Here is a 72,089-nt window from a genome sequence, read left to right on the forward strand (position 1 = left end):
TCGAAATACTAGCGATTCATGAAGCAAGTCGCGAGTGTTTTTGGCTCAGGAGTTTGATCCAATATATTCTGTCATCATGTGGACTGATTGATCATATGATAGCTCCAACCGTCCTGTTTGAAGATAATACAGCATGCATTGCTCAACTTAAAGGTGGATACATCAAAGGTGATAGAACAATGCATATTTCTCCCAAATTCTTCGTCATTCATGATCTTCAAAATCAAGGGACAATTGATGTCCAACAAATCCGCTCAAGTGACAATCTGGCAGATTTATTTACAAAGTCACTCCCAAAATCCTCTTTTGAAAGATTGGTACATGAGATTGGGATGCGCCGATTTCGAGATATTAAATGATGTCGACAAAAGGGGGAGACTGTACTCTTTTTTCCTTGGTCAGGTTTTTTCCCATTGGATTTTTCTTGACAAGGTTTTTAATGAGGCAGTCTCCATCTCAATAGATTTTGTACTCTTTTTCCTTCACTAAGGTTTTTTCCCACTGGATTTTTCTTTAGTAAGGTTTTAACGAGACATAATCCTAAATTGACATCCAAGGGGGAGTGTTGTGACGAGGATGCTATGGATAAGAATGGATGTCCATTAATGAGCAATTCAATTTTCCTATGTTGAGAGGAACAAGTCTTTATGTTGAAGGAAATTAATGAGATTTGAGAAAGCAAATTTTATTTGCCTATAAAAATATGTACTGGGCAAATACAATATACACAAGCAAGCAATAAGAAATTAATTCTCTTTTTTTACGTTACAATCAAATACTTCTCTCTCTTTTATATATATATATATACTACAGCAACAATAAACATTCTCTTCTTTCTTTCTATATTATTAATATCTCTCTTTATATTTCTTTATTTTATATTTGTTACATCTTTCTTATTTATTTATTTAGTTATTTTATAACACGTTATCACAAAAAAAAAGAAATAATTTAGTAATTTCATAAAAATTAAATAATTGACTAAATAAATTAACTATTGACTTAATATTTGAATTGTTTTATCACACTGATCATATGTTTCAAGATTCATTTTATCAAAAAAAATATATTAAGATCTATTTTGTTAATATCAAAATTTGTTGAATGTAAAAAATGTCTATTTACTCTTTTTGAATTTATGGATATGTGTAACGCGTGCAGTGTCTCCCCCTACCTGGTATACATCTCTCTTCCTCTCATCACTCACTCTAACACTCAACACTCAGTTTTAGTTCAGGTGAGAAAAAAAAATATTGGCATTGAGATGGGAGAGATCAGCAACCAAGAAGAGAAATGCCACCCAAGCCACCGAGAGAAAGGACAGGGATCGTCTTCAAGATTGCATTATTAATTATCTCATTCATTCTAATTATATAATATTTTTAATTTTTTAATTTAATTTTTAATGATAATATTATAAATTAATGATATTTAATTAGTTTGTTTGTTATTAGAGAAATTAGATGTAATTTTTTAGGTAATTTTATAATAATAATAATAATAATAATAATAATAATAATAATAATAATAATAATAGTAATAATAGTAATATTATTATAATAATGAAAATTAGAAATATATTACCCGGTTTCACTTTTCATGATACATTGGTTAAATTAAAAAAAAAAAAACAAAAAAGAGATAGAATTAAATTTTTTTTATTGACCAATTAGAATAATTGTCTCAAAAGGTCCAATATACATACATTATTAAACCTTTCTAATACCATTCACGAAAACCTTATGAAAATAGAAGATTTTTGGATAGAAGATGTAAAACATATCATTTTAGAAATTCGAAATTGAAAGAAAAGCATTTTGCATAAATTGAAAATTCATTAGGTTTTTTTTTATTTTTTTTTCTTTTTTATAAAAAAGAAAGAAAAAAAAGATGAAAATATGGAGTTTGAATCTTTATCTTTAGAAAAATTTAGAAAAAATCTACATACTGAGAATAGGTTTAAAGATGTATCTTTAGAAAAATTTAGAAGAATTGACAACTAATGTACAAATAAAGATTAAATGTGCCCATTTATCATTCTATACAAATAGAATAAACCATTTGTACAGAATGATGAAGAGGCCCTCTTATGATCGTTGATCATAAAAATGAATAAAACATTGAAGAGAATTTTTCAACCTACCCTTACCAACTTGATCTTGTTGCACCAGGCAACAAAAATGCATTAACCATTTCACGAAGCATGTGTTCAGATAATCCAACATCTTGATAATTTGCTCTTGGTCTTCCGGTCAAAAAACAATGGGTATTTTTTGAAAATTATTAGTTAATCTTAGAAATTGGAATAATTTTTAGGAAAATATTAATAATTATATTAGAGAGTGAATGCTATTGTTAGTGGAAACTAGAGTTAATTGGTTTGGGAAATTATGAAGTGTGTGTTAGTTTTATAGGAAAATAAATTTGATTTTTTTGTGTTCTAGTAATTAATTTAATAAGATTAGTGATATTTTAATGGAATTAAAATTGTGTTTTGAGATATTTTTAGAGATTTATTAGTTATTGTTAGAAAGTAGAAATGTTTGGATGATTTTTAATAATATTAGTGAGTATTTTAATGTAAATGAAAAATATTAATTTTAATATTATTTACTAATAATAATAATATTATTATTATTCAAGTTAATAATAAGGGCGAATATGTAGCAATTTTCTTTTGAGATCTTGCTGATGCCAAAATGAAAATAATGAATTAATCTTATTTATGTGGGGTGATTAATTTATAAAAATTGGATTAGACCGATTGATTCAATCGAAAAATTAGCGGATCAGACATTGAATCGATTCGATTTAGTTCTTATTGTCATGTCTTTTATTGTTACTCGTTATATTTAATGTTCATAATTATTTTAATTTGTTATTATTATAATTTATACAAAAGCAAATCAATAAAATTTATATATAATTTAATTAAATTTAAATTATGTGAAATAATATTTTATTATTTAATAATGTATTTCTTGTTTTTATTATATTTCATGCGTTTATTTTATTATTACCAGTTTAAACTTTTAAACAATTTGACCAATAATTTAATTATCAGTTTGATTTTAATAACTATATTTATTAGATGATCTTTTTGTCTTTGAACTTGGTGGCAATGTTATTGAAATTTGTTCAACCTCTTGGTGTATACCTCAAATGTAGATTCTGATGGGCGTATTGATTGGCTGAATAATTGGGTGTGATGTAAAATTGCAAATGTGAAGAGCTAGTGTAAGTTTTTTTATTTATTTCTAGTTTTTATTTTACTTTTTATGATATTCCTAATCTAGCATGTTAGGTAGTAATTCATCACGAATCAAAAATTTATTTAAGAGTCTGTCATTAACTAATGAATTATTATATACAAGACAGAATTTAAACTCATTTAAGTGAATTAATAAACTGACTACTAAACCAATTTAAATTGATCTATTTTTAGTTTTGTTGTGAATATTAAAATACTGAACAGGAAAATAACAAAAATACCAAATGTCCAAGTTTTTTGAATAATCAAGTTGTTAAAATTTAAAAACCACTCGCGCCACTCTCTCCTCCTCCTCTTCTTCTTGATATGATGTTATTATTGATATTGTTATTTAATTTCTTCTCTATTTTTTTCTCTTTATCCTCTTTTATTATCATTATTATCGTACTCATCGTCTTCATCATATTCTTCTCTTATAAATATTCAGAAGACTATATTTGTGTGCTGCAAAAAGTGCGAAAAATGCAATACACACTTTAATTGTGCGCTAGTGAAGTGCATGTGCATACATATTTTTTTGAGAGTATCTTTTATTGGTAATAGAACAATTTGATTATATTTAATTACCAAAAAGACTTCTACATATAACATTACTCCGAACATAATGCCACAGCCCACAAGCAACATGGTTCTCTATTCATTCATCCAAAGGCTACAAGTGCGCAATGCTACATAAGCATTCTAAAATTGTGGCTGAGGCTCGTCCTAATGGCAATCACATTTACCTCCTAAAATTGCCACATGAGTTCGAATCTCTCTTGGTGAAAAAGAGACTATAAGATGTGTGTGTGAGTAGGGTGTGTGTTGTATTGACCAAAAAAAGAAAAACAAGGCATTATAAAATTAAGAGATTTAGACCCTCTATAAAGTCAAAATGGTAGCAGTACAAACTAAATTATGCATACAACAATGTCACAGTTTATATTCTACATAAGAAAAGCATGCCAAGTCTAATTGTACTAAACAAGAAAATATGTCTTATTACAAAAGATTATCTCTAAAGAAGCGCCAAAAATTACTCGGATTAGATCCAAGAATGCATGTTTATAGGTTATCCTCTCTATTCATAGCACCGATCCATCATTTGTGTTTGCTAAGGCTGAAAATTTTCCACATAGGCTAATAAGTAAGCTTACTCTTTTTTTTTAACTTTAGTTCTCTTTCGATAATTATCTCAAAATAAAAACAAAAGGATGTTAAAATTTAAAAGACAAAAACATATTTGAAAAAAGAACTTAGAGAAAAACAAGATAAATTTCTCTGACCTGAAACAAATTTTGTCCAATGTTGTCTACCTAAAATCGGAGGAAATGGAGACAAATTCATCTACAAAAATTTTCTATATATTGTTTTTGTCTCCTGACTTTGTATCCCTGTCCTAAGACAGTTATCAAAACATCCTTAGATAAGCAACGATGACAATCTTCCATTGAGTAATGTAATATATCCGGTTAACAAAATTCTCAATTTACATACATCCAAAGCAAATCAGCTACATTTCAGGGCAAGATACCCAGAAATTGTGCTCTTACTTTTTGAGTTGAAGGCAAAAAACCTCAAGGAAACAGATCCTGGATATCCACGATATCGGCAAGAACACCGGCAGCAGTAGTGTCATTACCAGCTCCAGCACCCTGAATGACCAACGGTTGGCTGGTGTAACATCGAGTGTATATTTCCAACTGTCATTTTCAACAACATACATAAATGTCACATTTTTGAAGTAATTAATTGATCATAGTGGAAAACTTTTAAATATAAGGATTTTTTTAAGGCCGATTTAAACGGACATCTGGGGAAGGATGGGAACGGATAGGAAGGATCCATGGGAGTCATGGTTTTGGAGTAGTGAACACATAAGGTAAAACCATCTTGGACTTCTCTTAAACGTTCGACTTTCTTATAGCAAACACTTGCTTTAAGAAACGAGACAAACATCTTAAATTTATAAGAGTGGGACAAGCTCTCAAATTGATTTCTTTAGCTAAGAAAATCTGATAAAAAATTTTGCACTAACTGCAAACTATCCCAGGAGAATGTTTGATTATCCAACATAAAGTGCTCTTTATGGATTTTTGTCTATAGTGAAAGGTGAGGAAAAGTTGTCAAGAAAGGAATCCAAGAACTAAGGCAAAGTATATGGAATGAAATTTTAACAGCATAAGGGGAAACACTAACAAAGAAGCTTGATTGTATTATTAAGTACAATGGAGAAATAGAAGATGATATAAACTATATAATCCAAGCAAGTTGATTAAAATAGTGCTTTAAGTTTTATATACAACAAAAAAGTACCTTTAAAACTAAAGGATAAATTTTATAGCACTGCCATTAGACCAACTATATTGGATGGAACAAAATGTTGGGTGACTAATGCTGAACATGAACATAAATTTAGCATAGTCAAAACATGGATGCTTCAATTTGATGGATGAGCAATCATACGTGTATGAACAAAAAAGAATAAGGATATGAGAGAAAAAGTTGTAGTAACCATTGTTGATTAGATGGTAGAATCTCGTTTGAGGAGGTTTAGACATGTAGGAAGAAGATTTATAGAGCATCAAATGAGAAGGATAGATCAAATGGAAGATAGACCAGTAGTTAGAGATAGGAGGAAGATCTAAAAAGACTTTGCATGGAGTAGTCAAACAAGATCTCTATGTGAACAATGTCACTGCAAATATGATACATGATATGACGCAATGACATCGTTTAATTCATATAGCTGACTCTTACATAGTGGAATAAGGTTTTGCTGTTATTGTTGTATAGTAATTAAAAAAGAAATGCAGGCTCAAAGTATACAACTAAGAATTATGGAGAACAAGGTCAGGAAATAAATAAAGCTTACCACATTATCACTTCCTCGAAGCCTTCCTAAGGGAGAATTCTTTGGAAGCTCTTGAATTCCAACTTCACAACTGCAAATAGACAAGATACACACGTACATATATATATAAACCAGTTAAGAAAAATTTAGTTTCTAATCAAATTTTGCACACCATAAACCAGATATGAGATATCAGCATGCAAACAACTAGTGATTCGTGTTATGTGGTTAGTTGCTATGTGATTTCTGTTACGTAGTTCATTGGTATGGTAATCGGTTAAACAAAAAGATACTCTCACAACAAACTTTGTACATTACAGTTACATCAATGGTGTGTAAATAACCAGTAATTGACTAATTGTGTGTTATATGATATGCTGATGATTAGGGAGTAATGATGGGAGTATTAAACCATGTGGTATACTTTTTAAAAATGGTGGCAATAACTGGTAGTGAAGGAACATATATTGAATATTTTTAATTTCAAAATATTACTAACTTAATATAAAAGGATTGAATCTAAAATGAAAAAGGAGAAAAATATGTGAAAAGGGCCTAAAAACAATGCACGATTGAACAAAAATATGAAGGACAGAGAAGATTGCCTTGAGCCCTCTATTACACAAACATAGCGAAGCACATTTCCATTTGAGGCTGCCTTCTCTACTCTCTCTTGAATGTCTTTATCTAACAATGGAAGTCCAGAGTTCATGAAATCTTCCACACTCATCACATCAGGCCCCATTTCTTTTGGATACAAACTCTCAATCTGTAAAAATCCATATGAACATACAACAGAAAGAACATAGAAGCATTACATAGGGAGGGACAATTCACCATAGAACAGAAAGGGAAAGCGGCATGGCAGTACAATATGACAAAGTTCATACAAACCTGAATAGTATCCATATTAATTCGTTGACCAAGTATTCGAGCAAGGATCAAAGCCTGTTTCAATATTGGCCAAAAACTAAAGGAAGTTAATATAGTAGTTTGAGTTATTATTCATACTAGTACACAAGCAACCAAATATTCCGGTATAATACTGCATGTCATATGATAAGAAATGATCATTTAAATATTAGACGAAGATTGCAGATTCTTTAATGGAAAATTGACTTCCACTAGCCAATTAAGGTGAATATAGCACAAACTTCTTCCAATAGCAAATCTTGTTCTGGAATTTTCTTTGATAAATCATATTAAGATTCTTTGGAAAGGGGCATTTTATTATATGCTTACAATAAAAAATGGGTATCATACTCTCGCATGTACAACATTGTACACTTGTTCAAAGTCCTATCAGAATTAGAAAAACATTTTCTATTTGTGACATTGTGACTTAACAGCTGCAAATCAAATAAGATATGCAAATATAAAATAAACATGATGAACCTTTCTAGCAACATCCATCCCACCGAGGTCTTCACGCGGATCTGCAACATTATGCATAAATTACACTGATGCTTAACAAGTTATCAAACAGATAAAAACCAACTATATATCAAATGAAGCCCCAGAAAACGAGCCCAAATAAGGATAACCATGCTAATAAAATCTCTAATAAATGAAATGCCGGAATTATTAAATATAACCAGCTAGAACCTAGAAACATTTATAAGATGTTTCATCACTGAGTATATGTCATGCTGTGGAGCAATAGCTGTAACATAAAGTGGTAATGGTCCTTAAAGGTGACAAAATTTATTCCCTTCTGAAATTCAGTACACCATTAGTAAACAAGCCAATTTTATTTAATTTTCATGCTCCATATTCATTTACTTTAACATTCAAAGCACATTGTAAAATATAAAAAAGAGTAAAAATGGTCGTGCTTGCCGTGTAATCAAGCTGGAAACAGAAATTCAATATCACTAATTTTTTGGGAAAAAAGAAACCCAAATAGCCGCCAACATTATCAGAGGATTTATGCACATCAAGAGGGAGTTTGCTGTGAGTAGCCAACAACTGATAGAGAGATGCTGTTGGCTGGTGGTAGATAGATGATTAATATGAATGAGGTAATAATAGATCAACTAACTATGCTTCAATTATCATTTTCAACCAAGTAAATGATGCAATTATGTATACAATAGCTCCTAAAAATAAAGTGTGTCAAGGACTAAGGCTTAGTTTGGTAAAACTTTTCGGAAAGTGCTTGTCACAAGTACTTTGTTTTGTGTTTGGTTAATAAAAAAGATAATATGTTGCTTGCAGCTTTTAAAAGTTAAGGAGTGCACCTAAAGGAGGTGCTTTTCAAGGATAACTTGTGTTTATCAAAATTAAAAATTCTAATATCACCTATTCACCTCGTATGTTCAGAAATATCCAAATTTATTATTATATTTATGTCTATTAAAGTCTTTTTATAATTTAAAAGTTGTTTTACCAAACACAATTGTTGTTGCTTGTGCTTATTATTAAAAGCCTTTTTTAGGTGTTACAACTTTTAGAAAGCTATCTTTCAAAAGCCAACTTTGATAAGCTACTTTCGAAAAGTACAAGCTTTACCAAACCAACCCTTAAGTCTCTTAAACTTTAAGTGCTTAGGTGAAAACTTAATAGTGAATTTGTATCTCTTCTAGGCGAACTACCAAGTGCCAACACCTCTTTGTCCTTGAGATACGAATGATGTGCAAATTCACCCTGTGGCTTGTGCTGTATTCAATTTAATCATAAAGAATGGAGGGGCAAAGATCGAACTCTCAACCAATTGTTATAAAGGTTCAAATTTCATATTAAAAACCAACACTCCTAAATGCTTAAGCTGTCGGGTAAATGTTTTGTTGGAAGAACTGAAGGTCACATCTTATAGTAGTCAGTGGATTGGCAAATCAATTTTAACTAAAGAAATTAAACATGCATAATAAGCTTCAAAATCACTATTGGAGTATAACCTCAAATATAGCACAATCACTAACCCGGTTCAGTGTAACCAAGACTTTTAGCAGCTCTCACAACTTGGCTCAATGGCTTTCCATCCTCAACCTCGCTCATTACATACCCCAATGTCCCTGGTAAGAACATCAGAAATGAATACAACAGAAAAAGCGATACCTTATTTATATGCTAAAGATATATCTGTGAACAATGTCATACCACTCAGACTCCCAATAATGCGATGAACAGGATCCCCTGAAGAGATTATGCGATTTAGGGATGCTATCACAGGAAGACCAGCACCTACCTAAAATAAAACGACTGAGTACTTTGATCCATGCTATATACATCACAATTTTATATATCCACATGACTCATTCAAAATACTTCTCATTATTAAGGTTCAAGATGACCTCATGAAATGCATTCATTAAAAAGAAGGCACATAACTGAATGATTCTGACAACATAGTTACCTTACATATACATAGTTCTTGAACAATAACAAAATAGTTTTTGTTAGAAAGTTACGGAAGAAAATAAGAAAGTGATCATATAATGAAGTAAAATGAAGAATAATAATAAACATTATGAACGATAATGAGTAAACAACTATATATGATCAATGCATAGTGAAAATACGAAATATTGACCTTTTGAAAGTAAAAATGAAAAAAAGAACAATCAAATTATTTCTAATAATCTGCATTCTAAGACATTAGATCAAAACTGATACTTCTCCATCAAAAATAATAATTCATAGATAACCATTCTTTTGGTTGGTTTTGGTTTTTATGGAGGATTTCTTATCCTTCATCTCCTGGAATTGTTCTTTTCTTCATATTAATGATATTCTTTTTGTCAAATGGTCTGTGTCTATGTCATTGTCCTAGAATCTAAGTTCCTTCTTGTAGCTGGAAAAACCATTGTTATTTTTTTAATCACATCAGTCTTCCAAGTTACTACCAATATCACCTCCAAAGTTGAATAACTTGGGCAATTTCAGATTTTTTTTTTTTTATTTTAAAGACAGGGATTCTCATTTAATCTTACAAAATCCATCACTAATATTCCCCAAGAAAAGTAAAAGTAAATGGGAAAATTTTGATCAAGTTTATATTCCATTTTGTTTAAATGCTATTTTGCAATTATCCATAATAATATAACAGTTGAGGCAAGAAAAAATATCACTTACAGTTGATTCATGCCGGATGCGTCGCGGATATGCGTAAAGTTTTTCAAAATCTTCCTGTTCCATAAATAGTATTTGTTATTAGATGAACAAAGAAATAAAGAAAAGAAACTAGAAGTGTAATTTTCAGCTTACAAAATAATTGCAATTAAACCTTATTTTGTTAATGGTGAATAAAAACCACAAGTCAAAAAGAGAATATAAACAGATTTCTTGACAAAACTTACTAATAGCGTATCTCCTAGTTTCCGATTTCAAAAATTGCTAGGGACTTTAAAGATGATCTTACCATTGTAGATGTAAGAGGCTTCTTATTTGCCATAACAATACAACAACCCATATCAACAACTTGTTTTAGCACCGCAACTGTGTTTGAGCTTGCAGAACAATCTACAAAGACCAAACCTATTTCCAAAAAATGCAGGAAACGTGTTCTTAATTATTGAAAGCATGTAATTTACTTTACAATCAATCAAAGTAATTTGGTAAGGCATGACATGTTAGAAATTAAACAAACCTGTTTTGCCACCAAGTTGAGAGGCAAGCTCTAGAATCCTTTCTTGCAATTCAGGATGAGAAAATAGCCGGCAGTCTCCTTCAAATCAAAACTTAGTAAGCATTAAAAAGCATGAAAATAACCGTTCATATCAGCAGCAACTACAAGACAATATAAACATAGATATCTACCAAGATCACCAAGTTTCGATAGAGAGCCGCCATCACGCTTGACACGGCAAAGTTCCATCAAGAATTTATCATCCAATCCTTTATTCGACGAATCCTCCGTAACCACCAAAGATTTACTATCACTTACTCCCAGAACATTCAAGCACAGTCCCTGTCACCAAAATCGTAATCATAACAGTTAACATTCAAAATTTAATGAACACGTTTTCTATCAGTTTAAGAACAGGATCGTAATACGCAGAGGTCAACAGCAAGATACATTTTTGGGAAGCAAGGAAACCAAATCCAAAGAATAATGCATAACATAAACAACAGGAATAATAATAATAATAATAATAATAATAATAATAATAATAATAATAATAATAATAATATCGGTAAAGCTAAAATGGTAGGGTACCTGTGAGGAGTGAAGAGAGCGGCAGGAAACAATGTGTTGGAGAAGGTGACAACCAACTCCTCCGCAGCCCATTAGAATCAGAGGGATAGTCTTCATTTTCTGAGCAATTTTACGTTTTTTTTTTTTGGTAAAAGATGAAAAGGTTAGCTATCGATGTTGTGGGAATCAGTGTAATGTAAATGGAAGAAGTTGGAAGTTAAAAAGTGGCAGCAGTGATGAGCAGTGTTTAGATATTAGGCTTGTTTTGGTTGAGGAATTGAGTATTTGTGTTGCTGGACCAGCCAATGAGGAAGCTGAAGTAGCACAACTTCGCAACTATGGGATCAACCAAAATAAGTCCCTCGACCAACTTAGCTCATTCTTAATATTTTTAATTTTAAATATATTAATTTTTTACTATTGTTCACGTATTGTTTAAATATAAAATTTTTATAAATATTTTTACTTTCAAAAATTTAATCATACAATTTTTTATAATAATTTCATATTAATAAATTTGACAATATACAAAATATATTATTTCAATAAAAAATTATATAATTCACTAAAATACAAATGTATGATGCACTTTATGGATTTTTTTAAAATAAATAATTTAAATATTTTATTTACGAATATATATTATTTGTAACATATTTATTAATTTCGAGTAAATGTCTAAAATGGTCCCTAAATTTCAAATCGCTATTCAATGTAGTCCTCGACTTTTTAAAATGACCAATTAAATCCCTGAAATTCGAAAAAGTGCATCTCCGTTAGTCCCTTGCAGAAGTGTCATCTAAACGTTAATGATGTGGCATTCCAGCTGTATGCTAATGTGTACCAAACTTGAATTTGATTCAAATTGATATCTGAAATTGCTTAATAATATTCAAATTAATCCATTTTCAATTATAAAACCCTAATCCCCAAATTATTGTCTTCTCTTCTTCGATTTTTCTGCTGTCTTCTCTTCTTCGTCATCTCCGCTATCTTCCAATTCATATTCATCCTAAACTACAACATCAGTACGCTTGCCTAAAACTATTTTAATTACAAGTTAATGTGGTTGGATTAATTTTAAGTTCAATATAGATTTAAATTTTATGTATCCTTGCAGGTTCGTCCATTAAGCTAAAATATATTTTTCACTTTTAAGAAGGTAACCATTGTCATCATCTTCAAGGTCTTAACATCACTTTCTAAGATTGTCATTTTTCAATTGAACTCATGCAAAATTTTTTGTAAAATGGGTGTTGCATAAATTGGTTCTTCACCTCCATCAACCCAACAGAAACAATTACAATAGATTTCATACTGCAAAGTAAAAAACGCAGGTAAATCCAAACTCAAAGTGAAATCTTAACATTTTCTTTATAGTCATAACCTTACTTCATAGTTTGGACAACCATAAAATAGTATATCAGGATTCTCTGTCGTTGTTGAGTACTTCATCACCATCCGAAGTCTGCAATTACAGAAAATGACGTTCTTACCTCTCCTATTGCATATTCTTTTGCTGCCATAAGGTCTCCTTACAGAGTTAGTTGTTCCTACTTGAGCTACTTTGACTTGTCTCCCCACCACACATCATCACTCATGCAGACGAAAAAATAAGATGAACTGAAAGATAGTGGAGAAGTCGAAGAAGAGAAGAAGATAGCAGATAGGTCGAAGAAGAGAAGAAGATAGCAGATAGGTCGAAGAAGAGAAGAAGACAGTAGAGAGATTGAAGAAGAGAAGACAATAATTTGGGATTAGGGTTTTATAATTGAAAATAGACTAATTTGGATATTATTAAACAATTTCAGGTACCAATTTGAATCAATTTCAAGTTTGGTACACATCAGCATAAAACTGGAATGCCACATTATCAACGTTTAGACGGCACTTCTGCAAGGGACTAACGAAGATGCACTTTTTCGAATTTCAGGGATTTAATTGGTCATTTTAAAAAGTCGAGGATTAAATTGAACAGCGCTTTGAAATTCAGGGACCATTTTGGGCATTTACTCTATTAATTTCTATCTTTTTACCTATGCTGTCTAAACGAATTAAGATTAATTATATTTCGTTTAAATCGTAAACGAGATAAGACATGATTTTAATTAGTTTTAGCTCGTTTGCAAACGAGATATATGGAATTTAAAGAATAAGTATAAACGAGACATGTATATTTATAAATATAAAAATATAATTTTAAAAAATAATAAAAAAATTTAATAATTTAACTCGGACCAATTTAAAAAATAAAAATTAATATACTTTGTTACTATTCAGATTGACTTTAATTAATTTATATCTCATCTATATTTTAAATTTTAAATTAATAACTTTATGTTGTTTGTACTCTATGCTGAACTCTTACAAATAGAACATCTTAAATAATATAAAAGATAAGCGGTTTCAAAATAATAAGAGAGATGAGTAGTTTTAACTCGGCGACGCGATGGGACGTATTAAGTAATTTAAAATTGTCCATTTAAAATTAACACATTATTTTCTTTAAAATCAACACATTTAAATTAGTACTAAAAAAATATAAAAACTTTAAAAATTTTGTTATATTAAAAATTTTATTTAGTACCAATGTGCATACGGATTAAAAATTAAATTGTTGGAAAAATTAACACATTTGAATTAGTCCTCAAAAAAATTTATACTAAAGAAGAGTGTCAACAACACTTTTTTGTGTGTTCTTTTTTTTTGAAAATGGAACCTACAATGTAATATTTCTTTGCAATGAATGGTAATTGATTTACACACCATAAAGACAGAGAGAAAGAAAAATAGATGTCTAATAGAATTCAATAAAAGAATATATACATAAATTTTAGTATAATAAAAATTTGTGTGTTGTACTTTAAAAATTTGTGTTGTGTTATGTATACATTTTTGTGTGCTATACTTTAAAATTTTGGTAGAAACTTAAATGCAGGTAACTTCATGTAAAGTTGATAACTGAAAGCCGTTAGATAAAAATTTAGTCAAATAAGTCAAAAAATTTAACAGTTTTCAACTATCAATTTTACATACAGATATTTTTACCTAAAATTTTGTATACTATGCTTTGAAATTTGTATGCTCTCCAACAAAAATTTATGTTTTACAGAAAATATAGAAAAACTTGTACATATTTCGTGTCTCATTTTCAGAATGATTTTTATTATAGTTGGGCCAATTTAATTGAGTTTGATTGTCAAAAAGAATTATACATGTAGTATTAAATAAAGACAAATAAAATTGTGTCTTATTTTGTTTATAATATAAATAAAATATAAACAATCTTAATTCATTTACAAAACAAAATATATAAAAGAAATAAAATTTGATAAATAAGCTATAAATTATCTATATCTATAAATAAAATATTTAAATTATTTATTTAAAAAAATCCTACTTTTTATATGATGCATACTATGTTAAACTAAAAAATGTAGAAAAAAAATAATAAAATAACCCTAATTTCTGTCAGAACCTCTGAGCTCTCTCACTCGCTCCTCAGTCGTCTCCAACCTCCGTCTCCAGCCACTAGCCGGCACACTCGCAAACTCACCCTCGTCTTTGATTTTACTACTCCCATTCGCTCCTCAGTAATCTCCCTCTCTCTCTGTGTGTGGCCTGCCTGAGTGCCTGCCTCCGCCTTGCTCTTCCGCCGTGCCACTGACCCGCTGCCTGCCAGTACAGGCCTCTGCGTCGCTCTTCTGCGGCGCCACTGCCTCTGCTTCCCTGCGAGCGAGTCTGCGACCACTGCCTCTGCGTTGCTCCCTCGCTGCTCTGCCTCGTTGCTCCACTGCAATCTGCGACGCTGCTTCTGCCTGAAGCCAGATTTCTCAGACTTTAAGGTTTGCAATTTGTTGCAGATGTTTTTATACCATTCTTTTTAATTTTGTGCTTGCTCCTGCAATATGTTCAGCTTGTTGAATGTCGTGTAGCATAGACGAGGATGAGTCATGATAGCCAAAATGAAATTGGGCAGAGAACAAAGTATATAATTTGATCATTGAAACTTAGAGTTTGGAAATTAGATGAATTGTAGGTTCAAGGGTTCGAGTGATTTTCTGGGAATGAGATGATGATTAAAATTGTTTTGGTAATTGTTTTAGAAATGGAGGCTTGAAGGGATTAATCGCAGACTCAGGAAAGAGAAGTATAGGTATTAAAGAAAACTATATGAGCGATGTATAGGCAAGTAAGCAATTATTCGTGATAAATTTTAAAATAAACGGATTGAAAAAGATGACAGGTTACCTTGTTCTACACCTTAGAAATTGCATGCTATGGTGCATGTAAGATGACATTTAGAAGATTCTCCATTATTCAGTTCAATTCATTTAAAGAGGGTATTAAGATTTACTGATTTTTAATTGTTAAAAGGAAAATATAAGGCTGAATGTTTGATTGTTTATGTGATTCATTTGCAATTACAATAAACTCAAATTTCACATAATCACATCAACAATCAACTTGTTTTTCATTTCCGATGAAATTTTTGTTTATCCTAATCTCTTCTGGTGAGGATCAATTGCGCCCCTCCCCCATACCTTTAAGTAAAAGTAAACATGTTTATAGAAATATGGTCAACAGATTTATTGCAATGGCAAGAAAAATTACTAACAAGTGTACGACCGGCAAACGGTAGACAGTAAACAGGGGACAACGAGAGACAACCACTACAGCAAGTCTGTAGACAGCCATGAGCTCTGAAACATCAGAGAGCATTTGAGAAAGAAAAGAAGGTTTCTTTAGTTTCAGATTACTAATAAGATCACACTACAGTACCCAAGCTAGTAGAATCCAATACAATTTAACAATCACAATATGGCATGCTTTTTCTTATCTACATTGCTTGCAACCATTAGTTTCCAATGCAGTTATCAAATGAGTATCTTTGCTAGTAAGTTCAGAATAAATGCAGTTCTAGTTCACAAACATTCAAATTGTTTATAAGAGGGATTATATAACATTTCATAGATAAACTAAAATTTGAAAATGAATGCCATTAAGAAACACAAAAAAACGCGTGCACACAACAATGTCAGTAACAACAGCAATTATAAATCAAGCAGAAGGCAGAACCAGAAGGCACAAGGGAGAACGTGGGGTGTGGAAATTTATTGCACTGCCGCCTCCCATCAAATGAGAGGACTCCGGCGATGAGCTGTTTCTGGCTACAGACTGGCAGTAATGTTCGTCTCTTATGGGGAGGGGGACAATTGATCCTCAATAGTCAATACAAAAGATTATGGAAAACAAGTAGATTGTTGATGAGATTGTGTGAATTTCGAATTTATTGTATTTGCTATACTTGTAGCTCAAGTTCCATGCAAATGACCATTTTAGAATTTACCTTTTCATTTATTTACTCATATAAACTTATTAATGATTTTGGTGATTACTATAGGTAAATTGAGAACTTCAGAACACCTGGACGGGACTATAGGTAAATTAATGATGTATTCTTTCTTCAGAACTATAGATGTTCTTTTGTACATTTATGTTAATGGAACCATAATTGGGCACTGGCACTTTTTGCTTCATGTATGCTTAATGGAACCATAATTGGGCTGTTGTATATGGTCTTCCATACATTTTAGTTTTTTAAAATGGTTGTTGAATTTCATTATCATTTATGTTACATTTTGTTATCTGCGGTCAATCTCAGTATATTACTAAATTCCTAATCTTGTTTTGATGATCTTAATGGTTATAATTATGCTAATTATTGTTACATAAACAGCAATGGTTGAAGCATACACCTCCAGGAACATGAGGACATTGTATTAGGTAGGCAGGAAAAACTATAGGAATGCTGTCATCTACTGCTTCTGCTCAGCTTCCAAGTTGCTGGTACCTCTTTCCCAGTCATCTTAATGCCCATCATCATGCCCAGCAAAAGAGAAAACTCACCAGTCTAACACTTGCAAATGCAGATAGACAAGTCTACAATTTGTGTCTTTCTCAGGCCCAGAAAAACAATAAAGGGCTAGAAAGCAATTACAGGACTAGATACAATTTCAACTTAATTCAGAATCACAAATACCCATTCTTTCAGCAGCTCTTTCCCTTTGATGACACAAAAGACACCAATAATCAAAATTCACAAACCCGAAAGGAGAGTCAATTTGAAGTAGACAAACATAAAGGATTCAAGGAAAACAACATAGCCAGGTCACTTTTCACAGAAATGTGGTGGGTAGATATAAAAGCAGCAATTGGCCAAAGAATCAACTTGGAGGGCATTTTATGCTCAGCAATGGTGATCGTAAAAAGCCCGAAATTGGCACTGCCTCATATTGCTGTTCCAGATATAAGGTACATTGATTGGGCTGAGCTTCGTAGAAAGGGATTTAAGGGTGTTGTCTTTGACAAAGATAATACTATTACAGCGCCGTACTCTTTGATGCCTTGGCCTCCTCTTGAGTCTTCATTGGAGCGTTGTAAACTGGAGTTTGGTCCTGATATTGCTGTATTTAGTAACTCTGCTGGTAATTGTAATAGGATGCACTTTGAAATTCATGAATCTAATGTTGTACTTGCAGTCACAGCATGCTTTTTATGGTATTTTCTTGTTGTGAATCAGGACTTCATGAGTATGACCCTGATGGTTCTAAAGCTAGAATGCTTGAGGCTGCAGTTGGAATTAAAGTCATTAGACATAGTGAGTACTACTTTTTCTGTTATAGATTTAAGCTTTTGTTGCTTCTATTATCTTGAAAACAAGTTAATTTTTGCCCAGTGGCAAATGCTTGGACTAACATATTCTGTAGGGAGAAATGGAAATGAAAATGATATTGACATTGATACATTATTTATGTTGCAGAAGTAAAGAAGCCATCCGGTACAGCCGAAGAAGTTGAAAAGCATTTTGGTTGTGAATCTTCAAAGCTAATCATGGTTGATGAGAAATTTATTGTGTTTGTTTTCTGGTAGGTAATACTTTTACAGTTTAATTTGATATTAAGTTATCCTATTTTGTGACAGGTGGGTGATCGGCCTTTCACTGACATTGTTTATGGCAATCGTAATGGGTTCCTAACGATTCTCACAGAGCCTTTGAGTCTTGTTGATGAGCCATTTATTGTTAAGCAGGTTTAATTTTTTTTTTTTTGTTTTATTTTTTCCTTTGGTTTCTAGAAATGTTTGGTGTGATTTTTTTTTCCTTTCAAATAATAATAGATTGCATATCTAGTCGAAGTAAATGATTATTTTATTCTATCTTTCTTTTTGGTACATTTACGAAAGTGTTCAGTGTTAGACTCTTTTCCAGCACCTCTTTTCCTAGCAAAGAATTGGTTAAACTCTCTATGTTTAGTCTGTAGTACTTGAGAGAATGTTTGTGCACTTGCGTGTGTGCGTGACAGAGAGAAAGAGAATGGCAATATAATATGAATAAGAACAAAACTACAACAATAATGCATATCTCTACCCTATATTATACTCTCATAATAGAGAGGCAGTGACTCTCAATCTAACTCCATATTAATTGATGAACTTCAATTATATGATACCATTACATATGATGCCTATTTATAGACTTGAACTTGCTAATTTCCTTAATCACCAAGTATGAAGTTAGGTGGTGGCAGTGGCTTTGGTAGACTATAGTTTCTTCAAGAGCTTCCAGTTCAATGTCATCAACTTGACAACTTTGACAAGTTGATTTAATTACCAACATTGCCTCCCCTAAATTGTGCTTGGAAAAATTGACCTTCAAAGTGACAATACTTATGAACTCTTTTTTTGTGGTGTTGATTTGCAAACTTACATAAAGACAAAATCTTTTGACTATTGGGACCAACGTTCTCTAGTTCTTCTCTGAAAATATTCTTGTAATCTCTTTATCTTAAATCTTTTCTGCATCTGGTTCAATAATTGGAACCTTGATCTATTCCTACTCGTTCATAGGATAATAACCCTATATTGCATTCAACTCTTGAAGATATTAATCGTACTGTCTGCATACCACAAGTTTTACTTCTGCTATAATTGTTGTAGCCAACATCTTCCTTCAAATTCTTTTTTTGGTTCTCCTCTCAACCACCACCACTGCCACAAACACACAAATATTATGATACTACAGTGTAAGAGATCCGTATGGCTCTATTGGTATTCTTATGTATCTAGGGAGGTTTATTATTATGGTAATCATTGGTCTCATGTATCTAGGGAGGTTTAGTATATTTTTAATCATTGATGAGTATGTAAATTTTTTATATATTTTTATTCAAGTGTGCCTTGTCATTCGCTTCATTTCTGATGTTTGAGAAAAGTTTAGTTGTATAAGATACCTTCTCTTTGTTAAATTTCGAACTTCCATGTAACGAAAAACATAAAATAGCTTCATGTACTAAGGTCTGGTGCTGTTTAAGTTCCTTGATTGTATTCCAGGTTAACTAATTTCTTGTTTCAAATACTGTTGTGGGCTGATTTTAACTTCCAATTCAATAAAGATATCACATCCATACTTAATCGCTAACTCCTAGAATATTACACTATATTGAATTATTGATTATGGTTAGTACAGTGGTAGGGAAAAAATGTTGTAGTAGTGGTGTTTGTGGTGCTGGTTTGGTTTTGATGGTGGTGGTGATGATGGTGGAGGAATTGGAGTAGAGAGAAAGAAAGGGAAGATGATGAGGGTAAAATTAGAATATAAAATTGGACTTGGACAATAGGGATAAAATAGAAACTTGTTTCAATTAAGACTGAATTTGAATCAAATTAAATATTACGAATATTTTTGAAACTTTTCAAAAACTTTAGAGATAAAAAACATATTTTATCCATTTTTTAACAAACATGCATGAAAATTCCTGTACATACACTAGTTTAATCTTTTCACCCACTGTAAGCACTACGACTGAAGTTTAAATTTAAGCATCTTAGGATTCTGCTGTGATGGCTAATTTATCTATGATCATTGTTCAATTCTTAACAAGTTTCTTGGTTTTTTAACCTGTGCTTTTAATGATTGGTGATAGGTGAGGAAGCTGGAGACTACTTTTGTATCTTATTGGTGTAAAAGAGGGTTGGAGCCGCCTGTCCAGAAGTTATTGCCAAATCCCATGTCGTGTGTCAAAGAGCCACGCCCTTGATCGTTTCCTAGGGCATAGAACACTACCCTGTCCCTTTTGTTTTGTTCTGAAATATATACTGCCCTCCCTACCTTCCAGTAATGAGTTGTGCATAATGCATGCTCATCAATATTTTGTTTGGTTATTTAAATTTTTTATCCCACCAGACTTGATTTTGTTATTCCTTCTCGTTTGCCTTTTATTTGGTAGGTTCCTTGCGTAGTTTGGTATATATCCTCAATGGGTAGAATAATTAAAAAATGGGTTTTCAATATAATTAATATTTTATCATCATTATATTTGAAGGTCCACCGATACTTGCTTAAACAAATTAAACTAGTAAACTAATTACTAGATCAATTCAAGTTGGTTGTATTCTGATAAGGTTAGGGAGTGTATCATTGCAATTGCACCTATGCGGCTGGTTTAGAATACAAGACCGCGAGGTACTCAACCAGCTCAAGCTTCGAAGCAACCTTAACAAGGTCAACTTCTAGCTCAAGGTTTTTTTTTTTTTTTTTTTTTTTCATACAGCTAAAGGTTAAAGGCTGCATGTTTACCCAGCCACTCCAAAGGCCACAAGGTCCGCTGCCTTTCCGACAAACCCGGTTACTGCAACTTAATGTGCTTATTGCAAACAACGGAAATGCTCATAACCATCCTTCTAACACGCAATATCTTTTGAAGGTTTTGCTTGCACTTGCTGAGTTGCTGGGAGGTTTTGGAGATCTGCAGGTGAATAGATTAAGAGCTAAGACTGAAAATACGGTTATCTATTTGGGCAATTGAGTTATCACGTAGACAAGTATGGGGAATCGAATTATCAACACGTGGTGAAATATAAGTATATATTAATTGGGAGGCATTTTGATAACGAACCAACATATGTAATATGGGGCACTGAATTAACATATAGTGAAAGAAGAATTATATCGCTTGGAGAAATTTGCACTCAAATTCTTGTGTTGGCATTCATGAATAGATAGCGCTTTCAGTAATGGCAAATGCATGGTCACCACTTAATAGGAATTTATCGTAAAATGAGTAAAATGGATTATTCAAACAATTAGAAAAAAAAAAGATATCATCAACTTAATAGGTATAAATTTATTACAACCTCTTTCTTACTGAACGATAACTTTCAATGTTACAAATAATGTTACCTTAATAGGCATTCAGACTTTAGCATAACCATGATCTCTCTGTCTCTGGATGGAGTATTTTCATCTGTGATTCAAAAAAATTTTATATCTATTATATATTACTAATTTTACCATCAAAATATATTATATGTCACTTTTTTATTCTAATTGAAATCAAATTTTTTTCTCTGAAATTAAAGAGTTATTTTCTCCTTTCTTTCTCTTTATCTCTCTCATTCTTATTTTTTTTCAACTACTCTATCTCTCTTATATATTATTATCAATAACTAATTACAAATTTGATAGTCAAAATATACAACATGACATTTTTTAATTGTAATTAAAATAAAATTAAAATTAATATTGAAATATTAAAAGTAACATATTGAAATTGAAATTTAAATATAGTTATATTGTATTACTAATCTAACAACCAAAATATGTTACATAACACTTTTCATTAAAATTGAGATGAAATATTTTTCTCCAAAATTAATAAACTCCCTTCCTCCATCCTCTTATCCACCTCTCTCTATTTCTCTATTTCTTTTTATTCTTTCCACTTTATATAACTTATAATTTATATTTTATATTACTAATTTGAGAAACCAAAATATATCACGAGATATTCTTTCATCATAATTAAAATAAAATCTTTTTCTCCAGAATTAATAAACTCTCTATCTCATTTTTTTTTTATCTTTCTCTCTTTTTCCTCTCTCATTCTCTCTCTCTCTAGTTTCTACCTTTCTGTTCTACAAAAAAATTAATAAAACAATATAATTTAAATAAATTCATAAAATTATAAAAATACATTAAATGTATAATTAAATATAATTAAAAATAATCCCATTTTATTATTTACATAAAAAATATATTATTATTATATGTATATTTTTTTAATTTTTTTATTTAGTTTTAAATTTTTACTGCTTATTTTTTCAAATTATATTTTCACTTCTCTTCATTCAAATATTATTACATATAATTTTAAAAAAATACTAGTATTGTAATTAATAATTAGAATCAAGATTCAACTGTTTCAAAAAAAAATAATGTTGAGCTCATTTTATAACTATTAATATAAATTTTTTAGGGTAAAAAACTTTAATAAGCCAAGTCAAGAATCATGTAACGTAAATACGCCAAAGCGAAAATCGTTTCAGCAATAAGCCAAATCATATTTTTATATAATTCGAACCATACTGGTTCGAATTCCATTTCTACATAATTCGAACCAGCTTGGTTCGAATTACACACAAACACACGCACACACATAATTCGAACCAGCTTGGTTCGAATTACACACAGTAATTCATGGTATAATTCGAATTATGCTGTTAAAAAATTAATAATTTATTTAAAAAATTTATTAAAAAAATTAATAATTTAAAAATTAAAAAAATATATATTTTTATTTCATACGTTAAAAAAAGCTAACAAAATATTTAATTACGAGACTTCTTTAAAATATTAATGAGCTATCAATTCGAATTCCATACAATACTTTTCTGTCCATTTTTAATAGTTCATGAATATTTTTTAATAAATTTTTTTAATAAATTTTTTTAAATTATAGTACAAAAAATATTTTATCATATGCAAAACAATTTAAAAAAATGGCTTAAAAAATGCTAGGAGTACTATAAAAATTTGTAATGTTATAATAATTTAGGTAAATACATGCATGTACTCAAATTTTAAATAAAATACTCTATACAATACTCTTCTGCCCATTCTTGATAGTTCATGAATATTTTTTAAAATTTGAGTTAGAGTATTTTATTTAAAATTTGAGTACATGCATGTATTTACCTAAGTTATTATAACATTACAAATTTTTATAGTACTCCTAACATTTTTTTAAGCCATTTTTTTAAATTGTTTTGCATATGATAAAATATTTTTTGTACTATAATTTAAAAAAATTTATTAAAAAATATTCATGAACTATTAAAAATGGACAGAAAAGTATTGTATGGAATTCGAATTGATAGCTCATTAATATTTTAAAGAAGTCTCGTAATTAAATATTTTGTTAGCTTTTTTTAACGTATGAAATAAAAATATATATTTTTTTAATTTTTAAATTATTATTTTTTTAATAAATTTTTTTAAATAAATTATTAATTTTTAACAGCATAATTCGAATTATACCATGAATTACTGTGTGTAATTCGAACCAAGCTGGTTCGAATTATGTGTGTGCGTGTGTTTGTGTGTAATTCGAATCAAGCTGGTTCGAATTACGTGTATGCATGTATTTGTGTATAATTTGAACCAAGCTGGTTCAAATTATGTAGAAATGGAATTCGAACCAGCATGGTTCGAATTCTATAAAAATATGATTTGGCTTATTGCTGAAACGATTTTCGTTTTGGCGTATTTACGTTACATGATTCTTGACTTGGCTTATTAAGGTTTTTTACCCAATTTTTTATACTAATATATAATTTTTTATATATATAGAGAGAGAAGGAGAGTGAGAGAGAGATTACTTTAAATAACAAATATAAAAATTAATTATTTTTATTTATACAAAAGACTTAACACTTAATCAAATATAAAAATATACACATTAAATTTAAATTTTTAAATAATAAATGTTAAAATTAATTATTAACAAAAAATTAAACTCTTTCATATAAAATAATAACTAAAACTCTTATTATTTGATTTTTTATTTATAAAGACTCTAATTTTCTTAGTCAACGAAAACTTTTGCCATTTGATTCTATAAATCTACCGACATAATTTAAAAATATTTATATTTTCATAATGTTATTATGGGTAAAAACACTCATTTTAATACTAAATTTACTCGTCTAAATTCAGCAACAATAAAACACGGCAATTAGAAATAACTTCAGGATTACTTAACTTTTTCAACAAATACAAGTTTGGTCATTTACCAGGCAAGGTATATAAGACAGACAAACACGGTACAAAAAAAATAAATCGGGATCAAAGCGTTAATGAGTTCTGCTGGGATAACAAATTTATTGGAGCTCAAACAATACTCACCAAAGTTTAAATAATATATTATATATTAACTCAAATAATTAAAGAAAAGAAACTAATTATATATAATAATCATCCTTTTTATCTTAATTAAAATTTCTCCAGGACTTTTATGGGGGGATAAATGAGCTGGCCAAGTTTAAGAGCGACGCTGAATCATTTATACGTGCAGTGATGCCAGGATGTAGCTCTCAACAGATTAAGACTACTCCTGGTACAGTGTTCTTACTAAATCCAAAAAATAGTCCCATAATGGTGCATGAAATTAAGTTACTCATTCTAATTATCAAAAACACAATTCAAAATCTTAAGTGCATAAATAACCAAATGAATGCAAAATAACAGATCAAACATCCAATTTTTGGCCAGGGGAACTACAATCGACTCAACAGACAGCTATGTAACAGCAAAAGAGGGCAAATATTGAAGAATTTAAGGAGCGTTTGAGCTTGTTGGAGCGCTGCCTCCAAAACCACCAGCACCCCGACCAAAGCCAGGCCTTCCACCAGCACCCTGAATGATGGAAAAATCAGACAAAATTATTCAGCAAAAAGACTCAAAAATGTAAACGACAATTTCCACAAGGATGAGATCTAAGAAATACTACCACACCCAACAACCAGCATCAAACATAATTGGTGTGAATATCAAACAATAGTGCTCTAAATAAAAGTGTACTGGCATACCACGCCAACAAACAAATTACATTAGATCATACCATAAGCCAATTAAAAAGAAGGCAAAAATTGACTGCAAGAGAAAATTGTCTTGTCTCGAATTACATAGAGAAGTGGGGGGCTTTAAAATTTTCAGCAACTTCACAAGATGGACTTTAGAATATACTGGACAACATTGTTCTCTTCAAGTAAATAGCATGCAATATAAAATAGAGAACAATATACAATAATCTACCATTCAATACACCAAAAAGAATATAAACTTGGTGCACATTCGCCAGAGTTATGTCAACAAATGAATAATGGGCAACACTTGAAACTTTAAGCAAGCACGGAAGTATACAACAATTTGCTGGCACACAAAACATTAGACTAACAAGAATACAGTAACAAACAAACTAATTCAAAATAGTTTGAGCAATGGCCATTCGGCAATTAGAAACAGAGCATACATAGAAAAACCACTGTTAAAGTCAGATAGTATTACTAACTAAATAACAAAAACATTAAAAGTTGAAAAGAAACAATAGTTTGGTTCAATGTGAAATACCCCAAAAGAAGGTCTGTAGTCAGCAGGAGCACCACCCTTGTCTCCTCCAAAATCACCGCCAGGTCCTCGTGGGCCTCCGCGGTATCCATCACGGTCACCGAATCTACGCTCTCCATCAAAGCGAGGTGGACCCCTGGGGCGGTCACCCGGTGGGCCGCCAAAAGGCCTGCCAGGTGGCTTGGCTTGCTTCTTGAGAGTGGCGGGGACGATCTCAGAAGGAAGGTTGAGGTATGTCCTGAGATGCTCGATGCCATCGTTGGTGAGGAACCAGTAATAGTGCATCCAGGCAAACGTCTCCCTGACGTACTCCTTCGACTTGAAGCTCTGCATCAGCTTAATCACCTGCAGATTCGGCACATCAATCTCAGGGTGCTTCGCAAGATTGAAGTCCTTCTTCGCGTAGCATACTCCCTCTGCAAATGCATTCGTCCATTCATTCGCTCATTCATTCAGAACATAATAATCTATCAGACAAGATGAACGAACCTACCTTGGAATAGGTATTTGCAGATCTCCTTGCGGTTCTTCTCCGGAATGATCTGAAGAATTCAATAACAATAGAATAATTGAATCAGATAATTCAAAAGGAACATGGATTGGTAGACAGAGAAGAAGCAAGCTGTTGAGGTAGCTTACCATGGTTGCAGTGTAGAAGCCAAGGGGGCAGAAGCGGCAGCGAGCTCGCACTGGTAAATTATCGCTTTGCTCCTTCCCCAGTCAGTTGTCACACTAAACCCTAATGCCACTCTCTCCCATGTTTTATGATGGACCTCTCATCCAAATTCGGCTTCCTTCTTGGCCCATTTGTGCCTTCACCTCACCCGGCCCATGGTTTCGTCTTACTGTTCTCATTCTCAATTAAACCTTTGTTCCGACTTCCGAGGGTTGTTCTCCTAGTGCGTTGCGGGGTGGTTTGGGCGGGTTTCGGGGCAGGTGAGACTAGTTGGTGGGCTTCTATCCGGGTTCTGGTTTGTACGGGGCTTAGCCAAATCTTTTTTATGGGCTACCAAAAATATAACAATGGTTATTTTACATTTCTACTATAATTTTTTATTTGGTATTTGATTTATTAGTTAGAAAAAAATTTAGAATATTTTGAACCGATTATAGAATATAATAATACTATATAGCCACCAAATATTATCATTTTAAATTAGTATTTGACCAGTAATAATTTGTATTTATATATGTAACAAATTTACACACATAAAATACATAATTTATATTTATATTTATTAGAATTTATACACATAAATTAATACAATATATACTCGTATTAATGTATTTGTTAAACATAATTTGATTTTTGTCTGACCAAAATTACTAAAAATTGATGATTCTTAAAATTTTTTATATAGAAGAATTTTCGATATAGAAGAATCTCTTTGCCTGAATATAACATGAGACCATCAAATATAGTTATGTTTATTTTTAGGCAAATTTTTAGGTGTAGATAAAAAATGAATATTCTGTGAAATTTATTGAGAGAATAATTTGACAGTAATAGTGCGAAAAATAATATATTTTGGTATTAATATTATCATCGAAAAAATTCGTCAGTAACCAAATAATTTTTCAAACAGGTAATTTATTATAGAATCCGACGGTAATTACCGTCGGATGAAAAAATTCCGATGGTAAATATTTATCAGTGAAGTTTATATTGTTTATATTTTTTTCGTTTTTCCGACGGTAAATTCGACGATACTCACGTTTTTCTTGTAGTGTCGTCATGATTGAAGATGATAGCGATGATGATATAGAGAGGAGTATTCCTGTTGGGGCTGGTGGAGCATCGAACTCGGAGACTCAGCAGTACCCCTGCACTTTTCAACTTTAGACTTAAAGGCAATGAGACAGCAGCGATTTCTAGATGTAAAATCTGGATTCGGGGCCAGAGATTCACAGAACACAACAAGTCTAGCTAAGTTCAAAATTAGTAATCAATTTCAGAATAAAGAGGAAGTTGTCTTATGTGATGATTTATAGCATCCGTCCTGGAGTTGAGTACAAAATGCTAGAATCAAATCATGCCAAGTACTATGGAAAGTGTAAAGAGTTTGGAAACAGTTTCATATGGTTGATTTGGATCACTCTTTGCCAGCGGAAGAATATTTGGGAGATTAGACGGTATAATGAACCTCATACATGTCTGACCACGTCAATCTTTAGTGATCACAGGAAACTTGATTTTCATGTGATATCTGCTTTATTACTAATAATTCTAATAGCGCTTATAATCAAAATCTAAGCGACTTAATATTACTAACAATTCTAATATATCTTAAAGAAAATAAATTTCATTCTCTAACCTCTTCATTGATGTTACCAGCAATATGACTAACTTCGTCCAACTGGTAGATACGATTTGGGTCGTCTTCCATATCCTCATTTTTGAATCCTCTGGTGTTGTTGTCTAACTTTTTTCTCTTCGGTAAGGTTTGGAGGTGGAGAAATTTGTAAAATGTAATTCGAAACAACTAAATTCGAATTGTATATATATAGGGACACAGCTATTAAATCGAATCTATTACATTCAATTAATCTTGATTCTCGTTTTCTTTGAATTGAAACTATTTAATTCGATTTACCATGGGTCTTAAATCAAAGCTCATTGATTCAATTTACTATATGCTATTTCACTAAAACGTTTTTCATAATAAATCGAAACTAATGAATTTAATTTATTAATACACCTATTAATTCGAATCAATTGAATTCGATTTACATTAAAAGAGTATAAATTGAATTCGATTTATATAAATATGCAAATAAGATGTTCATCTAACCTATTTGTATTTAAGAAATTTATACAAAATTAGAACCCATTTAGTTTATTTATGTGATTTTTATCATATTTTTTCTTTATATTCTACAATCTGATCCCATTCAAATGGATATCAAATCTAAAGATAAAAAACGTTTATATCTTATTCTTCTTTTAATGCTCAAATTGAGATTTTGATTAAATTCGATCTATGATATCTCTATCGTCTATTGTATATGTTTTTGGGGTATAATATAGGATAATAATAAAAGAGTAAAGAAAGAAAGAAAGAAAAATGCAGAGCAAGTGATGCAGAGCAATGTACTGCTAATTGAAAAGAAAAATGCCTTTTAGTGAATTACTCAAAGTGAGTTTTTGATATCTTACCGTTACGTTTCACTTGAAAGACTTATATATGATAGTAAAAGTCTTTTCATAAGAACTATGTACACAATACACAACTAGTTATCAGCTTTTAACACTTTCTTGGACTTTCTTGATCAGCCCATGACCTTGGGCTTCTTTACTTGCCTCAACAGCTCCCCTCAAACTCGAGTGTGGTCTTTGAGTCACTCGAAGTTTGTCCTTCAATCTCTGAAAGGCAGTCGCCGAAAGAGGCTTGGTTAGGATATCAGCTACTTGTTCATGTCCCGGGATGTGTATTACATGTAGAGAATTTGCCTTAAGCTTTTCTCTAATAATTTGAACATCAAGTTGAAAGTGTTTAGTTCGATTGTGCTGAACAGGGTTGGCAGTAAGAAGAACTGTACTGAGATTGTCACAAAAAATTGTAGGAATTGTCTTCATGGGTATCTTCAATTCAGTCAGCAGATTTGTGAGCCACACCAACTCTCCTTCACAGGCAGCTAAACTTCGAAATTCTGCCTCAGTGGAGCTCCTACTTATGGTAGTTTGTTTCCTGCAACACCAAGTAATCAAGTTAGGTCCAAGGAATACACAATAACCAGAGATAGAACGCCTGTCCTCCAAGTTCGCTGCCCAGTCTGCATCTGCAAATCCATAAAGCCTGTAATCACTGCTGGGATGTATCAACAATCCATGCTCCTTAGTACCCTGCAGATACCTTAGGATTCTCTTTACCGCCTTCCAATGAGAAAGCAAAGGAGAATGTATAAACTGGCTCACTTTGCTCACTGCAAAGGATATATCTGGTCGGGTTATGCACAAGTATTGTAATGTACCTACCACACTACGATACAGCTTAGCATCATCAAAACATTCAGACCCACTGGACAGCAACTGTAATGATGAAATCATAGGTGTAGGCATTTTGCTTGCTTCACCCATTCCTAGTTTAGAGAGCAAGTCACTAATATATTTTGTTTGGGATAAATGAAGCTGCCCTTGATCTATCTTTTGAACTTCAATTCCCAAAAAATAACTTAGCTCACCTAAATCTTTTAAGGAAAACACTTTATCCAATTGAATAATCATGTTACTAATATCATTTGAACAATTCCCAGTGATAATGATATCATCCACATAACACAAAATATACATAACAGAATCTGACCTAAATCTAATAAACAGAGAAGAATCAGAGTTAGTGCTATAAAAGCCAAAGGAGTTTAAAGTACTACTCAATTTGTCAAACCACTCCCTTGGTGCTTGCTTTAATCCATATAGGAACTTATTTAATTTACAAACATACTGAGCAGCTTGTGTCTCAAAATCAGCTGGTTGATGCATATAAATGGTTCGATGCAAATCACCGTTTAAAAATGCATTATTAAAATCAAATTGACGAATTACCCAATTTTTGGACACTGCAATGCTCAATATAAGTCTCACAGTTGCAGGCCTCACCACAGGACTAAACACCTGGTCAAAATCAAAGCCTTCTGATTGATGAAAACCCTGGACTACCAATCTGGCTTTGTATTTTTGAACAGTCCCATCTGCATGTCTTTTAACAGCAAATACCCATTTACTCCCAATAACCTTAGCATTAGAAGGTGTTGGTACCAAGGTCCAAGTGTTATTCTTCACCAAGGCTCTAAATTCCTCATTCATAGCATGATGCCAATGAGGAATTTTTTGAGCAGCAGCAGCTGATTTTGGAGGTTGTTCAAGAAAATTGTTATTAAAAATGGTAGCTGCTAATGCTCTTGGCCTTGAGGAGTGAGTTTTGGACCTTGTCAACATTTGGTGAGTATTTGGATTGTGAGAAGAATAAATGGAAGTAGAATTTTGAGTTTGTTGAGACTCAGGTTCCACAAGCGGAAGCTGAATTTCGATACCTGTTATAGGTTGCAAGGCAGAAGATGGAATTGATGTATATGCTGGCTTTTCGGCAGTCTCTATATGTGTCGGAAGTGACTGAAAGGGAGGATCATCAACCTGAAGACAAGGGGCTGGGTTGGAAATTGGAGTACACCTGGCAGTGGAAGTAGCCTTTGGAAACAGGGTAGGGCCATCACCAGACTTTGGTGCAGGGGGTGGAGAGGAAGAGGCTGCAGGCATTGTTAGGAACAATTTTGTATATGGAAACTCAGATTCATCAAATTTCACATGTCGAGTAATATAAATCTTGCCACTTTTGGACAAACATTTATATCCTTTAGAGTTAGTAGCATAGTATTGATCTGTTTTCAAGTTTATTTTTATTGTAAGGCTGAATAAAAGGGTAGCAGCTGCTTCCAAAAATTCTAAAAAGACTATAGTCTGGTTTCTTATTAAACAATTTTTCATATGGAGATAAATTGGAAAGAACCTGAGTTGGAATACGATTGATTAAGTAAGCCGAAGTAAGAACTGCTTCATCCCAATAAAGCAATGGCATAAAGGCAGTGGAAAGCATAGCTAGACTCATCTCTATGAGATGTCGATGTTTTCGTTCTGCAGTCCCATTCTGTTCATGAACATAGGGACATGAAAAGCGATGAGTAATGCCTGCTCTTGCCAAGAATTCAGAGAAGGCATTGGAGGTATATTCGCCTTCCATTGTCTGTTTGTAGTGCTTTGATTTTGTGTCCTGTCAAATTCTCAATATACAGTTTATACTGTTGAAAAGCCAGAAAAACTTGTGATTTTGTAACTAATAAAAAGGTAAAAGTATATCTTGAGAATGCATCAATAAAGGTAACATAGTATCAAAATCCAAGATGAGAAATATGAGGAGAGGGGCCCCAGACATCAGAAAACACCAATTCAAGAGGAGTAGTATATATTGTATTAGAGTCAGAAAAAGGTAACTTGTGCATTTTTGCTTGTGCACAATTTTCACATACATGAGTATTTTCATTTACATGCTTCATCGAATGTGGAATATTACATTGAGAGAGAACTAGTTTAACAGATTTAAGAGATAAATGCCCTAAGCGTTTATGCCACAAATCTAACACTGAACAAGACACAGTAAAAGCAATAGGAAAATTGAGTGAATGAGAGAGTTGAGAGACAGCAACATTTGTAAATTGATATATGCCCCCTTTACGTATACCTTGTAAGAGCACTTTCTGTGTAAATTGGCATTTCACACGACAAAAATTAGCAAATAATTCAAAATAGACACAGTTATCATTAGCAAATTTCGAAATACTAATCAAGTTCTTGGTGATTTGTGGTGTGTGTATCAAGTGCTGGAGATTAAAATATCTTTTGGAATCTAAAGAGTATAGAAAAGAATTTCCAATATGAGAGATGGAGATACCTTCACCATTACCCACTTGAACCTGTTCTGGGCCCGTATATTCTGAACATGTCAACAAGTTTGATTGATTTGGCGTCACATGATGAGAAGCCCCAGTATCTGGGTACCAAGCAGGATCTGCAATAGTATTGGGGGCAGCAAGAAAAGCAGTGGGATGGTGAAAGGATGGTGCTGGAGGGGGAGGTGTAGTGGATGCAGTGGAAGGTCCTTGAGGAGAAGTAGAAGAGGTTGAGTAATTCTGATTATAAGCGAGGTTGCTGGATTGCTGTGCTTGATTGCGGGATGGGGGTGGAATATCTTGATTAAAGCGATTGAAGCAATGCCACGCAATGTGACCAAAACGGCCACAAACTTGGCATTGAGGTCGATTTTGCTGAGAAAATGCACGTCCTCCCCTAGGAAAACGTCCTCCTCTTCCTCGTCGGAATCCATTGCCCCGAGCAGAGTTGTGAAACACAGGAAAAGAATTTTGAGTGAGATTAGCTTGAAGAATGCCACTCCCATTTTTCTTGAATTTCTCTATCATGTCATCATGAGACATGATGAGATTTTTTACTTCCACAAGACTATAAATTTCTGGTTTGGCATTGACAATAAGAAAAGATTTTGGTACTCTTCATTAAGCCCTTCTAATAGAACTTCCACATGTTCTTCCTTAGAGAGAGGATTACCTAAAGCTGCAAGTGAATCAGTCACATTCTTGATTTTAAAAATGTAGTCACGAGCTGTCTGACCTTGTTTCTTTATCAATTTCAGTTGAGCCTTCAGTTGTTTAATCTGATATTTGGTGGATTGTGCGAAATAATCTTCAATTTTCTGCCACATTTTATAGCTGAGCGTGGAACCTACCATTTTGTTCTTGAACGCATTGTCAATTGAGGCAAGCATCCAAAAAACTAAGTGACAATCATCTTGCTTCCATTGTTTGTAGATGGAGGATTCAGTTCCTGCTTTTTGATCAGACTTAGATGAGAATTGGGGTGGGATTCGTGCTTTGATGAGATGATCTTTAAAACCCTGACCTTCAATTGCATTAAGTGCTTGTTGTTGCTAGGTCTTGAAATTTGTTTCACATAGTTTGTCTGAAATTGGATTGAACGATCGTTGCTGATAAATGATTGGAGGAACATTATTGTTGGTGGGTAAGGAGGGGTTGCTAGTAGCCATGGATCTCTTAGAACCCTAAAAGCTCCGATACCATAAAAAAGTAAAGAAAGAAAGAAAGAAAGAAAAATACAGAGCAAGTGATGCAGAGCAATGTACTACTAATTGAAAAGAAAAATGCCTTTTAGTGAATTACTCAAAGTGAGTTTTTGATATCTTACCGTTACGTTTCACTTGAAAGACTTATATATGATGGTAAAAGTCTTTTTATAAGAACTATGTACACAATACACTAGTTATCAACTTTTAACACTTTCTTGAACTTTCTTGATCAGCCCACGACTTTAGGCTTCTTTACTTGCCTCAACAAATAATATGGTGAAGATTGAAATTTTGATAGAGAGTGAAAGTTCACCCAAAAAAATTATTATTTGCAATGTACTTGTTTTTTTAATATAAATTTAATAAAAATATTCACTCTTTGTCCAATTCTATTTTTCAACAAAAAATTTCTCATAATATACCATACCCATGTTTAAAATACCGATCACAATAATTCTGTGAAGGTCCCACGATGTCGTTTTGTGCTTTTGCTAATGGATTTGAGTGATAGATTTGGTCAGATATGATTGCCTTCTCTACTTAAACAAATCAGGAAAATAAATTTTGGAGCATAAATGTATCATAATAAATTAATTAAATATTTATAATATCATCATATTTTTAATTAAATCCTAATTTAAAAAATTATAATTAAATTTATGTATTTAATAAAAATGTTACAATTACATCTTTATAATTATTTTTTGTTAAAAATATATTTTTTAAAATATTTAATTTTATGTAGGGCTGTACATGGATCGTATAATATCCACTGTTCGCAATATATTTATCTACATCTGATCTATAGTTTATAGATATTATCTGATCCGCACTTTAATAGAATCAGATAGCGGATATTATTGTCATGATATATGCGGATCCGATCCGCACTCTAATATAAATACTATAATTAATAAATAAAAAGCCTAAGTCCCTAATTTCCTAACTCAGCCACTCAGTAACGGCGGTACTTTTCCTCTCCTCTCTCACCCAGACCCAGTCGACCAGTCCCATTCACTGTCCCAGACTCGCTGTTCACCTCATTCATCACCATCGTTCACCTATGTCGCCGTCGCGTCGTTCATCGTCGCGTTTCGTCAGCTCAGACCATTGAGACCATATCTACTTTTCCGTCTCTGTCTCCATCGTCACGTCGTCGTCTCCTCCTTCGGTACGATGGTCGTCTCCTTCATTAGCGCGGTCCTCGTCTCCTCCATCAGCACGGTCGTCATCTCTGTTTGTCGTCTCTGTTAATCATCTCTGCTCGTCACTGCTCTTCATTGCTCGCCGCAGATTCTTCCTTTTGCTTGTGCTTCTCCAATGCAAATCTACTTTTGTTCAATTAGGGTTCTAAATATATTTTTTCTTATTTTGTTGATCTTTGATTTTGAAATATAAATCTGTTTTTGCTTGTTGTTTTTTTTATCAAATTTTGCTCATTTTACTTCTGATTCATTGTTTATGTTTTTACTATTAAAAATGTGTTCTTAATTTTTGAAATGTATACTTTTGTTATTGTTATGATAGCGGTAATTGATATATTTTAGTGTAAATATTGATGCTAAATTAGGGATTTAATTGATGCCAAATTAGGGATTTAGAGTTTTAATTTCTATTTTTGTTAATTTTGTTGATTCTTTTAAAATTAAAAATATTTTTATTTTTTTTATTATATTCGAAATTCGATCCGATCCACAAATGTGAGGATTAAATTGGATCAAATCTGATATTAGATTCAATCTGATGAGATTAATATGAATTGAATTGAGATTTTGGCTATATCCGATCTAATTCGATTTGTATGTAGTCCTAATTTTATGTTTTATGTATGATAAATTATGAAATATTCTAAAATTATTGTTTTTTTTAAATAAGAACTACTAAAAATTTAATTACAAATGTTAATTTTTAAATAATAGTACCTAACTGAAAATGTAGTAAAGAGAATTGCTATAGAATTATTAGAATTTATTATTTTTTGTCATTAATTAATTATCAATATTTAAAAATATGAACTAAAGTATATTATTAGATTATTAAACTAACAAAATTAAATTAATGATTAAAAGTTTTGAAATGAGGAATGCTAGGATCGGCAATTTTGATGTTTTATAATTATCAATTGGCCATCAATAGTATTTTTAATGGTGTGAGATTACATCTAATGATAGAAGATCATTCACTTTTATTTTGATGATTAAGTATTGGCCAGAAAATACAAAAGTTGCTGGCCCTAGACTTTTCCTTTTGAAAAAGAAATTATAAATTCTGATAATGTTCTAACATTTTTTTCTAAGGTTAGGAGTGAAACTCAAATCTAAGACCTCTAAATGAAATTAAAAAATGATATGATTTGAGTTATAACTTGTTATCCTAATATTTTTCTTTATTAAATTATAAGAACCGGCAAATGAAAAAAACTATACATAATTACAAATACAATACACATGTTAGTCACAAAAAAATACAATACACATGTTTAAAATATCAGGAGGTCCCACGATGTCGTTTTGCTCTTTTGCTATAATTGATTTGGTGTATGTGCAGTATGCTTGATATGCTCGCCTTCTCTACTTAAACAAATCAGGAAAATTAAAGCATTAAGCTAATTAACTCATCATTTATCCAAATCAAACTCATCTCTATCTCTTCATTTTGCAATTCCACAAACAGATTCTTGAGCAGAAAAATCAATGGATCCAATTCTAACTTATCCAAACACCACCTCAATTACTGGAATAACAATCCTTTCTCTTGTTATTACCATCTTATTCTATTTATTAATGTATCGTCCATTCAAAGCTGGCAATAAACATAGAGAACCTCCAATGGTGGCTGGTGCATGGCCTATACTGGGTCACCTTCCACTCTTCCATGGCTCACGTTCACAGCCACTCCACATTACTTTGGGCGCCATGGCTGACAAATATGGACCCCTTTTCACCGTGAAGCTTGGTTCCAAAAAGATTGTAGTACTAAGCAACTCAGCAATGGCGAAAGAATGCTTCACAAAGAATGATGCAATTGTTGCTTCTCGTCCCAATCTTGTCTCATTCGAAAACCTTGGCTACAATGGAGCCATGATTGGTTTCACGCCGTACGGTCCATATTGGCGTGAACTCCGCAAGTTTTCAAACTTAGAGCTTCTCTCGAATCGCCGCATAGAGCTGCTAAGCCATGTTCGAGTCTCGGAAGTTCGAGCTTCAACAAAAGATCTCTTAAGTCTTTGGTCCACTCAGAAGAATGAATCTGGATACGTGTTGGTGGACGTAAAGCAATGGTTTGCAGAGTTGACATTCAACATGGTTCTTAGAATGGTTGCGGGGAAGACATTCTTTGGAGCTGTAGATTCAGAGAGTGAGGATAAAGCGAGTAAGTGTTTGAAGACTATTAGGGAGATGATGCGTCTTATGGGGATGTTTACTGTGGGAGATGCTATTCCTTCATTAAGGTGGCTTGATTTGGGGGGCCATGAAAAGGCCATGAAAGAAACTGCTAAACAACTCGATGAGATTTTGAGTGGATGGTTGGATGAGCATCGCAAAAACATGGATTTCTTAGATGAAAAGGGTTCAAGTGAAGAGCCACGTGATTTCATTGATGTCATGCTTTCGGTGTTTTCTCATACTCACATTCGTGAGTTTGATGCTGACACCATATATAAAGCCACGATATTGGTATGTATCTATGTAGAATATAATTTGTTACTTGATCTTCTTCTATTCTTCTAGCCAGCACTTACTTAATAATAATTTATATTTATATTTATTAAAATTTATATACATAAATTAATATAATTTAAATTTATAAATTTTAAAATTTATATACATAAATTAATAAAATTTATTTATTAAACTATTAAAAATTATTATTGGTTGAAAAGTTTTTTTTCAATAGTTAAATCATATTTCGCACTGGGAGTAAAGAATTATACACTTAATAGTAATACTTATCTAATCTTTCCTTCTTTTTCCTTTTTTTTTTTCCTTTAATTTTCTTAATTTTTTCATTTTTATTTTTTTCCACCTATAATAAGCCAACTTGTTCCCTGTTGCTATTGTATTGTGTGCTCATTCCTTTCTTATCGTATGTTAGAATTTAAAACACAAATTAATAAAATTCTGTGGCTACCTAAATAATATAGTAGTAAGTATAATGAGTTGACCGAATACATGAAAAGTAAAGAGTAAAAAAGAGTTACATGTATATATATAAAGTGATATATAGTTATATACTATAATATTACAGTGGCTTTAGATGTTAAAATTAAAATAATATTTTTTATATTATTTTATGATGCTTTTTAATATAAAAATAAAATAAAAATATTATCAAAATATAAATAAAAATGATCTTAATCTTAACAGTATATTTTAAATGTTACTAAAATTATATAGTTAACTACCCTAATAATAGCCATAATACACTCTTCCATATAATGATATACTATATTATGTGTACACTAAAATCAGTCATTAAAATTAACTATCAATATATAATATATATTAAAATATAAATACATATATTAAATATAAATTAAACCACACATATATTTATACACAAATATATTAGTGATAACTAATTTTAATAGTTGATTTTGATATACGAACATCAATTTTAAATGATATAACATTGTGGTACTTCTTGTAATTAATATTTTCAGTAAAAAATATTTTTTTTTTCTGGCAACAATTAGTTGACCTTTCTATTTCTTCTTTGCATGTTTTAAAGCTTTAATTTGATTTTCATTCAAAACATATATGCATACATCTGTTTGTTGTTGTTGTTGTTATACTTTTCCTTATTATTTCTTCAAAAGAAAACTGATCTCATTAATGTATGTGATCTACTGATCTACTATTTTCTTGCAAGATTGATCCTCCTTAAATGTGTATAGAGCACTGTTGTCATGAAACTCGTACTATTTTAATGTCGCAGACAATGATAGTTGGGGGAAATGACACCACCACAGTTTCTCTTACATGGGCCATGTGTTTGCTATTGAAAAATCCTCACGTGTTGGAAAAGGCAAAACAAGAACTTGATGAGAAAATAGGGAAAGATAGATGCATAGTTGAGTCAGATATAAATAAATTAGTATATCTTCAAGCTATAGTCAAGGAAACATTAAGATTGTATCCAGCAGCTCCTCTAGCAGCACCTCATGAATTCACAGAAGATTGCAATTTAGGTGGATATCACATCAAAAAGGGAACTCAGCTAATTACAAATATTTGGAAAATCAATACCGATCCTTATATTTGGTCAGATCACTTGGACTTCAAGCCAGAAAAATTCCTCACAACCCACAAAGATATCGACGTTAAAGGCCATCACTTTGAATTGTTACCGTTTGGAGGTGGTAGACGTATTTGTCCCGGAATTTCATTTGGCCTTAAAATGCTTCACTTTGTTTTGGCGAGCTTTTTGCATTCCTTTGAAATATTGAACCCACCTATTGAATTTGTTGATATGAGTGCAACTCTTGGATTGGTCATTGCTAAAACTACTCCACTTAAGATCATGGTTAAACCACGTTTATCTCCCAACTGTTATGTAAACATGTAATTAACACTAGCGTTAGTTGTGTGCTTTCGTGTATTGTCACTTTGTTAAGTCCTATACTTGAACCTAGTTACCTGGTGTTGTGATCCATTATGATTATGTCCATCTATCGCTGCTTAAACATAAAGTTGCAAAATCAAATGATGGTGATTTCGTGATGTAGATGATCGAAATGTCGCTTACTTTTAGTAATTAACAAGTATAATTATCTGCACGTCATAAAATTGAAATTATAATTTTAAATTATTTTTTTAAATTAATTTAAATTATAATAATTTAATTAATAAAAAAATAACATATTATGTATTGTTTGTTTATTTTTTTAATTTAATATTAATTGGAGTAACTCTAAAATAATTATTAATCAATTTTAATAATTTATTTTTTTAATAAATTACATATATATATATTGAATGTGATCAAATAATATAGTAATAGTTAAATTTACCAACAAATATATTGGCTATTATCACACTATAAAATAAATTAAATATAAAAGCTATTAGCATTTATAAATCTATAAAATCGTACTGTCTTTGATTCATGTAAGGATTTACTTATCAAATAAACTTAAAATATAAACAAAAAATATTTATAAAATGGACCTAGCATCACTTAAAAGAATCATGGAAAATAATCAACTTACCTTATCATCTATGAAAACTATTTCTTTGTAAGTCGTCTTGTTCTTGTCAAATTTGAATGGGACTTTCTATAACCTTATAATTATTGCCTTTATTTTCCAAACTTTTTTATGACATAATCTACCATAGGTAACACTGTTGATAGAATCGCAGTTAGTAGCCCTTAGGTATGAAAAATAATAAATAGAAGAAGATCTATATACGAGGTACAAATTTTTTAGATGATAAATAATTGTAATAATTCAGTATTACTCCTTTTATATATATATATATATATATATATATATATATATATATATATATATATATATATATATATATAATATTTTCAATGGAGATACTTGCTACAATTAGGTGAAATTTATGTCGTTATATTTTATTAACCTTTATGATTAATTCAATAGAGACACTTACTCAATATATATGTTATTTATATTAATTATATGCCAATAATTTTAGGAAAGAGCTAAAAGAGGAGATATATAAATATATATAATATTATTACTATATAGGAAACATACATAAATTGTTACATTTTTTATTATATTATACAACTTAAAATTATAGTATCATGTTATTATTAATTCTAGATACTTGCTATAATTATATCAAATTTAATTATGACACTCTAAATAAATAAAATAGATAATACTCAATATTATTTTCTTATATTCAATATTTACTGTAAATATAAAAAGTAAAATAATTAATGAAAAATATGAGCAAAAAATAAAACATATTAATTAAAATTCAATTTGTTATCTAACTAATCTTGTGTCCATACAATATAACTTTACGAAAATATTATGAATCACAACCTTTTTTATTCTAAAAAAAACATTATATGTAGCCTTTAGTAGTACAAAAATAATTATAAAAATTAATTATTGATATTGATATTAATCACAATTGATTATTGATACTCTAATTTTTTTTAAAAATATATTTTACCTTTTTAAAATATAATGCATGTACCGTGTAGACTTTTATTATTATTATTATTATTATTATTATTATTATTATTATTATTATTATTATTATTATTATTATTATTATTATCCACTAATTGATATCAAATTAAATGAGTCACTATTAATATGTGCATCAACTATTTTCTAATAAAATTATTACACTTGAATGAGAATTAGAATTATATCAATTGATATAATTAGAATAATTAAATATATCAATGGTTGATAAGAAATTTAATAACACATTGAATATTAATTTCATATAATTATAATGAAAATATTTTCTTAAATTAATATAATCATACATTATTCATGAATTAATCGTATATAATTAGAATAAGTTTATTTGAGAGAAAAAAAAGTTCATATGTAATTTCTAAAAATTATATAATTTTTTTATTTATGTATACGTATATAATAATTTTGTTAAATATATATATATATATATATATATATATATATATATATATATTACAGTAATTTTTTTAATATATATACATATACATAAATAATTTTATACATATACATAAATAAAAAAATATATGAATTATATTTTGTTAAATTCTATGTTACCGGTTATTAAAAATATTTAAATCACATATATTAATTATTTTTTGTTATAATTATTTCATTTTATAAATATGATTATTTTTATTTTACAATCGTGCAATAATTTTTTATTTTTTATATCCATATATATTCCTCAATTTCGACCCCATTCATACGCATATTAACAGTTTTTTTTTTCTAATAGTGATGTTTTAATTTTTTTTTTCACGTATCTTTTCTTTTTTTTAAATAGTGATGTTTTAATATATTTTTAAATACATTTTTTTAATAATTACATTACTAATTTGAAATATAAAGTGAGAAAAAAGGTTATACATATATCCAAGAAAGAAAATAAACTTAAAAATCAGAAAAAAAAAAGAAATTTTATATTAAAAAATATAAAAATAATATATTCAATAAGAATAGTCGTAAAATATAAATTGAGTCAACAATTTAAATTTTTCTAAAACTAATTTAATCAAATACCAATATTAGAAATAAATTACTTAAATAATATTTAATCTATTCTAGTCTTTAGACACGTATAGATTAGAATCATTCTCGTAATGACAACCAACTGAAATAATATCGTAAGTTTGAACATTTATAATTCGTGCAAATTCAGACCATTCCCTTGTTCTTTGAAAACCTTTTGTATTTCTGATAAAGTTGAATCGCAATTCCTTTTATAGAAAAAGAGTTATGGAGGTGGCTTTGATGTGTTGGAGACCAAAATCTGGAAGTCACTATTTATATTTGAGTGTGACACCCATTAAACTCTAAAGACCAAATAAAATAGTATCTCTGGTTTTATTCTCATTTAATTCTAAATAAAAAAATAATAATGACTTATTTTAATTCAGCATTTATGATAATGAGATGACCATTATATAAGTCATTTAATGTAAAATAGCTTAATTTATGATTAAAATTATTATATGTATTGCCCATAAATAGATTATGAAATAATAATTTTGTAACAAAATAATCATTCAATTTGAATTACAATTAATTGATTGATAGAAATTATATTAGATTGTAAGATATTTAAATAATTAACTAAATTAATTAGTTGATATAATTAATTTATTATAATAAATTAAATTTATTGAGTTAAAAGAAATAAATTGAAAAATACCATCAGAGACATGTCATGATAGTTTTATTATTAAGTGTAAAAATTTAATTTTTATATAATAGAATAGATATTTACAGATTATTATAACTAACAAAGATTAAAAAAAATACACTAAACAAAATAAAATCATCGTTGATAAAATATAACCTAAAAAATTACTTAAATTAAAAAAGAATATGTGATGAATTAAAATAAATCTATATATGAGAAGTAAATATATATGAGAAGTAAAAATAAAGTAAACAATTAAAAATAAAATAAAAAGAATAATTAAAAAAGTAAAAGAAGATAGAAAAGATAATGTGTGGAGTAGATAAAAAATATATTGTAATAGAAGATTAATATAATTAATGAATACAAAGGATGAAAGAGAAAAATCAAAATACGATCTTATTAAAAAAATTTCAAAAAAATATTTTAAAGAAGAACTTATTAATCAACTTTTATAAAAACACTTCAAAAAATTTAAATTATCTTTAAATAAAATAATAATACCCTTAAGAATTATTAATCAAAATAAATAAAAAAGAATTAATATAAAATAAAATCATAAAAAATATTAGCAAAATTAAGATAAAAAAATAAAAATAAAAAATTATAAAATATTTCACCTGAAATATATACAAAATAGAAAGAAAAAAGGAATATATAAAATAATAAAATAATAAATTGAATTAATTGAGTTCATTTATTTTATTGCTTTATATATTATTTATTAAATAATCTAATGTTTATCTTGATCAAATTAAATAATAAATTAGTTATAATTAATTTAATTTCATGAATCAAACAAAATTTAAAATAATTTGATATTTATTCTAATTAAATTAAATATTTGAAGTTATAATTAATGTAATTTAATGAATCAAATAAAATATTAAATGATAAAATATTTATCCTAATCAAATTAAATTACATAATTGATTAGTTATAATTAATACAATTGAATGAATCAAACACATCAAATTGAAAAATAATTTAGTTATTTGTGTCTTAAGGATATATTTTAAAAATATTTATTTTTTAATAATTTTTATAAAATATGTTTTATAATATTTTTAACCTATGGTCTAAAGACATAGTTTTAATAACCCATCAAAAAGTAGTTAATTAGTTAATATATAAATAATTAGTATAATTGATTTATTTCAATAAATTAAAGAAAATAAATATGAAAGGAAGAAATAAAGGGAAAGTGAAATTATAAAAATGTGTAGTATTTAAAAAACAATAAAAAAGTCCCTTTTAGTTTGTTATTTTTTAATTATTAATTTATTATAATTAATTTCACAACATTTATTATACATTTTCATCTTACAAATTAATACAATCAATTAATTGATACCAATTATCGATAATTAATTATAACTGATATAACTCATTTCGCTATATTTTCTAAATAAATAATTAAAAATACACGTCTCAATTTTTCATTAAAGTAGAATAAAATAAAATACATAAATTGAGTAGATATAAATCTGAAAATTATAAAATTTTATTAACAAATCAAATAAACTAGTACTATAAAACTAAATTTAATGTTTATTTTAAAAATAATTACTGACCTTTTATTCTTTTAATTATTAATAATTTAAATAAAATAATATTCTATAACCTATTTTGTTATCTATTTTAAGTAATTACTAACATTCTATTTTTCTAATTATTTGCTTCTCTTATTTATCATTTATGCTTTCAATCAATTATATTAATAAACAAATAAACTAAATTAACTTCGGTTATATTTAGACTATTCAACAATTCAACATAATTTTTTTAATTTGGGATTAACTACTAACGATACAAAATAAAAATTTTAGAGTAATTCAATATTATGAACATTAATTATTATTGTGAAATAATCTAAAATCATAATGCAATTTATTTTTAAAGAAATAATCAAGTATTATTGTTAATTATGAAATAACCTAAAATCATAATACATTTTATTTTTAAAGAAATAATAGTTCATTGATATCTATAAATAGAAACTATCATCAAAATGCTTTGATTAAAAATAAGAAGGGTTAATTACTATTTATTATTAATAATATATCGATTATATCAAAAAGTAAAAATATAATTATTCGCATTTACACCATTTGCAGAATTTTCATCATGAGTAAAATTTTGTCAAAAAAAAAATTGCGTGGGTCACAAACATACACTCTAAATTGTCACGATATTTCAAATAAAAAGAGCATCAATACAGAGAAATCAATTAATATAACTAAGATAAAGAGAAACAAAGACACACACACAAAAAATGATAATAAAGAGAATCAATAAAAATATTAACATATAAATCACATACACGAATAATGTATATATTAATTGTGAATAAAAAAAGACTATATATATATACACGAATTGAAATACACATGACAAAATAAAATATTACAAAACAAAATTATAGTAAGATTATTTAAAAACAACGTAAAGATGACACGTCATTTTTGTTAATAAGAAGTTAAAAGAAAAAAGGGTATGCGCCTAATAATAAGCAATTAAAATAAACAAAAATTTTAGAAAAATATAAAAAAAAAATGAAATGTATAAATAAAGATAAAAGAAACAAAAATTAAATAAATTACAAAAATTGTACCCTAAACATGAGAGAGAGAGTGAGGGAGGGAGGGAGAGAAAGACACCGAGAAAAGAGAGCGAATGAGTAAAAAATATTTGATCTTATATAAATAGATGGTATTGAGAAAAATAAATTAATTAAATTAATTCATATATTTTGTTATCATATTTATTATTTATTAAATAATTTGATATTTACTCCGATCAAATCAAATAATTAATATAATTAACTAAATTAATTAGTCAATTCATACAAATTATAATAAATGGTGAGATTTGAATGTCTAATCAAATTAATTAATTGATATAATTAATTAATTATAATTGATTTATTTTAACGAGTTAAATGAAATAGATTAGGAAACACTTCAAGAGCTTGCCACATCAGTTCCATCATTATGTGCAAAAATCCGATTTTTATGTAATAGAATAGATAGATAGAATAGATAGATAATAAAAATATTTTCTTAAATTAGTATAATTATACATTATTCATTAAATATTAATTATAATATTGTAATATAATTATATAAAAATATTTTTCTAAAATAAATTTATTTAAAGAAATATAAATTAATTATTAATATTAATATAATTAAAATAATTAAAAATATTTTCAATTGACAATTAATAAGTAGTTTAATAATGCATTAAATATTGATTTTATATAATTATAATATTTTTCTAAATTAGTATAATTATATATTATTACTTAAATGCTAATTATAATATAATTATAATAAATATATTTTTATAAAATAAATTTAGAAGAGAAAATAATGTATTTATTTTGGCGAAAAAATAAAATTATAAGGAATCGATACCTCACTTTTATTAATTAAAAAAAAAGTTCTATTTTAATATATTAAGTAAATAAGTAGATGTTATGGAATTATGTTAACATTAACCTATCTATAACAAAGTTTTATCCTACTTAATACTAGAAATGATTATATGAATTTAACGAAATTATTGTACTCTATTATGTTAAAATTATTTAAATATATAATTGTTTTAATTTCAGTTAAATAAGTTAGACACGGAAAGACAAAAAATCGTGGAAATCACACTTGGTATTAAATTTGAGTTTATATTTAGGTGAATTTTATCGTATTTTTTATTATGATGTTTAAATTATCTAATTTATTTTTTAAAATAAAAAATAATTATTTAAAATTTATTAAATATTATTTATTATTTTCTTTTAGTAATTTAGTCACAGTATTAAAAACATTATAACATTCACCATCTAACATTTGACTATATTGCAGGGGCCTCATGCATGATGTCGTTTAATTAGATCTTTGCTATATTGCACGGGCCCCATGCATGATGTCGTTTAATTAGATCTTTGCTACTTGTATTTGAGTGATTTGGTCTATATGAATTATTGGTGCCCTACTTAAAGAAATGTCAAATAGAGATATGGACTGGCAAAATAGCTACTGGGACAATTTATTAACGAGCAAGTATACAGCTGTCCGTTAAAAATAGTTATTATATTAATAATTATATTAGATATATATTAAAATTAATTATTAAAATATAAATATATATTAAAAATAAATTAAATTAAATTATTTATATATAAATATATAATAATTAATTTTAATAATTGTTCTTACAAGAATACTCTATCCAAGTTATACATCGGTTCTCTGTTGTTTTTGGTGTGTCTGATAATTTTAGTCGGATCGGTGATATCCTCGAAAATTCATACTTAAGCGTAATACCTTTAAAAAAAATTTCGACGCCCAAGTCAGTAAAGGATAATCTAAAAATAATAACGAGCAAATGATCACTGAGATATTGTAGTTGCAATATTGTATATGTGAGTAGTTTTTAGCTTTCTTAGCCTCTGCTTGATATGGTCGACCTTTTGCTTGATTTATAGCCTGGTTGATCGAAGGAAAAACGGGTCATCGGCTCTAGCTGAGATTTCTGCAACCAATCTCTTGGCGAGATAGTGGGTATTGTTTTATTAAAATCTGTTTCATTTATTCGTAAATAACCTGTGCCGAGATATAAGTTAGTCTTTTCGAGATTTTAGAGGTACAATACAATAATTATTTTTAATATATAAATAATATTTTTATTAAATTAAATATTAGTATATAATATATTAAATATAAAATGTATATCAAAATAAATTAAATAATACATATACAATAAATATATTATACTGATTTAATAATTAATAAACACATTTTTTATTAACAATATGTCCAAAGAAACGAGAAATAGCTATAAAGCCAATCAATTAAGTAGTGATTAACTTAATTATCTCTGAAACAGCAAGCACAAATTCTGAAGCACGAAAAATGGATTCAGTCCTGACTTACCTAAACACAACCACAAGCATTGGAATCCTTTCTCTTATTATCACCATCTTAATCTATTTACTTTTGGTTCGTCCCTTCCAAGTTGGTGATAATAATGATAATAATAAGCATAAAGAACCTCCTATGGTGTCTAGTGCATGGCCAATAATCGGTCACCTTCCACTCTTGCATGGTACAAAGCCACTCCACATAACTTTAGGTTCCATGGCCGACAAATATGGACCCCTTTTCACCATTAAAGTCGGATCCAAAAGAGTTGTAGTACTAAGCAACTCAGAGATGGCCAAAGAATGCTTCACAAAAAACGACGTCGTTTCTTCCTCTCGTCCTATCCTTATTTCATCTGAGAATCTCGGATACAAACGAGCTATGTTCGCTTTCGCGCCGTACGGTTCATACTGGCGCGAACTGCGAAAGATTGTTACATTAGAACTTCTCTCGAATCGCCGCATAGAGCTACTAAGTCACGTTCGTGTCTCCGAAGTTCAAGCTTCAACGAAAGAACTCCTTAATCTTTGGTCCACTCAGAAGAATGAATCTGGATACGTGTTAGTGGACATAAAGAAATGGTTTGCGGAATTGACATTCAACATAGTTCTAAGAATGATTGCTGGGAAGAGATTCTTTGGAGCCATGAATTCGGAGAGTGAGGATAAGGCGAATGAGTGTTTGAAAAGTTTAAAGGAATCGTTGCGTCTTTTAGGATTGTTCACTGTGGGAGATGCTATTCCTTCTCTAAGATGGTTGGATTTGGGGGGTCATGAGAAGGCCATGAAGAAAACTTCTATGGAATTGGACAGGTTTATGATTGAATGGTTGGATGAACATCGCCAGAAAAAGATGAATTCCGATGCAAGCAATGAACGAGACTTCATTGATGTTATGATTTCGGTGCTTTCTGATGCTAAGATTCATGCGTTTGATGCTGATAACCAAAGCCACAACGTTGGTATGTATATAATAATCTTTAGTTTCTAAAGAAAATTTATTTTAGGGCTGCGGTTTGAAAAAATATTTTTTTAGTTATTAATATTAAGCTTAATAAGTTATGTTTGATGGGAAGTAAAAATCGATATATTACTTTATCCAAATGAGTTTTATGTGTAAGGGATCGGAGTGAAGGTACTAGATATATAGAAGTGGAGCACAAATCCAATGATATATAATGGATTTCGAACTCATAATAGACCAGATATTACATGAGTATTTGGATATCAGTGCAACTAGGGAGTTTATTTTTTTGGTTCAATATTAGTTAACTTTTATTAATTTTAAATTTTAAATTTTAAATTTGATATCCTAACTTTTAATCCTAAATCTTAAAGTCTCCTAAAATAAATTTTAAAAAATAATTTTATAATTAAAAATTGATTATTGTTGAGTACTTAAGAATCGGTTTTCTATTTTTTATATTATTTAAATTATTTATGTAATCTGTTTTAACAAACAAATAAAACCCACGACCACCAGTAGAAATATAATATTAACTAGGATAATTTATAATTCTACTCTACTCTATTTAAAATCCTAAAAACAAAAAATATAATAGACATTAAAGTAATTATCTTTCATATAATAATAATAATAAAAGAAAATATAAAAAATTATTTTTTAGTTAATTAATATTAACAAATTTAATTTATATTTAGAATTTAAGATTGAGAGTTAATTTAAAATTTAAGATAAATAAACTAATTTATAGAAAGTTGGATAATATTAATTTAAAAAAAATTAGTTTTTAATATTATTTTAATAATAATTAGTTTTTTATTTCTATTATGCGTGTTTTGAAGATCGGCTTTGTTAGGTAGACAACAGAAAATCTAAACAACATGAATAATAGGCTGAAATTTGGCTCAATGAAATTAAAAAAATAAAACACTTCATTCAAATTATTCAACTAAAAAATCTCATTCAATAATTCAAAACTTAACTATACATTATATCCTAATTTATCAAAACATCTGCTTTTCTCCTAAATCTTATGCTGTCGCCACCGTCGCTTAGTCTCCAACCAGCCTCCATCGTCGTCGCTGAGATCCTCCTCATCGCCACTGGTTCATCAACAAGGACTCTTATCGGCGTTGTTCTCCTCCAGACCAAAAATGAACAGCACCGCTGGGCTCTTCCTCGCCATCGTTACTTGGCTTGCACACACCGTCATCGGCGTCACTCACTCCTAGTGAAAATAACCATTTACTTAAGGATAAATATAATCATCCGCATATCTAGTGAATTGAACATCTAGCATATTTTAATTGTATATAATTAAACCCAATCCAATCAAATAACCATCCACATAAGAATTAAAAAAACATCCGTATACCTACTAAAATGACAATCTTGAACTAGCCATGATTGAATACCAGAACTTAAACTCAGGGAGGCAGCAAACGAAAGGATGGAACTCATCGGAGCCCTTGGTGGGGAGAATGGCACCGTCGTAGTGTTCCTGAATTTCGGGATTAACCGGAAAAGAAAATCGATGAGGAGGTTGAGCATGTAGATTTCGAGGTCGTAGGAGACAATATAGAAGTCTTGGATCAAGTATACGCGTAGAAACGTAGATACAAGCGATGATGAAAGAACCAATCCAGCAGCAGAGCATGTGCGGCATGGTCTCGTCAAGAAAATGTTGGTACTATCACAACACTGTGAATTTCTATTGCGATATGACACCATCCGATGAGAAATAGTTGACGGAGATGGAAGAGATCAACATCGGTGAGAGATAAAATGGCGTCATTATCTAAGTTGGAAGAGAACCTGCTACAGCGAAGAGGAAGACAGCGTATCAAGACCTTTGCGACGATGACGATAACGGTTGCAGGATAGACTGTATCGTTGAGAGAATATAACCGTACAAAATGATTTAAGTGTTAATTTTAATGTTTTTAAATATTAAAATTTGATAATAATTATTTAATTAATTAAGAATCTGATTTTTAATTTTAAATTTATTTTTTTTAACTATTATTCATGTTGTTCACTGTATACATTGTTCTTCCATACTTTTCTTTTGAGGATTTGACTTCAAAATCAAACGTGAAATGCATGATAATGGTTTTTAACGTATATAACGTGTGCATTTTTGTCTTCTTTTATTATATTAGAAGAGTTATTGGTGTCTGACTATGAAAGCAAGTTAGCATAGCATTCCTGAAATCAAAATCTTTTAATTTCTTTTTTAAATGGTGACTGTTGATCACCTAGAAATTAAATAATCTAATATTAATTTTTTTGCAGGCAATGATTGCGGGTGGAACCGATACTTCCACTGTTACTCTTACTTGGACGCTATGTCTACTATTAAACAATCCTAGTAAATTGGAAAAAGCAAAAGAAGAACTTGACAAGGAAATTGGAAAAGAGAGAAACGTAAGTGAGTCAGATATAAATAAATTAAGATATCTTCAAGCTATAGTGAAAGAGACACTAAGATTATATCCACCGGCTCCTCTTGCTTCACCTCATGAAATTACAGAGAATTGTACATTAGGGGGATACGATATTAAAAAAGGAACTTGGCTCCTGATAAATGTTTGGAAAATCAACACGGACCCTTATTTTTGGCCAAATCACTTGGACTTCGAGCCAGAAAAATTTCTCACTACTCACAAAGAGGTTGATGTGAAGGGTCAACATTACGAGTTGCTACCATTTGGATGTGGTAGACGAATTTGTCCTGGAATCTCATTTGGCCTTGGAGTAATTCAGTTTATTTTGGCTAACTTGTTACACTCCTTTGAAATCGTAAATCCCTCTAATGAACCTATTGACATGAGTGGAACCCTTGGACTTGTCCATGCTAAAACTACTCCACTAATGGTTATGGTCAAACCTCGTTTATCTTCTAAATGCTATAAAACCATGTAATAATACATGTATGAACCTAGCTTTCCCATGTGATCCATTATGGTTATGTAATCTCCTAAGTAAAATACCATGTACTTATGTATGTCGGATCTATCTCCTAAGTAAAATACCATGTACTTATGTATGTCGGATCTATCTCCTAAATAAAATAATGTAAATCATTGTGATTTGTTATTGTTGATACATAAATTTGATCATCTATCTTTGATGTTTAATCAAATTATATATATAACTTTATTTCTATTTATTCAATCACATAATATATATATATATATATATATATATATATATATATATATATATGAATCAATTTTTTTAATATAATAAAAATATATAAAAAATAAGACAATAATGATAGTGATATATCACATATAATTACACATAAAACAATAATGAGAATATAACTACAATCACTATATTAAAATAGAAGAGTAATAATATCAATTCATATAATAAACAAAACTTCTAACCTTAACAGTGGAGATTTAATTGCTCATAATTTAGAGAAAAAACTAGGGTTCTGAAAAAAACTGTAAACTTATAGAATAGGATGCATAAAAGAAAAGAGTCCAAAGAGCTTAATCTTTTTCCTTTTATATCTAATCCTAATTAATATAAAATATATTATTTAAAAATAAATAATATCTTTTTCTATTTGTAAATAAAATAAAATTTTAATCAAAATAAAAATAAAATCTTCGGATACTCCTTGATGACTTGGGGACCATTGTATTCCTGAAGGCTAGGCGCCACTAAGGCAGCATGGTTTGGCGTGCTTGTGCGCACCTAACTTGGAGAATCCCAAGTTAGGCGTCACCAATGCCTTATGGATTTGGGAGCTTTTCTTCAACTGGCACCTAACTTCGAGAATCCAAAGTTAACCGCTACTAAAGTAGTATAGTTTGGAAAAAGAAAATGTATACTATTATATATCGTTGAAAAATTCTGAAAGTTAGCTTTCCAATACCACTAGAACCACATCAATTGAATGTTTGTAACTCAAGTTATGCCAGTTGGAATGCAAGGAGGTCAGGATTGACAACATCATCCACTTTTTTCTTTTTCTTCTATACAAACTCTATTAAATCCATCCGAATGCTACCTGAAATAAACTGAATTGCACACGACTAAAAGTAGCATTTACAGTGGTTCAAAAATACTTAAATCTTGATTAAATTTAACAAATTCGAATACAAATTTACTAAAAAAATAGAAAACATACTCACACATCAGTGTTTCTATTTGTTACTTGCATTTCATATCTTCTTATGTGATTGGGTTTTAAATTTTTCAAATACTCAGATTTTGTGGCTCGCTAGTTTGGCAAAGGATTATGAAGATAAACAGAGAATCAATGTGTTGTGAATTCAAACTTTAATCTGTAGCTCTTTGCTTTGATGCAAATGTAAGTGCATGTTTTTGTTCTTCGTTTCTAAAAGCATAAAGACATTATTTGGATTTGCACATGCAACATAAATATTTGGATGTTGCTCTTTATTCTTGAAATGAGTTATCGTAACAAAGATAAGTTAATGTCAGAAGTTTGTGGCTTTTCTTTTTTAACCATTTTTATTCACGGATTCTTTACTTCTAATTCATATTATCTTTTAAATGATAGCATCAAATTCGTAGTGTAGCCTCAATTATTTTTTATATATTTTTTTAGGGTGACTCGGAATGGATGAAGATGAGGAGGATGTGGACTAAATCACTATAAAAAATATTATTAAAATCGACGGAAATCAACGGTTAAGCCGTCGATAATATTAAAATTCGACGACAAAATGGACAGCGGAGGTGGTTACTATTAAACTTGTTGATTTTTCAAAATTCTAATAAAATCGACGGCTTGCCTAACCGTCGATAATAATTTAATAAAATCGACAGTGTTTCTATCTATAATATGAGTTTGAGAATTTTACATTGTTACTAAAATCGACCACGTTGTCGTCGATATTATTATATAAAATCGATGTCATTTCCGTCGATATTTGATTCAATAAAATCGATAAATATTTTCGTTTATAATATGATTAATAAAATTGACAACATTGCCGTCGATATTTGATTCAATAAAATCGACACAGTTGTCGTCCATTTAATTATTTAGATACCGACAAATTCTTTGTCTATACTTTGTTTTTTTGTCTATTTTAATTTTTAAAAGCGACAGTTTTACCATCGATTTTAATAGTTATATGTTTTAATTATTTTTTCTATTTAAAAAATAGTAAACAATTAATACAAATAAACTTTTAAATATAGAAATAAAATTTATACAGAATATTAGATAACAAGACAAATAAACTTTTAAATATAAAAATAAAATTTATACTAAATATTAGATAATGAATTTACAAACTTATCAAAATAATAAATGATCATCTAATATGAAGACTACTCAAGACAAGATAAATAACTAAATTTAGACTTATACTCGTTTAAATTGCAATCCACTAATAATACAAAATATTCAAAGTAAAATAATTAAATAACCTACTTATACTCGTCTAAATAATCATCCGAGTCATCAAGATCGTCAAAATCATCCTCCCTTTGAGAACTCTATAGTTGTCCTGGTTGCTGCAGAATAAGTGGGAGTTTTCTACCTGAGGCTGGGGCTGGGACTGGGGCTGGAGCTGTGCTTTTCTGAGAGTTTGAAAAAGTAAAAGGAGGAGGTGGGAAAACACGTGATCCAGAACTTCTAGGACCCATGGTTCTCACATACTCAATCAAATTACTTAATTGATTACTAAACTGATCAATCTGTTAGTTACTGGTGTTGAGATCCTGCATAATATTTTAATGTTAATAACTATGACTGTTAAAAAAGATAAAACAAAAGAGAAGGGACATACACAAAGTGAGGGAGAATTTTTAAAAAATAATATTAATAAAAAATGACACCAAATTAACTTAATCTGAACTTTTTAAAAACAATATTAATAAAGTATAATTTTTATATATTTATTTAATTATATATATTGTTATTGAAAGAGTTAATCCCTTACACAATATGATTGCCGCATAATAAATCTGGTTCCTTTTTTATTATATTGATATATATGCACTACAAGATTTTTATTTATTTGTGGCAGTTTTTTTTTTATTTGTGGAGGTTTATAACCCCATCAAATGGTTTGTGGGAGTTTCTAAAACCCCCAAAATTTGAAGTGCCACGGGATCGTTTATGGGGATTTTAAAAAACCTCCACAATCTATTTAGTGGAGGTTTTGTTTGTGTTTAGTGACGGTTTTATATTGGACTTTTGTGGCGATTTTAAATCACTTTTGTGACGGTTTAAAACCCCCACAAATTGATTTTTTAATTTAACAAAAAATAACTATTTTGTGAAATTTTTAAATCTCCACAAATCCTGTAATTATTTATTTATTTTTAATTTCAAATCATTTATTAATCTCATCTCATTTACATACTCTCAAATTAAAAATTTATTTTTTAATATCAAAAATAGTAAACACACTCAAAGATAAGTCTTAAACACCAATTCGGTTTAGGAATTCCATAAAATCACCACAAAACAAGATAATCCAACTAAATTCAATACACAATTGTAAGCTTCCAAGTTAAGCCAATCCAATCAAAAACAGATTAACAGCCTGCTACCCGTAAATGAATCATAATTCTCATAAAAGATACAGAAAAAAACTTTCAAAAGGTGTAAACTAGTAAACCTCTGTAAACTAGTAATCACTAAAATAATACACTTCTTACTATGCTTAAATATCACTAATATTAAGTTATCCTTCTACTGTAGTGACATCAATTAGAGAGTCAATTACTAATTGCTCTACAAAAACCAAATGTATTGTCAATGATGGTACTAACCATGGAATGAGTGCTGAATCTAAAGCTAGCTAAATAATGAAGTACCAATCAATTTCACACTGCCATCTATATGATTCCTGTAATTCACTGTCTCTCTAATCTCCTTCAGGGCTTGTACCTTTTCTTCTGCTTCATGCTCCAATCTTTTGTACTATAAACAGAACAAAAACCAACTCACATTGTTAATCATAAGCTGAGTTGATAGGAAAAGGATACAAAGTCAATCTTGAAGTGCATACAACTTTTAAGGTTGAATTATAGAAATTTTATATGGTCTTGAGACTGTATGAGACTTAAGACTCAAAAAAATATAATAAAATTCGATTCTAGAAACGATTATTTTAACAATTTAAAAAAGAAACTCTCACAACACCCTGACAATATTGCTACCACATTGCGATTTATATTGATAAGAAATGGGATCTAAAATTCTAGCACACATATAGAGAAAGAAATAAATATACAGATTGACTTGCTAAAGAGAAAATGACGGCAAATTTTAATTTTTATTTTGTTGATATGCTTCCTAGGACCTTAGGAGTATTATTGATAATGATTGTAGAGAAATTCCCATACCCCAAATGATTATAGCTTAGTTTTCTCTTCTCATGGGCTTAAGTCTCGTTTTAATTAAAAAAAAAATCGTAAATAATAATAGTAATAAAGAGAAATCAATATCTCTAAAAAATCTCTAAAACGTAAATTCCAGAAAGTTGTAAAATTTGTTATCAAGGATATCCAAAGCTACCACATCAATATTCACTCCAGTTATGTATTTATGCAATTATTTCCAACGAATGTATTATCATGAACCAGTGCAGACACTAGGAGGAATAGGACCACGTATTAAGATACAAGTCAAAGAAAAAGACTCACCATGAATTCCATTTCCCCTGATAATATGGTATTAGTAGTTGTTGTTGTTGTCTCTTCTTCTACAAGAATCTTTGCTTCCTCTCTCATTATTCTGCTCCAAAATGTGCTTATTATGTCCTCATCTAATTAATAATCAGAAAAAAAGTATATAATTATATTAGTATTATTATTGCTCTTTTATTTGTGATCTTTGAATAGTATAATAAACATTGTAGAATGCAGTACCTGAAAGTCCAAACATGCTTTCTATATTCTGGTTCATGCAGAATGTGGGGTTCAAGTTCCACAAGCTCTGACGAACAAGAAGAATAATATATAAGAAGAGATCATCTAATTATTGAAACTGATAATTAAGATGAAAATATAATATACCTTTTCAAGATCACTACTACTAGTTTTGGAATATTGTTGATCCAAAATAATGAACCTTAATACTACATGCTTTGTTTTGCTCAAGTTTTCACTTAAATAATGAACCTTAATATCTTGAAATAATGAGGATACTAACCTGTATGGTATGTGTCTATGAGTTTGAAGATCCCTATACTTTTTCACAAGGCCATGGTTATTAATGTATACCTGAAATGAGATACTAAAAATTATAATATATAGTTAGAAGAACTCAAATTTGCATGCTCAGTAAAACGGAGTTATGCTTCACGTATCCAAAAATAAAATTTATACAAGATATTAAAGGAACAAAGCTACCAAAACCACACTAGTATACCAAAACTAATATCACTAATATCAATGGAAATACTAATATCACTAGGCAATTCATCATTGCAAAACCTACCAAAACCACACTACTACAAAGCTCTGCCTCTGCCAATAGTGAACTAATAAACTAGGCATTGCAACCACTGAATTCTGAAACCAACCAAATTAAAGTTTTGTTACATATTCTGATATTATTCCATAAAAATAAAAAGAAAAATGTGTCCTGAATTTACCTCAAAACTGACCTGGGAGGCACAGAAAAAATCAGAATCAATCCAACAGTTGCTGAACCATAAGTTCCCAATGTTTGGCCATCAGGGCATTTATCAGATGATTTGCTGTTCCAAGTATTCACAGCACCTGTTGTTTCATTTCTTTTACCTATAAACGAAATATAAGGTCTGCTGTTATATGCAAAATGCACAAATACCTCTTCTTCATGGTAAAATAAAAGAACACAACCACACAATGCGTGTTTTCTCTCTTAGCCTGCAAGAAATAATAATAATAATAATAATAATAATAATAATAATAATAATAATTGAAATTGTAATTTGATAAAGTAAATGAGAGAGGAGATAGGTGTTGACAGCATTATCAATTTGAGACTCAGAACACTGGAAGACCAATCCCCACTGCAACACTCACAACACCAACCGTTATAGTCACTACCTGAGTTTTGCATAATTATATTCATTATGAACTAATAATAATAGTAATAATAAAGCAAGGTAAATGACAAGTATGAATCATGAACTGAGGAGGCGAGACAGAAAAGAAATTTATTGCTAACAAAGAAGAAATATCAGCAAATTGATAGGGAAGAAGAAGAAAAAGAAGTACCAGTGGCAGTTCAAAGGAAAAATTAGAGTGAGAGAAAGCGGCGTTGAAGAAGAAGCTCAGGAGTAAACAGATTTGAAAATGCGTTGTACCACGACAACTATGGTAGCATCAACGGTATATACTGCGACGGCAACGGCGGCAGAATCTGCGGTGGCAACAGTGACAGCAACGTCAGTATAAAGAGACAGATCTGAAAATGCATTCATAAGATAGGTGGCTCGATCCAGAAGCTCTCTACTACTGCAACGGACACAGCAGTGGTAATGGCGCCGTTGGCGAAAATGGAAACGGAAACGGCGGCGAAAATGGCGGTAGAGAGTTTAGGGTTTCATCGCCGTTCTCTTCTCCACTAACCAGCCTCGCATCTCCACAAAAAGGAAAAATTGTTTTGGAGGAGAATTTTATATTTTAATAAATTAATTATTAGTGGAGGTTTTCTAAATTGCCATAAATAAAATATATTGTAGAAGTTTTCAAAAACCTCCACTAAAATACTCCCAAAATTAAATATTAATTTTGTAGTGATGCCAGAAGCCAAATAAAGATGAAAAACACTTTGCAGTCTATGCTACAAATAAACTTAGGTTATAAGTTTTAAACTGAGAAGATATATATTTCTATCCTCTTTATAACATGAAAGCAAGAAGACTTGCCAAAAGAGTTAAATTAAAATGTCAAATCTAACATTTTGAGCAAATCAAAGCATAGAATATAAGAAACCAGAAAGCATTATTTTAGGCAGTCAACCAATTCATATGCTTTTTGAAAGATCAGTGATATCATTATGAAACAATCATAAACTTTATACTTTCAGAATATGGCTGTTGTCGGTTGCAGTAGTGAGTGTGACACCATTTTGAAATACAAAGATTAATCTAATAGAATAAAACATGCAAATGGCGAAAAAAAACATATCAAAAATGCATTTAGAGCCAGAAGCAATGTTAGAAAAATTTGGTGCATCACAGAATAAGGAATACTAAAGTTTAAAATTAGAAAGCTGAAATCATAGATTAAAAATCTCTTAACACCATGCGGGAGTAATGCTGATATAGAATTCTCTAAAAAGGGATAATGCACATAGATCAGAGGCATACTAAAAAAAATCACCATTGAGGATATAATGGTTAAGTGAAGTTGTTAAGAGAGTGTGAGAAAGCTTTTTATAAAGGGCAACTGCAATCCAATTGCATCACCATTCCTAAAGTTAAAAGCTAACAAATGTGTATCATTGTAGAATATTTTTAAAAGTAAGCTAACATAAGAGATTGAACATTTATTTTGTATATTTTTTTACAGATGAAACGAAAGAAAAAGAAAGAAAGGGAAGGAATGGCGCCAACCTTACGAATGGAATCCAGGAAATGAAAATGGCAGGGTTAGAACAGAACTAGAAATATTGAGATCATAACCTAGATATTGCCAGTACATTCAATAGAACGATCCACTCCTCCATTGGTCATTTTAGCAATTATCATCAGTTGAGTAATATTAACATCTTAGTCTTTCTTTCCCGAAAATATAAATAATTATGTAGAAAAACTTAGAATGAACCTCTTGTATAGATTTGTTATGATCTTTTGGGTTCACAAATTTATTAATCCTAAACTTCTTAGCTGCCAACAATAATAAATGAGAAAATACTATCAATAAGTGAATACAATTTGTAGATTTAGAAATTTTCTCACATTAATACAGGCAAAGAATATTAATCAAGATTCAAGAGCACTTAAATATATAAAGATGAATCTAAAATCTGAAAACTTCAATTCAATAGCAAACTCAATACATTAAAATTGAACGATAGCGGAAAAACATGTGAGTTGAAGGTTAGCTACTACTCTTAATTTGTTGAATGCAATTCATAAGTAATTTACTTTACAACATTATGGTAAATTAACAAGGAAAACAACGTCAATTCAATTAATAATAACAAAAAAAGGCTGAACACAGAGTGAAATAAATATAAGGGATTTGGTGTCTTGTAGCTTTTCGAAACAAAGAACTTCAATTATAAATCTGTAAATCACACTAGTTCCTAAAATCAGTAGTCATAAAGCACTTCGCTTTCAAGCTAATATGTCTAGAAGAATCCACACATGACTAAAAAAAAAAAATTAAACAAGCTGCCAATTTTGCATAATTCGATATCACAGCAACTAGGGGTGGAAAAAGGCCAGGCGGCCTGCCAGGGGTTTGCAGCATGGCCTGTGTTTGGCCTGGCCTGACCTAGCCTGTTATAAAATAGGTACAGGCCCATGCTCTTTTAAAAACCTTAATACATTAATAGGTCAGGCTCAGGCTTACTAATTAGCCTTATAGGCCTGTCAGGTCTGCCTGTGCCTGTTAAAATATAACTAAATATATAAATAATTATTTATTATTAATAAAATTATGAAATATTTTAAATTTATTATATTTTATTATAAATATTTTTGTATATTTTAAATATGTTAAAAATTTAAAATTTTTTATAAATATTAAATATATGACATATTACATATAACTATTTTTATTAAAAAATATTTTTTTTAAATAATATTTTTATTTTTGTAAAAAAATTTATCAGGCATTTTAACAAACTTCATGCCAGGCCAAGCTGAATAACAGGCCAGACCTAGTACTTTATAAAGAATTTATAACAGGCTGCAGGCCAGGTTCAGGCCAATCAACTGTATGACAGGTCAGGCTTGTTAAGAGCAAAACCTGACCTGACTTAGCCTGTTTCCACCCCTAACAGCAGCGTAAGACTTTGGAAGAAAATAGCTAAACCTAACACCTAATAAATCTAAAGAGGAGAAGAGAATTAGCTTGAAGAGGCTGAAAAGAAGAGAAAATTGTTGGGGAAAAGGGGAATTTAAGGTTTGGAGGATACCTGAAGAGCAGAGGGGTCATCGGCATGGAGAGGATCAAGGGGAATTTAGGAATTTCCAAATAAAACTAAAGTTGGCTTTGAAAAGAGTTCAGTAACAGTCAGAAAATAATACCTGGTTCTTGTGAGCTCGATTGAGAGAGAGCGAAGAAGGACTAAAGTAGGAGAAGCGACAGCGGCAACAGAGAGAAGGAGCGACGGTGGCACGGCAGCAGCGGAGCGACAGGCGGCGCGAACAAGAGGAGCGACAGTGGCGGTGCGAGCAAATGGAGTGACGGCGGCGCAACCGTGACGCCGGCAGCGGAGAATGAGGGTTGGTGAGGAAATTAACAATATTGTTTCTCATACGCTCGAATGCAGAAAAGAAAACGATAAAATTGTGTTTCTGAACTTGGAGCGGAAAGTGGGCGCGGGATTGGTGTTTTTAGCAATAAAAATTGACGGTATGTTTGTCGATTTTAATTTGAAAAAAAACAACGCCTTTAGCGTTTATTTTATACATTAAATTCACACCATTTATTTGATTTTAGACAGCAATCTGGACTGTTTAAATTTATCGACGGAAAGATTGTCGATATTTTAAATATAAAAATAGACGTCATGTCCGTCGATTTTAAAATAAAAGTATTTTCAACTCCCAGTTTATCGACAATATGACGATAGTTAAAAGTGATTTAATGCATCATCAAAAAATCGACGATTAAACTGTCGATTTTATTATTTTATTTTTAATTATCTTATTTTTAAAATATCGACGAGAGAAATAGCCGTCGATTTTTTGCGTCGAATTCATGTAGTGAATTGGTAGGTTATTATTTATATCCTTTACCCCCAAACTGCCTAATTTGTAGTGGAATACTGGATTCTATTTCTTTCCTTAAGTTGAATTAAGCATAATTTAGTTATATATTTTGTTTTAGACACAATTTATATGCCTCATTTCCTTTTAGGTACATTTTATATGTAATATGATGAATATACAGTATAATGTCGCTATGTTGCATACGTAAAACTCTTCTTCTTGTTGGCGCCTCTTTTATTTAGTTAAGAATAATTACCTAAATCAGTAGATGACAATTTTAAAAGTGAATATTTTATTTAGTCTTTAAAAAAAATTAATACACAAATCAATTTTTAAAATTTTATTTTGGTAGACAAATTAGTTCTTAATTTATTTTTTGATAGAGTAATTATACAAATCAGTTCTCAAGAATTTTAAAAGCGAACATTTTAGTTTCGAAAAAAAATTAATACATAAATTAATTCCCAACGTTTTTCTATGCCAGACATAACAGTTCTCCATCTATTTTATTTTTACTATATGTCAACTTTTATACTTATTAACTTAGTTTTATGTACGTGAACGATGTCACTAGCATATTAATACACTCTTTTCGTTAGAAACAAGTAATAAGGTGAATAATTATACTTTGAAATTCAAATTAAAATATTTTCTTTTAATATAAACACATTTTTAAAAATAGGACATCTTTTAATCATATTAAATACAAAAATATCAAATAATTTTAACCTTAAATTTTTAGTAGAATAATTTCTAATAATTTTATTAAACATTATTATTATTATTATTATTATTATTATTATAAATACATACATAAAAATTTAATAAAATTTATTATTATTTTATCCAAAAAATATAAAAAATTATGATACATTATTATTTTGTAATTAATAATAATTATTTTATTTTATTTTATTTTTTGGACAAAATATTATTATGTCTGATGAAGAAAAATGTTGAAAATTGATTTGTGTATTAATTTTTTTGAGACTAAAATATCTATTTTCAAAATTCTTAAGAACTAATTTAAATAATTATTCTATCAAAAAATAAACTGAAGACTAATTTATTTATTGGAGTAAAATTTTAAAAATATTTTTATATATTAATTTTTTAAAAAAATTAAAATATCTATTTATAAAATTTTTAGAGACTGATTTAAATAATTATTCCGTAGTTAATGTTATGGTGACGGTGATGATGATTGATGAATCTTGTTCTTTCCGTTTTGCTTTGTAATATCAGCATCATAATTATTGGTCTTTTTTTTTTTCAGTGTTAGGCTATTTTTTTATGAATAATATTATGGTTAATGGTACATAATTAATATAATTTATTATTTTTAATAAATAATTATTTAATAATATTTAAAAAATATGACTAAAATTATAAAGTTATATTATTGAACTAAAGATGTTAGTTAATTTGAATTATTGGTTAAAAGTATTGTTCGTCCTTAAACTTCTCTCTAATATTATTTGTGCCAGGTGAATAATAGTTTGATTTAATTTAAAATTATAGTTAAATTTAAATTAAATAATTATTTTTGTAATTTCTTTTAATTTGTTTGACACTTATAAATATGTGGTACCTGTTATTGTTATTATATGACACATATATAATAGATTCACATAGTAAATAAACAGATTATTTTCTCTAATATCTTCTCACTATAACAATATAGATTATTTTTGAGGATTATAGTGTGTAAAAAAAAATTAAAATTTGTCAAAAAAAAATTTTTGATACTATTTAACTATAAAAATATGTTAATAAAAGTTTTGTCAAAAATAGTATTTTTAACATATAAGCGATTTGTGAAAAAAATTTAAATCTTATTTTGATAAATATTGGCTGTCAAAAATAATTTGTTAGAAAATTTTGAGAACATATTTTCTGTGATATATATTAATTGTCAAAAATACTATTTATTTTGACACTTATTGACTATAAAATATTCTCAACAAAAAATTTTAACAAAGAATGAGATGTGATCTTGAAACTAAAGAATAAATTGAGATTTTGAAGATAAAGAATGAGTAGTATAATCCTAAACTAAGAGCAGTGTGATGTCAAAATTAACAGAGCCCAAAAAAGAAAAAAAATAGTAGAGTAAATTGAAAACAAATGAATGTCAAAATTGAGGAGTAATTTTCTACGGTTAAATTTTTTGTCAAGAAAATATAGAAAATTTGACATTTGTGATATTTGTCAAAAATATATATTAATTTTGACATTTAATTAGGATGTTAAAAAATAAAGTGTCAAAATAACTATTTTCTTATAGTGTCTTTTGGTTTCTAATAATCATGGTATTATTCTTGAATTTTCTGAGTTTATCTGTTGCTCCAAATTCCTTTATTAGGAGATTATTATGAGTAGCTAACATCGAATTTTTTTAAAATAAATAATTTAATTTTTTGTTTATTAATATATATAATTTATAAAATATTTATTAATTTGCATAATTTTATTTATTTTATTTATACTATAAATAAATTGAATTTAAGTAGGGACGGAGCCATATAGTGACAAAGGAGGGCAATGATTCTTTAATTTTAATTTTTTACATGTAAATTATATATAAATTTTAGTTTAGTATCCCTTAAAATTTTATTATGTAAATATTTTTGGTCCCCTTTTAATATTTCATCTAACTCTGCCCCTGAATTTAAGTGTACCTAGTTTACAATATAAACGAAATAAGTTATATTTTGCGTTGAATGTATCACATTTACACACGTGATACATGAGAGAGAATTACATGTATCTCATTTAATTTACATTTTAAATGAGATACACTTAAACTCAACTCATTTACAGTGTAAACAAGATACATGAAAAACTATTTTATTTACACTCTAAACAAGATAGAATACGATAAATTTCGACCAACTATAAAAGGATCTGCAAGTATTAGTGTTCTCCACAAAACTTTTACTTCTTCTTCTCTGTTTTTTCAATAAATTTAGTAAAAATGTCTAGTGGTAGTGGATATATTGTTGTAAGTGTATATTGCAATTGTCACATGAGAAATAGTGACAATGGAGCTGTGTTTGAGTGTGATAGTCTTATTCTCTTTCGCACTTGGAGACTAAACTCTTTGTCTGAGTTAATAAAGAGTTTGATATTGACAATTTTCGGTGCTAATGGGACAAATGAGGTTGGAAGGATTGGGTATAAGTTGTTAGCACCAATAGAAAATCGAGTACTTCAGGTTTTGTGTTTTTTGGCTTGATAGCCACGAGCATGTGCGCTTGATGTTTGATGTCCATAGGAGAATCATAGCTGAATAAGTGATGGAGCTTTCTGCGAAATTTGGTAATGGTAGTGGTAGTTTTGGACACTCAAATTTTGTCCAAAATGACTCACCTTTGCACTGTGCTAGTCCAGTGGTACACATGACATGGACGTGGACAGCGAGAAATCGGATGAAGAATATGTTGTTGATAGCAACGAAAGTGATTCTTCTGAGGATGATGAGGAGGAGTTTGTACTAGAGACTCCTGTCAGTGGAACAATTCAGTATCTTCTTCCTACCCAAAATTAATTCTAGAGTTGTCAGTTATACCCAGTTACTATTATACATTAGATTTGGACGCAATGCACGAAAAAACTTCATTTTCCAATAAAGGTGGAGATGATTACAACATAGATGGTGGTATGGAGTTTCACATTGATCACAGATTCAAAAGCAATGAGAAGTGTTGAGTACATGGTTGTGGAGTCGAATCAATTAAAGTACCATGTGCATTGCAAGCAATCTGTAACATACAAGATGTCCGTGGAGTCTTCGTGTTGTCCTCGATAGAATATCGGATATTGGTAATTAAGTCACTATTCAATGTCTAAAGTATATTCTTGTTTATTATTATTATTTTGAAAATAATGTCTACCGACTCTTTTTTAATTTGTTAGGAAGATGTGTAAATTTAAAAGATTGCACACATATTTAATCTCTACAATGTTTTAAAACCATCAACAATGGGTTAACAATCTCATTTGTTGTGTCTTCCTCTTCGACCTCTCATATAGTCCAACTCATTAATTATTATTCCTGTTCTACAAGATGTAGTTAGGTAAAATTATCATTTTAAATTCTCATAAAAAAGTTTATATTTTAATTTACTAATTATTATTGTTAATTATTCTATTTTTCGATTAACAATTTCTATTTATTTTTGACTTTTCTAAATAAATTTTTATTGTAAAAGTGAGATTTTAAAAAAATTATATTATATTTATCTAAGAAATTTAATATCATTTGAATTCATATTAGTTAGAATTATATTAATTTTTAGTCTATTTTTTCCTTAAATCTTTTAATATAGTTATTAATTCAATTTTATTCATAGTTTATATTTTTATAATTAACGCAAGCTTTTTAAAACACGTTTTTTAATTATAATCAAATAAACATCTTTAGAAAAGGATGTTTTGGCGGCTCTTACATGAGTGGAGGCCAGAAAATAACTATGAATCAAGCATAGCAGTATCTGACAAAAAAAAAAAAAAAAAAAAAAAGAAGCATAGCAGTATCCGCCGTAAGGCGCGTCGTTTATTTAAACTCTATTATTCTCCCAGAGCCCAGTAGAATTTTCCACAAATAATCCCATCTTCTCTGCAGCTCCACAGTCCACACACAAAAGCTTATCCATCAAAAATGGATTTAGTCGTTGCAATCGGAATCCTCTCTCTTACCATCTTACTCTGTTTTCTTTTGTTTCATTCCTCAAATGTTTGTCCCATGAAAGAACCTCCGCTGGTGGCTGGTGCATTGCCTATACTTGGCCACCTTCTACTCTTCCATGGTTCACAGCCACTCCACATAACTTTAGGAGCCATGGCCAACAAATACGGACCCCTTTTCACCATCAAGCTTGGTTCCACAAAGATTGTAGTACTAAGCAATTCCGAAATGGCTAAAGAATGCTTCACCAAGAATGACAAGGCTGCTTCCTCTCGCCCCAAACTCATTGCAATTGAAAATCTATCCTACAACCAGGCCATGTTCGGCTTCGCTTCATACGATCCATATTGGCGTGAAATGCGCAAGATTGTTACCTCAGAACTTCTCTCAAACCGCCGCATGGAGCTTCTACGTGACATTCGTGTCTCCGAAGTTCAAGCTTCAACAAAGGAGCTCCTTGGCGTTTGGTCCACTAAGAAGGATGAGTCTGGCTACGTGTTGGTGGACATAAAGCAATGGTTCGCAGAATTGACGTTCAACATGGTTCTTAGAATGATTGCTGGGAAGAGATTCTTTGGCGCAATGAAGTCGGAGAATGAGGAAAAGGCACAAAGGTGTGTGAAATGTGTTAAGGATTTGTTGCGTTTGTTTGGAGTGTTCACTGTTGGAGATGCTATTCCTTCTCTAAGGTGGTTGGATATTGGGGGTCATGAGAAGGCCATGAAAGAAATTGCCAAGGAATTCGACAAGGTTTTTGTGCTATCACATATACTTGTTTATTCTTGTTTTTGAATTTCTCTTGAGGGTTGACAATTAAAATTTTGGAACCACTCAGATAAAGACGTCTAAAACGTCTTTTTTTTAAAGATATTTTTTATTAATTAAAATTTAACACATATAATCGATTAAGCCATATTATTTTTGTCAAAATTAGGGTAGACAAATTAATTTAATCGAAAAAATAGTGAATCAAATCTTAAACCGGTCTAAATTAATATTATTTTTCATAAAAAATGACTACAATATTCTTATTATAAAAAATGACTAAAATACTTTTATTATATATATATATTTTGAAAACTCTAAATCTTAATCATATAATGGCAGAGAAGTAAAAGGTTAGAATTTAGGATTTTCAAAATTAATATATATAATAAGAGTATTTTAGTCGTTTTTTATAATAAGGGTATTGTAGTAATTTTTTATAAAAAATAATATTAATTTAGACAAATTCAAAATTTGATTCACTATTTTTTCAGTCAACTTAATTTGTATGGCATAATTTTAACAAAAATAACCTAATTTAATCATTATGAGTTAAATTTTAGTTACTAAAAAAACATCTTAAAAAAAAGACATTTTAAACGTCTTTATCTGAGTGGTTCCCTAAAATTTTTCGAGTCAATTTGGTTACTAGGAAACCAAAAAGACAAAAACTCGAACTTTTTTTATTTAATATTTATTAATTTTAGTAATAATTAATAAATATTAAATAAATAAATTTTAATTATATTTTATTATTTTCTTATCAAATATTTTTAATAAATTAATATGTCAATTTGATTTCTAAAAGACATTATGTGGTTAAGTTGATCTTTTTCTTCATTTTTTGTTGACGTGTTACTATTATATGATAGACAATATTAAAAATATAAACATGATATATGACTATTTTTTAGAGACCGAATTAAAGTATGAAATCTTTTGAGAACAAATTAACTTAGACTAATTTTTTTTTTAAATTCTTCTTAATTAACCAGTATTATATACATATATTCTACATTGAAACTTCTTAAATTTGAACAAATGTTTTAATTTCACTTGTTTGTATGATATAGATTTTGACTGAATGGTTAGATGAGCATCTCCAAATGATGGATCTGGGTAAAAAGGATGCAAATGAACGAGACTTCATTGATGTCTTGCTTTCAGTGGTTTCAGATGCAAAGATTGATACTTTTGATGCTGATACCATAATCAAAGCCACAATATTGGTATGTATGTACTCTCGATTTATTTTATGCTTCTATTTTCAATATTTTTTGAGATAGTTTAAAGAAACAAAAAAGGGGAGAAAATGGAAAACAATATTTTATTATTTTCTGCTAGTTATTATAGAAGAATTTAATTTTATGCAATGTCAAGTGTAAAATCATTTTACAAGTGCATCTAATTATATAGCGTCATATTAGCAAAAATAATTATCTTTTACATTATCGTATGAATGGTCATTTAAAAAAACAGCTGCAATTGTACGTCTGTATAAAATGTTTTGCAATGTCAGTGTATCAAAATTAAATCTATTATAGAATTCTAAAAATCGAAAAAGGAAACAAAATCTTATTTTTCTTTTCATATCATAATGGAGTTTTCTATTTTTTCTATGGTTTCAAAACTTTAATTTGTAAATAACAAATTAAAATTTTTGTTCGTAGAAATACATTTTAAAAATAAAATATTAGATTTTTTAAAAGTTTTTGTTTCATTAAATGCATTGAAAATATAAAAAATATATTTCTAATAATTTTATTAATAAAGTATTTTCTTTTATAATATTTTTAAAATGTAGGCTTTTAGCACAATTATTTTTCTTATACAAGATTAATGTTGGTTAATTACTAAGTACGTAGACCATTTTTCTCATATATGTCACTTGTGCTTATTTTGTAGAATATGATTATAGGAGCAACTGAAACAACTTCAATTACCATGACATGGGCAATGAGTCTGCTACTGAAAAATCCTCATACATTGGAAAATGCAAAAGAAGAACTTGAGAAGGAAATAGGAAAAGAGAGATGTGTAAGTGAGTCAGATACAAATAAATTAATATATCTTCAAGCCATAATCAAGGAGACATTAAGATTGTATCCACCCGCTCCTCTTACAGCAACTCATGAATTTTCAGAAAATTGCACTTTAGGTGGGTACCATATCGAAAAGGGAACTAAGCTAATTGCAAATCTTTGGAAAATCAACAACGACCCTTGTGTTTGGTCAAATCACTTAGACTTCACGCCAGAAAAATTTCTCACAACTCACAAAGATGTCGATGTTAAGGGTCATCATTTTGAGTTGTTACCTTTTGGAAGTGGTAGAAGGGTTTGTCCTGGAATTTCCTTTGGCCTTCAAATGATTCACTTTATCTTGGCTAATTTTCTGCATTCTTTTGAAATATCAAATCCATATAATGAACCTGTTGATATGGGTGGAACTATTGGATTGGTCCATGCTAAAGCTACCCCACTAAAGATTATGGTTAAGCCACGTTTATCTCCCAACTGCTATGAAACCATGTAGATGTGTGATTATGTGTGTTGTCACTTTGTTAAATCATGTAGGCGAAGGAATCTAGCTATCCAATGTGATTCATTATAAAATACAAAAATCCAAATGATTATGATGTAGATGCATCGCTGCTTTCATCATTTAGTAGCTATGTTCAAATTATATTGGTGATCTTGTTTACTCATTTTGCTTTGTAATCTCACTATGATAGATTGGCATGGGAAAAAATAATATATATTTTTCACTACGATGGGTATAAATACTAACTTTATTTGCGATATCTAATCGAATCAAATTTGGTCCAATAATAGGGTTAGCAATTCAATTTGTAGTAAAGAATCCACACTCTTAATATATTAGAATATATAATTAAATATTATTATATATGTATAGTGAAATAGATGAAAATTGAACTCACGTACTCTTCTTTTCTATAAATTCATAGAATTATTAAGTCAATCACTTTAACTTGGATTGATAATGGAAGTTGAGGATGCAGTGATAATTATATTATTTGCAAAACAGTTTTATATATACATTAAAATTGATTATTTTTTTATATTAACACCTTAAATAGTTATTTAAAAAAATAAATATAATTAAATAATTTTATAAAATTTTTTAAATTATTAATGCATTAAAATTTAACTCAAATTTTAATTTTATTACTATCATTTAAAATATATTTTTTTTAAATTTTTAGGCAATCAATAATTAATCAACATATTTATTTTTTTTAATACTATTCCTATTTTTCTTTATGAGCATTATGGTCATTCCATCAATCACCTTGAATATTATTCTTCCATATCACTACCGCTACTATCTTATACTAATTTTTTTATCTTATACTACCACCTCATCTCTATAGTCATTTGTCACCGCCACCACCACCTCATCTCTATAGTCATTTTTACTATCACCCTGACGCCACCATTACCTCTTCTCTCACTCTCACCAATCCATTATCTTTTAAGGCTATGTTTGATTGAAAGAAAAGAAATAGAAAGAAAAAAATTGAATGAATTTTTATTTTTTTTAGATGTGTTTGGATGAAAGAAAAATAAAAAAGAAAGAAATGTTATAAAAAGATAATTTTATCTTTATATTATAAAATATAAGTTTTTCCTCCTTTTTCTTTCCAACAGTGAAGAGAAAAAAATTGGTGGGTCCATCAGTTTTTTTTCCACCTTTTTCTTTCCTCTTTATTTTCTCTTTATAATCAAACAATAGAAAATAATCATTTTCCTTCCTCTTTTCTCCCTTTTCTTTCTTTTCATTTTCTCTTCAAACAAGCATAGTATTAGTGTTATCCTAAAAAATATAGATACTACACGTAATACTAACACGACATGAATACAACGATATAATATTTATATAAAAATATAAGATATGATACGATACATCTAAAAATATAATATAACAAAATATATAAATAATAATTAATATTTTATTATTATAAATAATGAATAATAAATAATAATTAAAAAAATAATTTTTTTTGGTATTTAATCTATTTCAACTTTTCAAGAGTATCGTGACATATCCACGACAACAGTGTCCGTGCTTTATCTTCACTCTCAATCGTCGCCCTTTGGATCCTTCGTGACTATGGCCCTCAATAACAACAACAACTAGACACTATCACTACAATCACGTTGCTTCCCGTGGCGGAACCAAGGGGCTAGTGGGATTTTTTATTTATATAAATTAAATAATTATATTAATTACTGATTTGCGTAATGTATAGCGTTTCTATAAAAATGCATTATATGTCATATTTTGTTTACAGTATAAATGAATTGAATTTATGCATATTTTATTTATACTGTAAATGAAATAAGGTTCAGAAAACGCGGTCTTATAATGTTTGCACACATGTTCTGAAATGTTATTATTTCATTTACAGTGTAAACGAAATATGCGTAAATTCAATTCGTTTATATTGTAAACAAAATACGTTTACGGACGTCTATTTAAGGGGTTTCATTTATAGTTCTAGAAGAAGTCAAAGTTCACTGTTTTTTCAACACTTTTTATCCATTTTATCCTTGTTTGACCAAACCGAAAACTCAGTTGAACATTATAATAGATGATGAAGACATTAACAGGCTGAACGCCACATGGCATGTCGCCGGGACAGAAGACTTTTAAGTTGGTGTTGTTATTTATTTTATTACGTAGGTTTATAATACTTGAGACATGTTGTTATGTTGGCCCTATACTATACGTAGTTGATTGTAGAAGTAGTACCTAAATAGATTCTAGTTATAGTAATATGTAATTGTAAGTAGTTTGAATGTTTTTATAGAATGTTAGAACAACTTTGAGTTAGGGATTCGGTTGGTGTATGCTACTTTATCACATGGTATTATGTATGTTAAACTTAAAACCTTTAACCAATATAATTTATGCAACCAAAATTTAAAGTAATTACACAAACACATTTAATTATGTTATGTCTCATTTAATAAATGTAATTATTTTTTATTAAATAACATATTAAATATACAAAAATATATTATCTAATAATTATATAAAATATTTGAAAATTTTTATATATTAAATTTAAAGTGATATAAAAGTATACATTAATAATAATGACCGAGAGTGCTGCATGTAATGTGAAAACTTTTATTATACTTGTGTTTTTTTTTTGTTTTTGTTTACCAGTTGGGACGACTACTTCTGCCCTGGAGAGTTAGCCATAGAGTCCTACCACCTGATGTTATTCTCCCATATTTAAGAGAGGCTGGTTTCGGGGACGCCGCCCCACTGAGAGACCTTTTGTTCAATAACGCGATGATCACGACATTCGTAAAACGGTGACATCCAAAAACTCACACTTTCTACATGCCATGGAGTGAGTGCACGATTACACTCTAAGACATTGCTTACACAGTAAACGAATTATTTTTCTACGTATTTCGTTTACACAGTAAACAAATTGGATTTACACGTATTTCGTTCACACTATAAACAAAATATACACGTGTCAAGTCGTCTACCTTATTTTGTTTACAGTGTGAACGAAATACGTGTAAATTCAATTCGTTTTCTGTGTAAACGAAATATGACAAATAACGCATTTTTGTAAAAATGCTACAAATTACGCAAATTG

The 72,089-nt window shown here is 29.5% G+C and overlaps 5 protein-coding genes and 1 pseudogene across 6 annotated transcripts; 4 read left to right on the top strand and 2 right to left on the bottom strand.

Moving 5' to 3' along the window:
• Positions 1-4,492: 4,492 nt before the first annotated feature.
• Positions 4,493-11,614, bottom strand: LOC112802530 (homoserine dehydrogenase). Of its 2 annotated transcripts, none has more exons than XM_025845791.3 (12): positions 11,263-11,614; positions 10,863-11,013; positions 10,693-10,767; positions 10,465-10,580; positions 10,179-10,232; positions 9,204-9,291; positions 9,026-9,118; positions 7,500-7,540; positions 6,999-7,052; positions 6,710-6,873; positions 6,126-6,195; positions 4,493-4,953 (listed from the first exon to the last, which is right to left on the bottom strand). In XM_025845791.3, exons 1-12 carry the CDS (start codon positions 11,356-11,358, stop codon positions 4,828-4,830), a joined length of 1,128 nt encoding a protein of 375 aa, XP_025701576.1. In that variant the 5' UTR covers positions 11,359-11,614; the 3' UTR covers positions 4,493-4,827. The 2 variants fall into 2 exon arrangements, with proteins under 2 accessions (XP_025701576.1, XP_025701575.1); XM_025845790.3 differs by having other exon boundaries at positions 10,693-10,770.
• A 3,023-nt stretch (positions 11,615-14,637) lies between these two features.
• LOC112802532 (phosphatidylglycerophosphate phosphatase 1, chloroplastic/mitochondrial) lies at positions 14,638-20,499 on the top strand. Its single transcript, XM_025845792.3, has 7 exons — positions 14,638-15,086; positions 16,646-16,684; positions 16,982-17,729; positions 17,825-17,902; positions 18,065-18,138; positions 18,226-18,333; positions 20,226-20,499. Exons 3-7 carry the CDS (start codon positions 17,051-17,053, stop codon positions 20,337-20,339), a joined length of 1,053 nt encoding a protein of 350 aa, XP_025701577.1. The 5' UTR covers positions 14,638-15,086; positions 16,646-16,684; positions 16,982-17,050; the 3' UTR covers positions 20,340-20,499.
• Positions 20,500-24,734: 4,235 nt separating this feature from the next.
• Positions 24,735-26,558, bottom strand: LOC112802533 (small ribosomal subunit protein eS10z). The gene is made up of 4 exons (XM_025845793.3): positions 26,345-26,558; positions 26,199-26,247; positions 25,709-26,121; positions 24,735-24,994 (listed from the first exon to the last, which is right to left on the bottom strand). Exons 1-4 carry the CDS (start codon positions 26,345-26,347, stop codon positions 24,914-24,916), a joined length of 546 nt encoding a protein of 181 aa, XP_025701578.1. The 5' UTR covers positions 26,348-26,558; the 3' UTR covers positions 24,735-24,913.
• A 9,383-nt stretch (positions 26,559-35,941) lies between these two features.
• Positions 35,942-39,081, top strand: LOC112802534 (cytochrome P450 82A3). The gene is made up of 2 exons (XM_025845794.3): positions 35,942-37,031; positions 38,293-39,081. Exons 1-2 carry the CDS (start codon positions 36,048-36,050, stop codon positions 38,920-38,922), a joined length of 1,614 nt encoding a protein of 537 aa, XP_025701579.1. The 5' UTR covers positions 35,942-36,047; the 3' UTR covers positions 38,923-39,081.
• Positions 39,082-47,048: 7,967 nt separating this feature from the next.
• On the top strand, positions 47,049-51,217 carry LOC112802535 (cytochrome P450 82A3-like; annotated as a pseudogene).
• Positions 51,218-65,377: 14,160 nt separating this feature from the next.
• LOC112802538 (cytochrome P450 82A3) lies at positions 65,378-69,130 on the top strand. Its single transcript, XM_025845796.3, has 3 exons — positions 65,378-66,430; positions 67,519-67,674; positions 68,351-69,130. The coding sequence occupies exons 1-3, from the start codon at positions 65,654-65,656 to the stop codon at positions 68,978-68,980; spliced, it is 1,563 nt and encodes a 520-aa protein (XP_025701581.1). The 5' UTR covers positions 65,378-65,653; the 3' UTR covers positions 68,981-69,130.
• Positions 69,131-72,089: the final 2,959 nt, after the last annotated feature.

Source organism: Arachis hypogaea, chromosome 5 (assembly GCF_003086295.3).
Source record: "Arachis hypogaea cultivar Tifrunner chromosome 5, arahy.Tifrunner.gnm2.J5K5, whole genome shotgun sequence".
NCBI classification, from domain to species: domain Eukaryota; kingdom Viridiplantae; phylum Streptophyta; class Magnoliopsida; order Fabales; family Fabaceae; genus Arachis; species Arachis hypogaea.

Bases quoted from the DNA above. Each gene is read 5' to 3' on its own strand.
- LOC112802538 (XM_025845796.3), top strand. From the start codon at position 65,654: ATGGATTTAGTCGTTGCAATCGGAATCCTCTCTCTTACCATCTTACTC. The intron at 66,431-67,518 runs GTTTTTGTGCTA...TGTATGATATAG, and splicing joins TTGCCAAGGAATTCGACAAG to ATTTTGACTGAATGGTTAGA. The intron at 67,675-68,350 runs GTATGTATGTAC...CTTATTTTGTAG, and splicing joins TAATCAAAGCCACAATATTG to AATATGATTATAGGAGCAAC.
- LOC112802533 (XM_025845793.3), bottom strand. The intron at 26,122-26,198 runs GTAGGTTCGTTC...ATGCATTTGCAG, and splicing joins CTGCAAATACCTATTCCAAG to AGGGAGTATGCTACGCGAAG. The intron at 24,995-25,708 runs GTATTTCACATT...TCCATCATTCAG, and splicing joins ACTACAGACCTTCTTTTGGG to GGTGCTGGTGGAAGGCCTGG.
- LOC112802530 (XM_025845790.3), bottom strand. From the start codon at position 11,358: ATGAAGACTATCCCTCTGATTCTAATGGGCTGCGGAGGAGTTGGTTGT. The intron at 9,119-9,203 runs GTATGACATTGT...TGTTCTTACCAG, and splicing joins CATTATTGGGAGTCTGAGTG to GGACATTGGGGTATGTAATG. The intron at 7,053-7,499 runs GTTCATCATGTT...ATATTGAAACAG, and splicing joins GGATGGATGTTGCTAGAAAG to GCTTTGATCCTTGCTCGAAT.
- LOC112802532 (XM_025845792.3), top strand. From the start codon at position 17,051: ATGCTGTCATCTACTGCTTCTGCTCAGCTTCCAAGTTGCTGGTACCTC. The intron at 18,139-18,225 runs GTTGATGAGAAA...ATTTTGTGACAG, and splicing joins AATCTTCAAAGCTAATCATG to GTGGGTGATCGGCCTTTCAC. The intron at 18,334-20,225 runs GTTTAATTTTTT...GATTGGTGATAG, and splicing joins AGCCATTTATTGTTAAGCAG to GTGAGGAAGCTGGAGACTAC.
- LOC112802534 (XM_025845794.3), top strand. From the start codon at position 36,048: ATGGATCCAATTCTAACTTATCCAAACACCACCTCAATTACTGGAATA. The intron at 37,032-38,292 runs GTATGTATCTAT...TTAATGTCGCAG, and splicing joins TATATAAAGCCACGATATTG to ACAATGATAGTTGGGGGAAA.